At 32.7% G+C, this 72,089-nt stretch overlaps 5 protein-coding genes and 3 pseudogenes across 5 annotated transcripts; all 8 read right to left on the bottom strand.

Moving 5' to 3' along the window:
• Positions 1-4,024: 4,024 nt before the first annotated feature.
• Positions 4,025-4,962, bottom strand: LOC120594078 (olfactory receptor 5AS1-like; annotated as a pseudogene).
• A 7,457-nt stretch (positions 4,963-12,419) lies between these two features.
• Positions 12,420-13,339, bottom strand: LOC120594094 (olfactory receptor 1052-like). Its single transcript, XM_039852112.1, is given in 2 exon segments — positions 12,420-13,264; positions 13,267-13,339. Coding segments are annotated over 2 exon segments (918 nt in total).
• A 7,132-nt stretch (positions 13,340-20,471) lies between these two features.
• On the bottom strand, positions 20,472-22,842 carry LOC120594077 (olfactory receptor 5AS1-like; annotated as a pseudogene).
• Positions 22,843-30,876: 8,034 nt separating this feature from the next.
• Positions 30,877-31,815, bottom strand: LOC120594091 (olfactory receptor 1052-like). Its single transcript, XM_039852109.1, has one exon. It carries the CDS (start codon positions 31,813-31,815, stop codon positions 30,877-30,879), a length of 939 nt encoding a protein of 312 aa, XP_039708043.1.
• Positions 31,816-39,436: 7,621 nt separating this feature from the next.
• LOC120594074 (olfactory receptor 5AS1-like) lies at positions 39,437-46,862 on the bottom strand (annotated as a pseudogene).
• Positions 46,863-47,268: 406 nt separating this feature from the next.
• LOC120594095 (olfactory receptor 1052) lies at positions 47,269-48,308 on the bottom strand. The gene has a single exon (XM_039852113.1). The coding sequence runs from the start codon at positions 48,280-48,282 to the stop codon at positions 47,269-47,271; it is 1,014 nt and encodes a 337-aa protein (XP_039708047.1). The 5' UTR covers positions 48,283-48,308.
• Positions 48,309-55,855: 7,547 nt separating this feature from the next.
• Positions 55,856-56,554, bottom strand: LOC120594100 (olfactory receptor 5AS1-like). The gene has a single exon (XM_039852117.1). The coding sequence runs from the start codon at positions 56,552-56,554 to the stop codon at positions 55,856-55,858; it is 699 nt and encodes a 232-aa protein (XP_039708051.1).
• Positions 56,555-66,113: 9,559 nt separating this feature from the next.
• LOC120594096 (olfactory receptor 1052-like) lies at positions 66,114-67,051 on the bottom strand. The gene is given in 2 exon segments (XM_039852114.1): positions 66,114-66,664; positions 66,667-67,051. Coding segments are annotated over 2 exon segments (936 nt in total).
• Between the last annotated feature and the right edge of the window lie 5,038 nt (positions 67,052-72,089).

Here is a 72,089-nt window from a genome sequence, read left to right as displayed (position 1 = left end):
AGGACATTTTCTGACTGTTTGGGAAAGCGCTGAAATCATACCTGTGGTAACAAATTCTTTTAGTGTGGAATAACAGGAAATATCAAAAGCTTTAATAAACCTGCATTACCACTCCCTAAACATACTCACAAGTAAGCCATTTTCAGAGGAAGCCGAGTATCTCGAGAAGCCAAGTACCTCGAGAAGACCAGGTTTTCGTGGGTCTTAAAGGACTTATCGCTGAGAGTAGAGATTTTTTTTATGTTTGTTTCCTTTTCTTCTGGGGACAAAAACTGTAGCTCATTGAGTAGATGTGAATCTCAGATGTCCACAGATTGGATAATTAGTATCTTTTCTGGTCTCTTGAGACTGGAACTAATCAGAGCAGCAGGTCCTCTCAAGAGCTGTTTAGTAGATGCCTCTGCTTTCTCTACGAAATGATGTTCCAGTCACATATATGCTACTCGGACTAGTGTTCAAGGGTTCTAATGGTGAAATAACTGAAGTTTCCCTCTTCCTCTAAAATAGGAGCATGCATATGTGTTCTATCTACCTCACCGATTTGTAATAAAAAGGATATAAATTAATGCATGATATCACACTCCAAAATTTTTAACAATCATTCACATGAAAGTTTTATGAGAGCTTATACACACACATGCACCAAATTCATTGAACTATATGCACTCCTTTGGACTTATTTATGTTAAAATCTATGTCTTTCTTCTCTCTAATAATTCGATAGGCATCCTTAAGCTGTGGACAGTGTGATTATTTTGCATAATTACACATAGGTTTATTAGCTCTTTACATAATTTCGTAGTTAGCTCTCTTCAATCATACAAATAATATAGGCATTATTTGTGTGTTTGGAAAAGGGTAGGAGATGGTTTTGTTAAGTTCTGTTGTTAATCTGTTAGACTGTCTTAGGTATTTTAGCCTAAAAATAGAGTAAGTTATAATATATGCAGAGAAATAAAATAATGAAATCTTGCGTCAATCCAAACATTGTACAAAATTGAAAGAATTATGACAACATTATAATATAGTTGTGAAGATCCTGATAGAACAACATTACGTGCCTTTAGATACAGGATGGAAAATATTATCATGTTATAAGAGAACAAAATTAGTTAGAACTGATACCAATGGAGAGTTATAAATTATGGCATGTCTTCATCATATGTAACAAGGTTGGCAGGTGAATAAGAGAAGTTGAATTCCCAATCAATACTCACTCCCAATCTCTATCTTTATGCTATCAATGTGACGAGTATAGTCTCATGTGTTTCAAGAAAATATTTTTTAATCTGAGAAAAAATATTTATGGATGTATTCCTTCAGAGATAAATATTTATTATATCTTTAATTATGACCTACAAATGATTTTGTCTGATGTCACTAGAAAAATTGGTATTTTTCAACTCATACCATAAAATTCCTTTGCCCAAAACCTCCAATTCTCAATTAAGAGCAATAAAGTTGTAGAGTTGTCACACAGACTTCCTTATGACTTGAATTAAATGCAGATATTTTTACAGAGGGAACATCAGTTTTAGTTTTTTAAGTTTGTGTATTGCATTATTTTTATGACTAGAATGTAATATAGCTTCTCAGCATTTTCTCTCTCTGCCCATAGACAGAAGCAGAAAAATAAATCTGCTTAAATGTAATTGTAAGAAATACCATAGTTTATTATAATTTTCTCTCAACCATGACCTACTTCATAAAACATATATATTCAGCTGTGCTTCTACATGTTTGTTTTTGTTAAATTTATATGGTAATTTTCTCTGGTTATGGGTATTATCAAAGTAGATCGCAAAACATAGATATTAAGAAAATAATGCAGAACAAAATTAACAAAATGACATTTGAAGTCTCGTTACGAAATATTATTCTGATTTAGCTTCAAACAATGTCCTCACTCAAATGGTTTCATTTGCCATATGGACAAAGAAATAACATTGATCACATTTAGTGATTCTCTCTTAGCGATAATTTTGCCTTTGAGAGAAAATTTGGCAAACTTTGTATACATTTTGGTAATCATATTAGGTTGAATGTTACCAGTATCTAGTGAGTAGATACTCAGGAGGCTACTAAACACCTTAAAGTGTACAGGGTAGTCCTCTCCCATGCACCGCGCTCCTATTTCCAAAAGAAGTATTGGCCCAAAATGTCAATACTGCTACTTTTAGAAACTCTGGTATAAATAAACTCACAACAATTTTAAGCTTACAAACACATTGTAGTTTCCTTATTTTAAAACAAATTCTTTTGGAAAACAAAAAATATGTCTTAGATTAAATGGGTCTCTATTAAGGAAGCTGATGTGCATCTTCATGCAAACTTGTGTCCATGAAGACAATGGAAGGATGATTAGAAGTCAGTTGATTATATGATAGTCTCATCCATGTTTTTTAAAGAGAGTACACTAAAATTAAAAGAGCAATTCGAAATAGCCCATCTGTTTCAGAAACTACTCAAAAAACAAGAACGAATGAATGGCATATTACTCTATACCCTGACAAAGTCTTCATAATGAGGCAAATGTTTTATCATGATGAAGAGTCTCTAAGTTGAACACTGGATTCCAGTGTTTTTGCTCTGTGGCAATGTCTCACATCATTTGGAAAGCCTCACAGATATTTTTCAAGTGCCCAATCTCTCGGGAGTCAAAACCTGATTATTGCCTTAAATTTAAGTAGTGGTAAAATACTGAATAATTATGTGCCATTACATTGTTCCAGGCACTATGTCAAAGCTTTACACACACAGTATTCTAGGAGATTTACACATATATGATCATTTAATTCTCAAATCATACATATACTAGTAGCTTTACATGTATTCATTCATTTAAACCTCCAAACCATCCATTTCATTGCACAGTGTCTAATTATCTCCATCTACAGGGTTACATTCAGTATAAAATGATGCAGTCATTTATTTTCATAATAACTGCACACTATATATTCACGTGTATACAATTTACTCCTTCAAATTTGTACACATAAAAAGAAAATGAAGAATGAAAGATCAAACGCATCTGCAGAAAAGGTCTGCTAATTCGATTATTGAAATTGATCCCAGAGAAAGAAATGCATATACTTTCAACTTGTTTACATTGTCAATTTGTAGAATAAAATGATCAGAGCAATTTTTCACATTTTCTTTAAGATAGAGCTTTAAAGATTATGTCAGCAAATAGTAATGTATATTTCACAATCTTGATGATCTTTATAAAGTTAGTTGGTTTTCATATGTATCCACTGAAAATGGAAGAGTAGAGGATCCCTTATAAGAATGAACTAGCCCACAGAGAAACCATGTGTATAACGTCCCTCCTTTAATATAAAACGCTTTTGCTATGTGATTGATATCTAATTTTCTGAGAGTTAGTGAAACCACCATTGCCATTATGAGTAATATCAAATTTCTTTGATGGTATATGTTCTGTAAGTACAGAACCTACACATATTTTCACAAACAGAAAACTAGATGTTCTCACTTATCTATACATTTATCTATCCATCCATCCATCCATCCATCCATCCATCCATCCATCACCAATCCATCCATTCATCCATTCATTAGTCCATCCATCCATTTATCCATCTATTTATTCATCCATTAAACACACATGCAGTGAGGATGTGCCATATAACAAATGCTCAGAAGTATTAAAAAATAAACCAAAATATAGACTCCCTGCCACCACAGAGCTTCCAATAAGGGTGCGCTAATAAACAACTCAATGTATACCTTCAATACAACATGATAAAGCATATAATGAATCACAATACAAAGTTTTTTTAAGAACACTAATTGGAGAACAATTAATATTATTTATTTTGATTCAGGAATATTTCTTGTAGTAGAAGAATTTGGGAGAGAACATTTCTGTCAGATAGGACAAGAGCACTTTAAAGTACTGATGATGAAAATTTGTCTTCATTTCTGGAAAATGGAGATAATTTTAAAATAGTTGATATATGTGATGTTCATGACATAGTGTTGTTAATGAGATTGGAAGGGCAGGTTATACTTTAAATATTTTTCGGTGATTCAAATTCTTATTCATTTGAAAGCTTTTAAATAGTTTTAGCAGGGCATTTTTTACATCCTTGTTTCTTAGGCTACAGATTATTGGGTTAAACATGGGGGAAAAAAGCATACAGTATAAAACACTGCAACTACCTTATCAGTGTTTGGGGAATAGCTGGTGGTAGGACGTAAGTACATAAACAATAGTGTTCCTTAGAATAAGGTGACCGCTATGAGATGGGAAGAACAGGTAGAGAATGTTTTGCTTCTGCCATCTGAGGACTTGATGCTCAAAACCGTGATAAGGATACAAAAGTGAGAGATAAATATGACCATGAAAGTGCTGGTCTGGATGAAGCCACACAAGGCAAAGAGCAGAAGCTCATTGATATGGGTATCTGCACGCCAAAAGAGGTGGAATATCACAGAAAAAATGAAATGGTTGATAATATTGGAGCCACAAAATGGCAGCCTGAATGTGAGGCAGACATGGACCATTGAAGTCCTACTTCCATTGAAGTATGCTGACACAATGAAGCAGATACAGACTCTCCTAGACATCAGTGTAGGATAGAGCAATGGGTTACAGATGGCTGCATAGCGATCATACGCCATTGCTGCCAGGATAAGGCACTCAGCATCAGCAAAACAGCAAAAGAAAAACATTTGTAGTGCACAACCATAGGGAGAGATGCTTTTCCTGGATGTTAAAAATTTCACCAGCATTTTAGGGGTGATTGAAGTAGAATAGCAGCTGTCTAAGAACGACAAGTAGCTGAGCAAATAATACATGGACCTTTGCAGTTTTGAATCGATATTACTAGGATTATTAAACCCACATTTCCCACCACAGTTAGTATATATGCTATGAAAAATACCAGGAATAATGTGATTCTGAGAGGCAGACAATCTGTGAATCCAACAAGTCGGCATGGTATAATTGCTCTCCAATAACTCCTTGGTTTTCTTGTTTTTCTCATCCAAAATAAATGGTGTCAGAATATGTGAGTGGACTTGAGTGATCAATGAACCAAATATCTTTACTCTCCTTTCTAAGGAAGCAGATAGAAAGATAATAAAACCAATTATGGCATAGTCTGTTACATATTTGGTTTGTTTTCACTTTTGTCATTTTCTTTAAAAGAAGTAAATAGAAATGATCATTGAACCAGAGGATGTTATCCAGAGGTGGTGTACCGAATTACAGTAACTCTTTAAAGCTATGCACATTAAGAGATAACATTAGTTCCTTTCATGTGGCTCAGTTGACAAGACCTGCTAGAATTATGAGAATCGGCAAAATTCTTAGTTAGATTCAAAGGTCTATTTTTCCAATCCTAAAATCACCTTCCTCCATGTAGAGAAAAGAAGAGTTGAAAAACACGCTAGAAGAATCCACTCACAGGTAAACGAGGTAAGTCCACAGAAGAATATCCATGTACTTGGGAGGAATTTTAACATAAACATTAAGAGCACAGTAGTTACAGAAGAGATGATGGTTCATATCTTAGCTTTGTTACTTACTGATCGTGTAGTCGATAAAGTTAGTTAACCACTTCTTGATGGTTAGAGGAATAAACAAGTAGATATTCGTAAAACATATATGCAACTGGTACATAATAAACACTAATATGTGTGTTTATTAGATGAAATTTATTAAAACAAAGAAATTGACCGTTGTGTTCTTTTTTAATAGCATATTCAAGAGCTTGAAAGACCCATTTGGTTGTCTCAAAATTCTTCTTCTCTTTAGCATCATAGATACATGATCTGTGCTATAAAAAAGCCATCATGTGTGGTCATGTGTGTGTACATTCTATTTAAATGCATTGTTTGGTAGTAATAAATCTTCTACACATGCCTTAAAATTTCTTTCTTCTGTAGGTTCATGTATCTTTCTTACTTCAGAGTTAAGACAATGTCTGGTGTGAGGTCCCAGTTACATTAAGTGTTTTGAGGAACTACTGCATCTCTACAGTTATTAATGGACTTATAAACTGGGACTGTATGGAAAAATATGTATTATACATCCGGAAGGAGAAATAACCATGAAAAATAAACAGAATGAGTGCAAATAAAAATAAGTTATAGTGGGATGGAATATTCAGCAAATGTTCCAAGATTTGTAATGTTAAAAATAGTATGAGAAACACTTAGTGTTTCAGGTTATAAGGTTCTAAAGAAAGGGCGCTTGGGGATTGATTAGTACTGATCAGCAATCCTGAGGGTTGCTTTGTATTTGTAGATAAATTTGAAGACAATCATGTAATGAGTATTCTAGGCCATAAACACAGTATATCTCCCCATTTGCATAGCTTTTTTTTTATGTATCTGTCATCATTATTTTGTTGCATATGGTATTTTATTTGTGTAGAGTTCTTATACATATTTCATTATAATTACCCCTATTGATATCCTGTTTTGATGCTATTAGTGGTGATATTTACATTTAAAATTTTAAACTAAGGTGCTATTTTTTTCTTCTTTCCAAACTTTATTTTTTTCTTACTTGTTTTCTTTTTTGCCTTATTGTGCTGGTAGAGCCATCAGTGCCACGTACAGCGTTGCCTGTAGAGTTTATTATATGCCCTTTATCAAGTATAGGAAGATCTATTCTGTTTTTAATTTGCTGACCTCTTTTGCTTTAAATAAATGCTGAATTATATCAAATAATTTCTTGTCCATCCTTTGTGATTATTATTTATTTTTCTTTTTCAGAATTATAATATACTGAATTGTGCTGATTTATTTTTGAATGTTAAATATTCATTAAAGGTTATTTAGGGCAAATCCTATTTGCTAATGATTTCTTATTTTTTCATCAAAGTGTATGTATGTGTATATATAGGTTATGTGTATATATATATGTGTATATATATACGTATATACATATATATGTATATATACACACACACATATATATTATAATATATATATATAATATATATTTATATATATATATTATATATATATATATATATAAATGCCATAATTGCAAAAGCAAGAGAAAGGTAACAGTCTTTAAATGAGTACCAACTGCTGAATAAGGGGCTAAGTATTTACAGATGTTATTCCAATCCTCACAAGAATCTGATGAGGTGGATAACTCTTATTTATAATTTAAAATTTAATAAGAATAAAAATAAATAAGGAGTTCAAAGACTCACAGTTGTGAAATAGCAAAACTAACATTCAAATTTAAGTTGCGGGAGTCAATATTTATTTCAATTTAGTCACTCAGATGATTGAGAAACAAATAAACAAACAAACAAAACAGGGTGCCTTGGATTCTTTTCAATAACATCAAGCTTATAATTTAGAATTCCTTCACATAACTAAATGCTTTAAGGTATATTTAAATAGCTCATAGAAATCATAGGCTTTACAAGAGATATTATTGGCCAGTGTAATCTAAGGATTTTGTTGTTCTTGTTAATTTTAATGAAATATCTCCCAGTGTAGGAGACATATGTTATGTTGTAACTGGCTACATTACAGTCAAATATGTTACCGTCCTTCATCTTTCTCATTTAAAATAAACCGTCAGTCCATACCACTGGAATGAAAGTAATTGCTTATCCAAAGTCCTCCTGTGGATGGTGATTATCATGGGGTAGTGTAGTGTCCAACTTACCACAGGCTCACAGGCTAGAAGATAAATACTCACTCTTTATATGACCTATTTGTAAAATCTTAAGAGAAATAGTGTCAGTGTTTTGTACAAAATTCTACAATTCAAAATTCCAGATGGTACTGAGTTAAGTGATTGATCCCCTGAAGCATCAACAAAATGGCTGGTGTGAGTACAATACAGATAATGTTACGTTAGATGTCATGTAGTTAAACTGACTAACTGCAGGCTGAAGAAGTGGGTAGGGGATAGTGAGGACATACCCTGACCTTATTTTATCCACGACAGTTTCCAAAAGTCACAGCCTAAGTCATTAGGCTCCTTACTGCCACAAGGGGAAGGCCGACTGTACCTATTTTGAAATTTTGGGAAATTTAATGGTTTAGTCTATTTGGGCTAGCAAAATTCAGTAAGCTAAACCTCTGTCAGGAAGCCAAACCTCAGTTTCCTTGAGCACATACATGTAGTCACATACAGCATGCTTAATTTGTGTCCGTTCCTTGTTTTGTCTGCAGATAAATTATGCTCAGAGACTGACATCGTTAAATAATGTATTTAACACAAGTCCACTGCAGGAATTGCAATTTATAACAAAATATTTCACAAGCAAATAGCATACAGGATAACATCTTTTAATGAGTCAACAGCAAAATAGCATGCTATAAACTACAGATAGATTGATTATACTACTGTTCTAAGAAAAGAGGAGATAGAAGAAATAAAGTCCAACTTTAGTTGAGGTGTACCTTTCTACAATTTGTTCTTGGAAAAGTCAGCTTAGCCAAACATGAGCTGACATCCAGCTGCCAGCACTAATTGAAGTCCCTTGTAGCTAGAGCTGTTTGGCAGAGAGCTGAATGTGTGTCTGACTTATGTCCCAAGACTACACTTAGAAATGAGTGTGTATATCCACAAACATACATGAACAAAAATGCTCTTTTATTCTTTTCCTGGACATTATTTGCAGGCTACATTCTTCTCTAATTTCAAATACAAGTGGTTTTGTGAATATCCCCATTTTGCACCCCAAATCAATCATGGGTGTGGTAATGCTGGATATCTTATCATTAACAGTAACTGTAAAGTTGCCGTAGGTATTTAAATTCTACAAATATTTTGCTGAGTTTTTATCATTAGATTTTAAAATTTATAAAAATTTTAAAGCATTTTTATGTTTCCTCTGTCAGACCAATTTAAACTACACTCTTTTGCTAGAATAAGCCCCTCACGTCAGAATTTTGGCTTTATATTATATAGTCTGAAAGGTCCTCCCAGCTTTTTTTTTTTAAATAATGTCTATTTTTTCTGTCTCGGCTATTTTTGAAGAATATTATTTCCCCTGAGCATAGAATATTAGACATTTACTTTATTTTTCTTGCATACTTTAAAAATGTCTTTGCATTGGCCCATTTTATAATTTCTTTGAAAAGTTGACCCGAAATCTTAAACTGTTGTTCCATTGACCATAGAGTGCCTATGTATGGGTTTCTACATACTTTTTGACTTGGGGTATTCTTCCCTTTTTAAATAGTCTGTTGAATATTTATCAGTTTTGAATAAAATTAGACATTTTATCATAAAATATTTATTTTATCCATTCTCTTCTTTTTTTCTAGAATATTAATTACACCTATTCCATACCATTTGATTGGGTCACATGTCTCCTGTGCTCTGCTTTATCTTCTAATTTTTTTTCTTTCTGTCTCACAGTTTACTTTCTATTGGAATGTGTTTGAGTTTATCAGTCCTGTCTAATGCTTTATCTGATAGGCTTTAAATCCTTCCTGTGAGTTCTTATTTTTAACTTTTGTGGAATTTTTTTTTTTTTATTTCAGAATGCCATTTGTTCCTTTTTTTTTAAAGTAACTTTAAAGGTATAACTGATGTACAAAAAAAACTACACATATTTAATACAGAGAATTTAATGTATTTAGACAAGTGCATACACCCATGAAACCACAACCACAATTAAGTTTAAAGACATATTGATCACCTCTAAAAATTTCCTCATGTCTCTTTATTTTGTTTTGTTTTATTTTATTTTATTTACTGGGGAGATGGTTAATTAAATTATGTAGATTTCAAATGTACAATTGAATGATACATCATATCTACATGGCATTGTGTGTTCGTCACCCCAAGCCAAGTCTTCTGTCACCGTTAATTTGACCCTTTTTACTCTCTACCTCCCCCCATTCCTTTTCTCTTTAGTACCCTTCATACTGTTATCAGTGTTTATGAGCTTTTGTTTATTTATCTTATTTGTTCATTTGTTGCTTTCAGTTTTATATCCCACATATGAGTGAAATCATACAGTTCTCCACTTCTTTTTCTACCTTCCTTTTTTCACTTAGTATGATATTCTCAAGATCCATTCATGTTGTCGCAAATGGTAGTATTTCATCTTTTCCTATGGCTACGTAGTATTCCGTTGTGTTGTAGGAACAGTTAACATGAGATCTCACCTTTTAACAAATGTTTAAGTACACAAAAGAGTATTGCCAACTACGAATAGCATGTTATACAGTAGATCTCTAGAACTTATTTTTCTTTCAGAACTGAAACTTTATACCCATTGAACGGCTTCCCATTTCCCCCTCCCTCACAGAGAGATAGTTGCACACTTATGTCCACCCCATTATTATTCACAATAGCCAAGATATAAAAACAACCTAAATATCTATCATCCAATGAATGGATAAAAACAATGTGGTATATTCATAGAGGAAAGTATTATTCAACCTTAAAAAAAAGAGAAATTCTGTCATTTGTGATACAGTGGGTCAACCTGGAGGATATTATGTAAGTGAAAAAAGCAAGTTATAAAAAAGACAAATACTGTGTGATTCCATTTATAAGAAGTTGCTGAAATAGTAAATTCATAGAAGTAGAGGATAGAATGATCCTGTTTAAATTTATTGATCCCTCTTGAAATATTTCAACTTAACCATTTTCTAACAAAAATCAATGTATTTCAAATATTAAACATAATATATTTTGAAGTCTTTTTTATTTTCCAGCATGTACTTCTTCTATGGTACAGCTTATATTTTGTGCTTTCTTATTTTTTTATACATTCTGGCTTTCTACATATAATTAAAACTTTCATAGTAGCTGGAGATGATATTACTTTCTACAGGGGAAGGTTTCACTTTCCTGAAAAGGCATGAAAAATGACATTGATTATGTTAATTCAATTAATTGGACTTCTGGTTTTCTTATGTTTTGCCCCTGTTTCAGGAGAATAGATTTCCCAAAAAGTTAATTAAGAGCTGAGACTCTCTCTCTAGCCCTTAAACACTGTAGGAAAAGCAGTTTTAATTCTTTGAAGTTTGGAATTTAGCCTCCGGCCCTACACCTCTTCAAATTGCAGCGAATATCTAGAGGGGGCTGCTGGCCTTGCATGTAATGCAGGCTTCTACTTCTGGAGGAACATTATTCATCAAGCACCTAGAGGCTGAAAAAGATGTCACTGTCTTTCCAACTCATTCTGAATCTCTAGAGTCAGTAACCATCTTCTAGTCCTGTTGAAAGAAAATACTAGCCCTTCTGTGCTTGACTGAAATCACGATTAAAATCTTTCAAGTGTATTGAGAAGAAAATCTACATTATATTTATTTCTGGCTCCTCTCTCTTGTAACACTGTGTGTCTTCTAAGCACAGCAAGAGTGCGGGAGATTTCAACCTGCCTCTGTGGCCCAAATCAGCTTCTTGCACTCTCCACCCCGCCCCTTCCTACTTCCAGTAGGGAAAAACAGCTGTGTGTTTAAACTTCTATATAATCTAGTTCATCTTGCCAGTCTACATAACTGGTTACAGGTCCACTGTTTTCCCTTTTCCTCAGAGCAGTCACAAGGCACAAGTTCTGAATCAGTTGCTCCTTCTTCTGGTAGATCACAATCTTTAATTGTTGTATTGTTTGAGACACGGCTAAAAGTTTCTCTCTATTTCTCAGAAGTTCTCCACTTAAAACTGTTGATCTATCTATAATCCGTTATCTATCTATCTATCTATCTATCTATCTATCTATCTATTATCTACCTATCTATCATCTGTCATGTACTTATCTATCTATCATCTCCATCATCAATCTACCATCTATCATTTATCTACCATTCATTATCTGTTTGTTTTTATATCTATTATTTGGTCTCAGGCCTGCTCAGTCTCAGATATGACTGAAGCTCTCAAAGGAAATGCAATCATGTGCAGTGTAGCCATCAAAGTATCTCCAAAAGCTCTACTGGTTCCTCAGAAAGCTGGCAGAGCCCTCCACGCATCAAGTCTGCATTTTTAAAGTTGCCCTGAATCACTGAAATAAAATCAGCTCACCTCTCCATGTCTTATTTCTCTGAGTTCTAAACCACTCTAGTTCTGGGTTCCTTAATAATCACTCAGTTCTATAAACATATAAAGTCTATATCTTTTTTTTTTCTTGTTACTTTTGAAAAATGCTGTTTTAGTAAAAAGCTACTCCCTCCACCAAGAAGTAAGAGTGTTCTATTATTTTATAAGTACTTTTACCTGTCTTCTAACTATTTATTTTGAAACATTTTAAACTAACAGAAGAGATTCAAGGATAATACAATTTGCAAGAATAGTTAACTATTGTTTATGTGTCAAATTGCATAAAAGGACTTCAATTATAGTTCTATATATGATCATATCTATGATACGATTTTCAAGACATTTTCTATTTGCAGGTTAATGTTGCATTAACAAAGCCATAGACGATATTGAGTCAAGTTGAGGTTCTCTTCTAGCATATAGATCTTTTTGCTGCATCTTTCACATCCTTATTCCTGAGGCTGTAGATCAGTGGGTTTAGCATGGGGATCACCAATGTATAAAACACAGCAGAGACCTTCTCCTGTTCCAGGGAATACTGAGAGCTTGGCTGGATGTAACTAAAGGTCACAGACCCGTAGAATAAGGTCACAGCGGTCAAGTGGGAGGCACAAGTGGAAAAGGCTTTGCGCCTCCCCTCAGCTGAACTGATTCTCTGGATGGCAATGATGATGCGGATGTAAGAGACCATGATGATAATGAAAGTGAACATTGCGATGACCCCAGAAAATACCAAAATCAGCATCTCATTATTATGAACATCAGAGCAAGAGAGCCTCAGAAGAGGGGGAAAGTCACAGAAATAATGATTCACAATGTTAGGACCACAGAAGTCTAGTTTGAGCAAATCTATTGTGTGTGTCAGAGAGTTGATGAGGCCGCCCAAGTAAGATGCAAGGACCATCTGGATACAAACCCTTTGGGTCATAATGACTGCATACAACAAGGGGTTGGCAATTGCCACATAGCGATCATACGCCATCATAGACAGGAGGATGACCTCTGTGGTTACATACACTGCAAAAAAGAAACTCTGTAAAACACAGCCAGAAAATGTGCTGGACTTGTGTTTTGATAGGAAATTGACCAGCATCTTAGGAGCAATGAGAGTAGAGTAGCAGATATCACAGAAAGAGAGGTTGCTAAGAAAGAAGTACATTGGAGTATGAAGTTGAGCATTTAACCAAATCAGAGCAATCATTCCGCAATTACCTACCATAGTGATAAAATAAATAAAGGTAAAAAGCAGAAAGAGGGGATCTGCAAATTTGGATTTTCCGTTAAACCTACCAGAATGAATTCTTTCACAACTGTATGATTCCAACCTGCCATGCATTCAGGTTTATTCAGCTCTTTAGCTGCAGAACAAGAAGATATCACTCAGATGAAATAGTATGATTTCCTCCATGATCTGGTATCCATAATAGCAAAGACCATTGAGCTTTATTACCCTGTAGTTAGATGAAGAAAAGAAATTAACTTCTGCTGTGTACCTCATGTGTACTAGAAAATCCACCTGTAGTGATTCAACTTATTGTGACTAGAGATTATTTTATTCCCTGCTTCTCAGTTTCCATATCCAAAAAATTGGAGTAAGGAAACCCTCTTAGAGTACAAAACTCTTAATTGATAGAACTGACATTCAAATCCAGATATGCCCCATACCAAACTTCTGATTCATTCTGTGACATATAATTCTTTTGTTTACATGTGACACAAACTGTGTCCCTCTGTGATAGAAATTATTTCCTTATCATGTGGCTAAACCGTCTCTCCATTTTCACAGGCAGTTAACTCATGATGCTCGCGTTCTTAATACACAATCCCCTTCCTTTCTATATCTCAGACATCAGAACTGCCCCACCTTCTGCTCAGATTCCCCAATTCGGAGATCATTGCCTTTGTCCTCCGAAGCGTGAAACTGGACAAAGAGTTAGAACAAACTTTTATTTGCTATTTAATGTTTAGACCAATGAATAAATAGCAGTGCAACTTAACTTGAAAACTCTCCTCTTTTACATCTTTGTATAACTTTACATTCACATGTTTAGTTTTTATCAACATTAAAACAAGAACTCTTAAACATCCACGTAGAGAGACAAGGTGTGAGTATGAGGTACTCAAACTATATCTATCAGATGCATCCAGCTTTCAAAAATGTAGGCTGCCTCTTTGTTTCACTTGTTTTCTGACATTATACTAATCTATAATGGTATAATACCAATTTAATATTTTGGTCAAATATTAATAAATGAATGCATGTATGCTTTCATGAATTCAATAAATATACATTACTACTCTGTGCCAAGAAATGTTATATTTGGTAGAGATGAAGCAGTGAATAAGAAAAATGTCATGCTTTCAATGAGCTTATATTTTATTAAGAAAATAAATACCTGTTGATATACTATATATAATGGTGATAATTACTATGATCAAAAAAAGAGGAGGTGAATAGAAAATGACAGTGAGTACTCCACTATATAGTGTATTAGTTTCCTATTGCTACGATAACAAGTTGCCACAAATTGGTGGCTTAAAATAACAACCATACCTTTTATGCCAGGCATTGTACTAGGCGTTAGAGATCACAAGAAGCATATAGGAGCTATGCACCCATGGAAATTGAAGTCTACTGAGGTCAGGATTTTGGTAAGCTTGGGATGTAATCTTCAGGGTATTACTAAATGAAAACCAAAATCTTCATTTATGAGTATATAAGTTCATCCCTCACAAACTGAGGTTGTATAATAGATCCTGTCTCTATATATACACATATATAGTTTTTTATTTTTTTTTTATTTTTATTTTTTTAGATCCTTTCTATATTTTATATCAATGGCTTGGGGAGCCCAATGAATCCAAGTCTAACTTCATCCAAAAAGCTAGCAGTAAGATTTCTAGTAACAACTTTATCTATTGAACTCATAATAAAAATATATAAATAGAGAAAAGTGTTACCAAGGATCGAGGTATGACTTTCTCCCATGATATTAGAATTACAATGAGAATACGGATTCATTCTGTCGCTAAATTCAGCGCTTTTTGATATCACTCAGTGTCATCTTCCTGATTAAGAAACTGCTTTAGAATATTAATAAGCGTGAATATTTTCTTAGAAAACCAAATACTGGAAATATCAGTTTTATTACCTAATGGTATACTCAAATGCAATTTTCCAATTTTAAGATTAACATCTTGAAATGTCAGGATGAATATGAAGTATTTGTTTAAAACATATGAAATTCCTTCACAGTACTTTATTTTTGATTTATGACTCCAAAGGGATGTTGGAAAATATAGAATCATTAGTGAGGAAAGACATAGTTACTGATAAGAATACTGGTGAGAAAAAACATAAAGAAAAATCACATCATTATCATGAAAAGATGAACTCAGCCAAATGCCTTTCAAAAAGCTAATGATTTTCATAATTGTGACCTTGCCATACTATAGGTCCATAGTTGTTAACCAGAATTGAACTGCCTAACTATGTTCTTTTGAGGAGTTTTGCCCACAGAATATGATTATACTGACACAATATTTATAGCTGAATTTATTATAAAATATTATAAATGAATATTATATATGATTTCTTGTTCATAGTATTGCTTATGTTATTATAGAATATTATATATGAATAAATGTATAACTGATTAATTGTTATGTGAAATATTATGTTATACATATAAATTCACAAACATATAAGTGTACTTATACTGTAAAATACCGTATACTGCACGGTTTATAAATAAAATGTTTACAATATAAAAGCAAAATATGAAATAACACACAAAAAATACTTAACAATAATCACATATTACAAATGTAAAAACTCACTATCCACAGCAACAACCGTGACATACTAAAAGACCCAAAACTATTTAGCTTAGATAGTCTAATTTAAAGACAATATATTCTGATTTGAAGACTATTATATTCAGGCACACTAGAGTTGTAGTGGGAAGAAGTGGCAGCTTGTTGTAGCAAAAACAGTCACGCTCTGGGAAACAAATATGTGTGCATATGCCCAGGTTTGTAGAGACAAACTCAAGGAAAATAGAAAATCATTCTTAAAATATTATTATTGGAATCATAAAATAAAATTAGATGTAAAGGATTTCAAAAACTATTATATGAGATTGAGAAGAAAAGATCTTCCTTTTAGTATACCTAAAAACATTCAATTCTTGATGCCACATATTCTATTTTCTTGAGAATATCTGAAATTTCCTGTAAATATGCAAGGAGCTTAAGTTTCGGTATGAACCATGTATTAAATACCATAAAAATACACTCTCTCATACCCACATATTAAGTACAGATATTAAGAAAATATTGCTCATCTCACAAAAAAGAACATTTGAAAGATAAATAAACCACAGGTTAGGACATTTTCTGCTTGTTTGGGAAAGCGCTGAAATCATACCTGTGGTAACAAATTCTTTTAGTGTGGAATAACTGGAAATATCAAAAGCTTTAAAAAGCTGCATTACCACTCCCTAAACATACTCACAAATAAGCCAAGTTCAGAAGAAGCTCAGTATCTCGAGAAGACGAGGTTTCGTGGGTCTTAAAGGACTTATCGCTGAGAGTAGAGGTTTTTTTTTATATTTGTTTCTTTATCTTCTGGGGACAAAAACTGTAGCTCATTGAGTTGATGTAAATCTCAGATGTCCACAGGTTGGATAATTAGCATCTTTTCTGGTCTCTTGAGACTAGAACTAATCAGAGCAGCAGGTCTTCTCAAGAGCTGTTCAGTAGATGCCTCTGCTTTCCCTACGAAATGGTGTTCCAGTCACATATATGCTACTCGGACTAGTGTTCAAGGGTTCTAATGGTGAAATAACTGAAGTTTCCTTCTTCCTCTAAAATAGGAGCATGCATATGTGTACTACCTACCTCACCGATTCGTGATAAAACAGATATAAATTAATGCATGACATCACACTCCAAAATTTTTAACAATCATTCACATGAAAGTTTTATGAGAGCTTATACACACACATGCACCAAATTAATTGAACTATAGGCACTCCTTTGGACTTATTTATGTTAAAATCTATGTCTTCCTTCTGTATAATAATTCGATAGGCATCCTTAAGCTGTGGACAGTGTGATTATTTTGCATAATTTCACATAGGTTTATTAGCTCTTTACATAATTTCGTAGTTAGCTCTCTTCAATCATACAAATAATATAGGCATTATTTGTGTGTTTGGAAAAGGGTAGGAGATGGTTTTGTTAAGTTCTGTTGTTAATCTGTTAGACTGTCTTAGGTATTTTAGCATAAAAATAGAGTAAGTTATAATATATGCAAAGAAATAAAATAATGAAATCTTGTGTCAATCCAAACATTGTACAAAATTTAAAGAATTATGACAATATTATGATATAGCTGTGAAGATCCTGATAGAACAACATTACGTGCCTTTAGATATAGGATCGAAAATATTGCCAAGTTATAAGAGAACGAACTTAGTTAGAACCGATACCAATGGAGAGTTATAAATTATGGTATGTCTTCATCATATGTAACAGTGTTAGCAGCTGAATAAGAGAAGTTGAATTCCCAATCAATACTCACTCCCAATCTCTATCTTTATGCTATCAATGTGGCGAGTATTGTCTCATGTGTTTCAAGAAAATAATTTTTAATCTGAGAAAAAATATTTATGGATGTATTCCTTGGGAGATAAATATTTATTATATCTTTAATTATGACCTACAAATGATTTTGTCCGATGTCACTAGAAAAATTGGTATTTTTCAACTCATGCCATAAAGTTCATTTGCCCAAAACCTCCAATTCTCAATGTAATAGCAATAAAGTTGTAGACTTGTCACACAGACGTCCTTATGACTTGAATTAAATGCAGATATTTTTACAGAGGGAACATCAGTTTTAGTTTTTTAAGTTTGTATATTGCATTATTTTTATGACTAGAATGTAATATAGCTTCTCAGCATTTTCTCTCTCTGCCCATAGACAGAAGCAGAAAAATAAATCTGCTTACATGTAATTGTAAGAAATATCCTAATTTATTATTATTTTCTCTCAACTATGGCCTACTTCATAAAACATATATATTCAGCTGTGCTTCTACATGTTTGTTTTTGTTAAATTTATATGGTAATTTTCTCTGGTTATGGGTATTATCAAAGTAGATCGCAAAACATAGATATTAAGAAAATAATGCAGAACAAAATTAACAAAATGACATCTGAAGTGTTGTTATGAAATATTATTCTGATTTAGCTTCAAACAATGTCCTCACTCAAATGGTTTCATTTGCCATATGGACAAAGAAATAACATTGATCATATTTAGTGATTCTCTCTTAGCGATAATTTTGCCTTTGAGAGAAAATTTAGCAAACTTTGTATACATTTTGGTAATCATATTAGGTTGAATGTTACCAGTATCTAGTGAGTAGATACTCAGGAGGCTGCTAAACACCTTAAAATGAACAGGGTAGTCCTCTCCCATGCACCGCGCTCCTATTTCCAAAAGAAATATTGGCCCAAAATGTCAATACTGCTACTTTTAGAAACTCTGGGATAAATAAACTAATAACAATTTTATGCTTACAAACACATTGTAGTTTCCTTCTTTTAAAACAACTTCTTTTGGAAAACAAAAAATATGTCTTAGATTAAATGGGTCTCTATTAAGGAAGCTAATGTGCATCTTCATGCAAATCTATGTCCATGAAGACAATGGAAGGATGATTGGAAGAATTCAGTTCATTTCATAATAGTCTCTTCCATGTTTTTTAAAGAGAGTACACTAAAATTAAAAGAGCAATTCGAAATAGCCCATCTGTTTCAGAAGCTATTCAAAAAACAAGAACGAATAAATGGCATATTACTCTATACCCTGACAAAGTCTTCACAGTAAGGAAAATGTTTTATCATGATGAAGAGCCACTAAGTTGAACACTGGATTCCAGTGTTTTTGCTCCGTGGCAATGTCTCACATCATTTGGAAAGCCTCAGAGATATTTCTCAAGTGCCTAATCTCTCGGGAGTCAAAACCTGATTATTGCCTTAAATTTAAGTAGTGGTAAAATACTGAATAATTATGTGCCATTACATTGTTACAGGCACTGTGTCAGAGCTTTACACACACAGTATTCTAGGAGATTTACACATATATGATCATTTAATTCTCAAATCGTACATATACTAGTAGCTTTACATGTATTCATTCATTTAAACCTCCAAATGATCCATTTCATTGCACAGTGTCTAATTATCTCCATCTACAGGGTTACATTCAGTATAAAATAATGCAGTCATTTATTTTCATAATAACTAAAACCTGCACACTATATATTCATGTGTATACAATTTACTCCTTCAATTTTGTTCACATAAAACAAAAAGAAAATGAAGACTGAAAGATCAAATGCAACTACAGAAGATGTCTGCTAATTTGATCATTGAAATTGATCCCAGAGAAAGAAATGCATATACTTTCAACTGGTTTACATTATTAATTTGTAGAATACAATGATCAGAGCAATTTTTCACCTTTTCTTGAAGATAGAGATTTAAAGATTGTCAGTAATGTGTGTGCAAATAGTAATGTATATTTTACAATCTTGATGATCTTTATAAACTTAGTAGGTTTTCATATGTACCCACTGTAAATGGAAGATAGAGGATCCCTTATAAGAATGAACTAGCCCACAGAGAAACCATGTGTATAACTTCACTCTTTTAATATAAAACTCTTTTGCTATGTGATTGATATCTAATTTTCTGAGAGTTAGTGAAACCGCCATTGCCATTATGAGTAATATCAAATTTCCGTGATGCTATATGTTCTGTAAGTACAGAACCTACACGAATTATCCCAAACAGAAAACTAGATGTTCTCACTTATCTATACATTTATCTATCCATCCATCCATCCATCCATCCATCACCAATCCATCCATTCATCCATTCATTAGTCCATCCATCCATTTATCCATCTATTTATTCATCCATTAAACACACATGCAGTGAGGATGTGCCATATAACAAATGCTCAGAAGTATTAAAAAATAAACCAAAATATAGACTCCCTGCCACCACAGAGCTTCCAATATGAGTGAGCTAATAAACAACTCAATGTATACCTTCAATACAACATGAAAAGGCATACAATGAATCACAGTACAAAGTTTTTTAAGAACACTAATTGGAGAACAATTAATATTATTTATTTTAATTCAGGAATGTTTCATGGAGTAGAAGAATTTTGGAGAGAACATTTCTGTCAGATAGGACAAGAGCACTTTAAAGTACTGATGATGAAAATTTGTCTTTATTTCTGGAAAATGGAGATAATTTTAAAATAGTTGATATATGTGGTGTTCATGACATAGTGTTGTTAATGAGATTGGAAGGGCAGGTTATACTTTAAATATTTTTCAGTGATTCAAATTCTTATTCTTTTGAAAGCTGGTTTCTTTTAAATAGTTATTGCAGAGTTTTTTTCGTCCTTGTTTCTTAAGCGAAAGATTATTGGGTTCAACATGGAGAAAAAAAGAATACAGTATAAAACACTGCAACTACCTTATCAGTGTTTGGGGAATAGCTGATGGTAGGACGTAAGTACATAAACAAGAGTGTTCCATAAAATAAGGTGACCGCTATGAGATTGGGAAGTAGAGGTAGAGAATGTTTTGCTTCTGCCATCTGATGACTTGATACTCAAAACCGTGATAAGGATAAAAAAAGGGAGAGATAAATATGACCATAAAAGTGCTGGTCTGGATGAAGCCACACAAGGCAAAGAGCAGAAGCTCATTGATAGGGTATCTGCACGCCAAAAGAGGTGGAATATCACAGAAAAAAATGAAATGGTTGCTAATATCGGAGCCATAAAATGGCAGCCTGAATGTGAGGCACACATGGACTATTGAAGTCCTACTTCCACTGAAGTATGCTGACACAATGAAACAGATACAGACTCTCCTAGACATCAGTGTAGAATAGAGCAATGGGTTACAGATGGCTGCATAGCGGTCATAAGCCATTGCTGCCAGGATGAGGCACTCAGCATCAGCAAAACAGCAAAAGAAAATCATTTGTAGTGAACAACCATAGGGAGAGATGCTTTTCCTGGATGTTAAAAAATTCACCAGCATTTTAGGGGTGATTGACATAGAATAGCAGCTGTCTAAGAACGACAAGTAGCTGAGCAAATAATACATGGACCTTTGCAGTTTTGAATCGATATTAACTAGGATTATTAAACACACATTTCCCAAAACAGTTAGTATATACGCTATGAGAAATATCAGGAATAATATGATTCTGAGAGGCAGACAATCTGTGAATCCAACAAGGAGGAACTAAGTTGGCATGGTATAATTGCTCTCCAATTACTCCTTGATTTTCTTGTTTTTCTCATCCAAAATAAATAGTGCCAGAATACATGAGTGGACTTGAGTGATCAATGAACCAAAAATATCTTTACTCTCCTTTCTAAGGAAGCAGATAGAAAGATAATAAATCCAATTATAGCGTACTCTGTTACATATTTGGTTTGTTTTCATTTTTGCCTTTTTCTTTAAAAGAAGTAAATAGAAATGATCATTGAACCGGAGGATGTTATCCAGAGGTGGTGTACCGAATTACAGTAACTCTTTAAAGCTATGCGCATTAAGAGATGATATTAGTTCCTTTCAAGATGACATTAGTTCCTTTCATGTGGCTCAGTTGACAAGACCTGCTAGAATTATGAGAATCGGCAAAATTCTTAGTTAGATTCAAAGGTCTATTTTTCCAATCCTAAAATCACCTTCCCCCATGTAAAGAAGAGTTGAAAAACATGCTAGAAGAATCCACTCACAGGTAAACGAGGTAAGTCCACAGAAGAATATCCATGTACTTGGGAGGAATTTTAACATAAACGTTAAGAGCACAGTAGTTACAGAAGAGATGATGGTTCAAATCTTAGCTTTGTTACTTACTGATCGTGTAGTCGATAAAGTTATTTAACCGCTTCTTGATGGTTAGAGGAATAAACAAGTAGATATTCGTAAAACATTTATGTAACTGGTACACAATAAACACTAATATGTGTGTTTATTAGATGAAATTTATTAAAACAAAGAAATTGACCTTTGTGTTCTTTTTTAATTGCATATTCAAGAGCTTGAAAGACCCATTTGGTTGTCTCAAAATTCTTCTTCTCTTTAGCATCATAGATACATGACCTTTGCTATAAAAAAGCCATCGTGGTCATGTGTGTGTACATTCTATTGAAATGCATTGTTTGGCAGTGATCAATCTTCTACACATGCCTTAAAATTATTTCTTTCTTCTGTAGGTTCATGTATCTTTCTTATTTCTGAGTTATGACAATGTCTGGTGTGAGGTCCCTGTTACATTAAGTGTTTTGAGGAACTACTGCATCTCTACAGTTATTAATGGACTTATAAACTGGAACTATATGGAAAAATATGTATTATACATCTGGAAGGAGAAATAACCATGAAAAATAAACAGAATGGGTGCAAATAAAAATAAGTTATAGTGGGATGGAATATTCATCAAATGTTCCAAGATTTGTAATGTTAAAATTGTATGAGAAACACTCAGTGTTTCAGGTTATAATGTTTCTAAAAAAGGGTGCTTGGAGATTGATTAGTACTGATCAGCAATCCTGAGGATTGTTTTGTATTTGTAGATAAATTTGAGGACAATCGATATAATAAGTCTTTTAGGCCATAAACACAGTATATCTCTCCATTTGAATATTTTTTTTATATCTCTTATCATTATTTCATTGCATACAATATTTTATTTGTACAGAGTTCTTATACATATTTCATTATAATTATCCCTATGGATTTCCTGTTTTTATGCTATTAGTGGTGATATTTACATTTAAAATTTTAAACTAAGGTGCTATTTTTTTCTTCTTTCCAAACTTTATTTTTTTCTTACTTGTTTTCTTTTTTGCCTTATTGTGCTGGTAGAGCTATCAGTGCCACATACAGCATTTCCTGTAGAGTTTTATATATGCCCTTTATCAAGTATAGGAAGATCTATTCTGTTTTTAATTTGCTGACCTATTTTGCTTTAAATAAATGCTGAATTATATCAAATAATTTCTTGTCCATCCTTTGTGATTATTATTTATTTTTCTTTTTCAGAATTATAATATACTGAATTGTGCTGATTTATTTTTGAATGTTAAATATTCATTAAAGGTTATCTAGGGCAAATCCTATTTGCTAATGATTTATTTTTTCATCAAAGTGTATGTATGTGTATTTATAAGTATATGTGTATATATATATGTATATGTGTATATATATATATATATATATGTATATATACAAATGCTATAATGCAAAAGTAGTAGAAAGCTAATAGTCTTTAAATGAGTACCATCTGCTGAATAAGGGGCTAGGTATTTACAGATGTTATCCCAATCCTCACAATAATCTGATGAGGTGGGCAACTATTATTTATAATTTAAAATTTAATCAGAAGAAAAATAAATAAGGAGCTCAAAGACTCATAGTTGTGAAATAGCAAAACTAACATTCAAATCCAAGTTGCCTGAGTCATTATAATTATTTCAGTCTAGTCACTCAGATAATTGAGAAACAAACAAACAAAAAAACAGTGTGCCTTGGATTCTTTTCAATAACATTAAGCTTATACTTTAGAATTCTTTCATGTAACTAAATGCTTTAAAGTATATTTAAATAGCTCATAGAAATCATAGCCTTTACAGGAGATATTATTGGCCAGTGTAATCTAAGGATTTTGTTGTTCTTGTTATTTTTAATGAAATATCTCCCAGTGTAGGAGACATATGTTATGTTGTAACTGGCTACATTACAGTCAAATATGTTACCATCCTTAATCTTTCTCATTTAAAATAAACCATCAACCCATACCACTGGAATAAAAGTAATTGCTTATCCAAAGTCCTCCCGTGGATGGCGATTATCATGGGGTAGTATAGTGTCCCACTTTCCACAGGCTCACAGGCTAGAAGATAAATACTCACTCTTTATATGACCTATCTGTAAAATCTTAAGAGAAATAGTGTCAGTGTCTTCTAAAAAATTCTACAAATCAAAATTCCACAAATCAAAATTCCAGATGGTACTCAGTGAGGTAAGTGACTGATCCCCTGAAGCATCAACAAAATGGCTGGTGTGAGTACAATACAGATAATGTTACGTTAGATGTCATGTAGTTAAACTGACTAACTGCAGGCTGAAGAAGTGGGTAGGGGATAGTGAGGACATACCCTGACCTTATTTTATCCACGACAGTTTCCAAAAGTCACAGCCTAAGTCATTAGGCTCCTTACTGCCACAAGGGGAAGGCCGACTGTACCTATTTTGAAATTTTGGGAAATTTAATGGTTTAGTCTATTTGGGCTAGCAAAATTCAGTAAGCTAAACCTCTGTCAGGAAGCCAAACCTCAGTTTCCTTGAGCACATACATGTAGTCACATACAGCATGCTTAATTTCTGTCCGTTCCTTGTTTTGTCTGCAGATAAATTATGCTCAGAGACTGACATCGTTAAATAATGTATTTAACACAAGTCCACTGCAGGAATTGTAATTTATAACACAAATATTTCACAAGCAAATAGCATACAGGATAACATCTTTTAATAAGTCAACAGCGAAATAGCATGCTATAAACTACAGATAGATTGATTATACTACTGTTCTAAGAAAAGAGGAGATAAAAGAAATAAAGTCGAACTTTAGTTGAGGTGTACCTTTCTACAATTTGTTCTTGGAAAAGTCAGCTTAGCCAAACATGAGCTGACATCCAGCTGCCAGCACTAATTGAAGTCCCTTGTAGCTAGAGCTGTTTGGCAGTGAGCTGAACATGTGTCTGACTTATGTCCCAAGACTTACACTTAGAAATGAGAGTGTATATCCACAAACATACATGAACAAAAATGCTCTTTTATTCTTTTCCTAGACTTTATTTGCGGGCTACGTTCTTCTCTCATTTCAAATGCAAGTGGTTATTGCGAATATCTCCATTTTGCACCCCAAATCAATCATGGGTGTGATAATGCTGGATATCTTATCATTAACAGTAACTGTAATGTTGCCGTAGGTATTTAAATTCTACAAATATTTTGCTGAGTTTTTATCATTAGATTTTAAAATTTATAAAAATTTTAAAGCATTTTTATGTTTCCTCTGTCAGACCAATTTAAACTACACTCTTTTGCTAGAATAAGCCCCTCACGTCAGAATTTTGGCTTCTCTGGAATAACATATACTAGCCTGTAATTACCTCTTTACGTAACATCCTTTTCAGGATTTAATATCAATCTTTTAGTGGTCCTACAAAATTAGTTGTTTTTCTTTCTTTCTTTTCTCTCTGAAAGAATTTCAGAATGATATTCCTTATTGTCTGTATATCAGGAGTTTTCTTTTAGAACATGTTTTATCATTATAAACTCCATATCTAAAACATATTTAGAATTATTTAGATATTCTAATTGTACTTGTTTGGCTAAGTCCTGTTTCTCAAGAAACTTTTTATTTTATATAAGATCTCATCTTATGAACTTTTTAATTGTTATACAACCTCTAATGATATTCTCTTTTTCATTTATGGTATTAGTAATTTGTGTTTACTGTCATTTTTCTTGATGAGCTTTGCTAAAATATCATTATTTTTGTTATCCTTTTAAAAGAATGATTGTTGATTTTCATTCATTATGTAATTTTTATTTTATTTTTATGTTCTATTTTTATTTAGTTCCTACTTACTTTCTTCTATTTATTTCAAAAATATTGTAAACTTTGCATTGTGATCTTTTAAAATGTAGATTATTTATGAGTGTGTCGAATAATTTCCAAACATGGGAAGATCGATTCCTTGGCTTTTTGTCATCCACTTAAAGTTAAAATCCTCTGTTATCAGAGAATACACTTTATATTATTTCAATTATTGAAATTCGTTTTATGACACACATGTCATCAATTTTTAAATGCTCCATGTGCATTTTAACGAATTAATATTTTGTAGTTTCATAATGTTCAATGTATTTCTACCAGGTCAGTTAAATTGATCATGCCATAATTTTATTTTTATCAACTATTATCTGTCAATTACACAGAGAGCTATTTTAAAACCTCCAGCAGTATCTGTGAAATTTATCTCACTTTCATCAGCTTCCTGGTAAGTATTTTGAAGCCAATTATTAGGTAAATACAAATTTAAGATTCTTTCTATTTTACCACATGAAATACCTTTTTAAATGACAATAATTTCTCCTTAAAGTTTGCTTTTTCAGGTATGAATATAGTGACACCAGCTTCCTCTGCATATGTTTGCATGGTATAAAATTTTCCTTCTTTTTACTTTTAATTTGTCTGTGTCCTTTATTTTCTTGTCAAACGCATATATTTGCTTCTTTTTTTAAGTCCACTCTAGTGGCTCTCAACATAGGCAATATTGCACCCCCATCTCCCACGGCGTATTTGACAATGTCCAGATACGTCTTTGGTTGTCTTAGAGTTAACATACAATGAACAGGCCAACCTCCACAACAGAAAATCATCTAGCCCAAAAGAGCACTAGCTAAGGTTTAAAAACCCTAATTTAGTTTGCCAATCTTCATTTTTGTATGTAAATATTAGCATAGCTCATTCTGCATGGGGCTTCTATCAGATTTATGTTTTCCCTTCTGAATTTCATTTCTTCCTTGTGTACTAGTAAATTAATCAAGACTTTACAATAAATTTTATCTTATTTATTGGAGTCTTTTATCTACACATTTCAAAATCTCATTTTGATGGCAGGGGAAATTGTAATATCTCTTTTCCTTAGAAACTTTTTAAAATCGATAACTTATCACATGTAACTCTAGAATAAACTTTCAACACTTTATCTCTTTTTGCCATTTATGTTATTTTTGTCTTATTTTTTGCTTCTCCATATGTTCTTATTTCCTTAGAAAATCATTTTTGATATGGCTGTAATCAGTGAATATTGTTTTAAAAAATTTATTTTTAATTATAATTGGCATACAGCATTATATTTGTGTCAAGTGTACTTCATAGTGATTTGACATTTATATACCTAACAAAGTGAATACCACAAGTCTGGTAACTGTCACTTTATATAGTTAGTATAATGTTATTGACTCTATACATCTTTGTGACTTATTTTATAACTTGAAGTTTGTACTTGTTAATCAGTCAGTATTCTTTAAAATTGTTTATATATTTCCCCTTGTGGATGTTTTTCTTCATTATGTTCTGTATTTACATTGGGATAATTTCTTTTTGATAAAAAATTTTTTCACTGTGTCTTATTATATAGTCTGAAAGATTCTCCTAGCTTTTTTTTTTAAATAATGTCTTTATTTTTTCTGTCTATTTTTGAAGAATATTTTTCCCCCGAGCATAGAATATTAGACATTTACTTTATTTCTCTTGCATGCTTTAAAAATGTCAATGTATTTGCCCTGCATTTTATAATTTCTTTGAAAAGTTGACCCAAAATCTTTGAAAAATTGACCATAAAGTGCCTATGTATGGGTTTCTACATACTTTTTGACTTGGGGTATTCTTCCCTTTTTAAATAGTTTGTTAAATACTTATCAGTTTTGAATAATATTAGATATTTTATCATAAAATGTTTACATTATCCATTCACTTCTTTTTTTCTAGAATATTAATTACATGTATTTCATACCATTTGATTGGGTCACATGTCTTCTGTGCTCTGCTTTATTTTATAATTTTTTTTTTCCTGTCTCACAGTTTAATTTATATTGGAGTGTGTTTGAGATTATCAGTCCTGTCTAAGCTTTATCTGATATGCTTTAAATCCTTTCGGTGAATTCTAATTTTTAATTTTTGTGGAATGTTTTTTTCATTGCAGAAAGCCATTAGTTTCTTTTTTTTTTTAAAGCAACTTTAAACATATAATTAATGTACAAAAAAACTGCACATATTTAATACAGAGAACTTAATGTATTTGGACAAGTGCATACACCCATGAAACCATAACCACAATTAAGTTTAAAGACATATTGATCACTCTAAAAATTTCCTCATATCTCTTTATTTTGTTTTGTTTTATTTTATTTTATTTACTGGGGAGATTGTTAATTAAATTATGTAGATTTCAAATGTACACTTGAATAATACATCATATCTACATGGCATTGTGTGTTCGTCACGCCAAGCCAAATCTTCTGTCACCATAAATTTGACCCTTTTTACTCCCTACCTCCCCCCATTCCTTTTCTCTCTAGTACCCTTCATACTGTTATTAGTGTTTATGAGCTTTTGTTTATTTATCTTCTTTGTTCATTTGTTGCTTTCAGTTTTATATCCCACATATGAGTGAAATCATACAGTTCTCCACTTTTTCTACCTGCCTTTTTTCACTTAGTATGATATTCTCAAGATCCATTCATGTTGTCGCAAATGGTAGTATTTCATCTTTTCCTATGGCTCTGTAGTATTCCGTTGTATTGTAGGAACACTTAACATGAGATCTCACTTTTTAACAAATGTTTAAGTACACAAAAGAGTATTGCTAACTAAGAGTGGCCAGTTATACAGCAAATCTCTAGAACTTATTCATGTTGCTGAATTCAACTTTATTCTCATTGAACAGCTTCCCATTTCTCCCTCCCTCACAGAGAGATAGCTGCACACTTATGTCCACCCCATTATTATTCACAATAGCCAAGATATAAAAATAACCTAAATATCTATCATCCAATGAATGGATAAAAACAATGTGGTATATTCATAGAGGAAAGTATTATTCAACCTTAAAAAAAAAGAGAAATTCTGTCATTTGTGATACAGTGAGTCAACCTGGAGGATATTATGTAAGTGAAAAAAGCAAGTCATAAAAAAGACAAATACTGTGTGATTCCATTTATAAGAAGTTGCTGAAATAGTAAATTCATAGAAGCAGAGGATAGAATGATCCTGTTTAAATTTATTAATCCCTCTTGAAATATTACAGCTTAACCATTTTCCAACAAAAATCAATGTTATTTAAAATATTAAACATAATATATTTTGAAGTCTTTTTCATACTCCAGCATATACCTCTTCTATGGTACAGCTTATATTTTGTGCTTTCTTATTTTTTATACATTCTGGCTTTCTACATGTAATTAAAACCTTCATAGTAACTGGACATGACATTACTTTCTACAGGGAGGGTTTCACTTTCCTGAAACGGCATGAAGAAAAACACTGATTATGTTAATTCAATTATTAATTGGACTTCTGGTTTTCTTATGCTTTGCCCCTGTTTCAGGAGAATAGATTTCCCAAAAAGTTAATTAAGAGCTGAGACTCTCTCTCTAGCTCTTAAACACTGTAGGAAAAGCAGTTTTAATTCTTTGAAGTTTGGAATTTAGCCTCCGGCCCTACACCTCTTCAAATTGCAGTGAATATCTAGAGGGGGCTGCTGGCCTTGCATGTAATGCAGGCTTCTACCTCTGAAAAGACATAACTCATCAAGCACCTAGAGGCTAAGAAAGATATCACTGTCTTCCAACGCATTCTGAATCTCTAGAGTCAGTAATCATCTTCTACTCCTGTGGAAAGAAAATACTAGCCCTTCTGTGCTTGACTGAAATCACGATTAAAATCTTTCAAGTGTATTGAGAAGAAAATCTACATTATATTTATTTCTGGCTCCTCTCTCTGGTAACACTGTGTGCCTTCTAAGCACAGCAAGAGTGCGGGAGATTTCAACCTGCCTCTGTGGCCCAAATCAGCTTCTTACACTCTCCACCCAGACCCTTTCCTACTTCCATTAGGGAAAAACAGCTGTGTGCACACACTTCGATATAATCTAGTTCATCTTGTCTTTCTACATAACTGGTTACAGGTCCACTGTTTTCTCTTTCCCTCAGAGCAGTCACAAGGCACAAGTTCAGAATCAGTTGCTCCTTCTTCTGGTAGATCACAATCTTTAATTGTTGTATTGTTTGAGACACAGCTAAAAGTTCCTCTCTACTTCTCAGAAGTTCTCCACTTAAGTCTGTCCATCTATCTATAGTCTGTTATCTATTTATCTAACATCTACCTACCTACCTATCTATCTATCTATCTGTCTATCTATCTATCTATCTATCTATCTATCTATCGATCTATCTATCTATCTACCTACCTATCTATCTATCATCTATCATGTATTTATCTATCTATCATCTTCATCATCAATCTACCATCTATCATTTATCTACCATCAATTATCTGTCTGTTCTTATATCTATTATTTGGTCTCAGGCCTGCTCAGGCTCAGATATGGCTGAAGCTCTCAAAGAAGTGAAACCATGTCTGGTGCAGCTGGCAAAATATCTGCCCAAAGCTCTACTGATTCCTCTGAAAGCTAGTAGAGCCCTTCATGCATCAAGTCTGCATTTTCAAGGGTGCCTTGAATCACTGAGATAAAATCAACTCACGTCTACATGTCTACATTTCTCTGAGTTCTAAACCACTCTAGTTCTGTGTTTCTGAATAATCACTAAGTTTTATAAACATATAAAGTCTATATCTTCCTTTTCTTCTTGTTACTTTTAAAAAATGCTGTTTTAGTAAAAAGCTACGCCCTCCACCAACAAGTAAGAGTGCTCTATTATTTTATAAGTACTTTTACCTATGTCTTCTAACTTTTTATGTTAAAACATTTTAAACTAACAGAAGAGATTCGAAGATAATACAAATTTGCAAGAATAGTTAACTATCGTTTATGTGTCAATTTGCATAAAAGTACCTCGATTATAGTTCAACATGTGATCATATCTGTGATATGATTTTGAAGAAATTATCTATGTGCTGGTTAATGTTATGTTAACAAAGCCATAGATGATATTGGGTCAAGTTGAGGTTCTCTTCCAGCATATAGACCTTTTTGCTGCATCTTTCACATCCTTATTCCTGAGGCTGTAAATCAGTGGGTTGAGCATGGGGATCACCAAAGTATAAAACACAGCAGAGACCTTCTCTTGTTCCAGGGAATACTGAGAGCTTGGCTGGATGTAACTAAAGGTCACAGACCCGTAGAATAAGGTCACAGCGGTCAAGTGGGAGGCACAAGTGGAAAAGGCTTTGTGCCTCCCCTCAGCTGAACGAATTCTCTGGATGGCAATGATGATGCGGATGTAAGAGACCATGATGATAATGAAAGTGAACATTGCAATCACCCCAGAAAATACCAAAAGCAGCATCTCATTTTTATGTGCATCAGAGCAAGAGAGCCTCAGAAGAGGGGGAAAGTCACAGAAATAATGATTCACAATGTTAGGACCACAGAAGTCTAGTTTGAGCAAACCTATTGTGTGTGTCAGAGAGTTGATGAGGCCACCCAAGTAAGATGCAAGGACCATCTGGATACAAATCCTTTTGGTCATAATGACTGCATACAACAAGGGATTGGCTATTGCCACATAGCGATCATACGCCATCATAGACAGGAGGATGACCTCTGTGGTTACATACACTGCAAAAAAGAAACTCTGCAAAACACAGCCAGAAAATGTGCTGGACTTGACTTTCGATAGGAAATTGGCCAGCATCTTAGGAGCAAAGACAGAAGAGTAGCAGATATCACAAAAAGAGAGGTTGCTAAGAAAGAAGTACATTGGAGTATGAAGTTGAGCATTTAACCAAATCAGAACGATCATTCCCCAATTACCTACCATAGTGATAAAATAAATAAAGGTAAAAAGCAGAAAGAGAGGGATCTGCAAATTTGGATTTTCCGTTAAACCTACCAGAATGAATTCCTTCACACCTGTATGATTCCAACCTGCCATGCATTCAGGTTTATTCAGCTCTTCAGCTGCAGAACAAGAAGATATCACTCAGATGAAATAGTATGATTTCCTCCATGATCTGGTATCCATAATAGCAAAGACCAATGAGCTTTACCCTGTAGTTAGATGAAGAAAAGAAATTAACTTCAGAGGTGAATCTTATGTATACTAGAAAATCCACCTGTAGTGATTCAACTTATTGTGACTAGAGATTATTTTATTCCCTGCTTCTCAGTTTCCACAACCTAAAAATTAGAGTAAGGAAACTCTCTTAGAGTACAAAACTCTTAATTGATAGAACTGACATTCAAATCCAGATATGCCCCATACCAAACCTCTGATTCATTCTGTGACATATAAGTCTTTTGTTTACATGTGATACAAACTGTAGCCCTCTGTGATAGAAATTATTTCCTTATCATGTGCCTAACCAGTCTCTCCATTTTCACAGGCAGTTAACTCATGATGCTCGCTTTCTTAATACACAATCCCCTTCCTTTCTATATCTCAGATATCAGAACTGCCTCACCTTCTGCTCAGATTCCCCAATTTGGAGATCAGTGCCTTTGTCCACTGAAGCGTGAAACTGGACAAAGAGTTAGAACAAACTTTTCATTTGCTATTTAATGTTTAGACCAATGAAAAAATAGCAGTGCAACTTAACTTGGAAACTCTCCCCTTTTGCATCTTTGTATAACTTTACATTCACATATTTGGTTTTTATCAACATTAAAACAAGAACTCTTAAACATCCACATAGAGAGACAAGGTGTGAGTATGAGGTACTGAAACTATATCTATCAGATGCATCCAGCTTTCAAAAATGTAGGCTGCCTCATTGTTTCACTTGTTTTCTGACATTATACTAATGTATAATGGTATAATACCAATTTAATATTTTGGTCAAATATTAATAAATGAATGCATGTATGCTTTCATGAATTCAATAAATATACATTACTACTCTGTGCCAAGAAATGTTATATTTGGTAGAGATGAAGCAGTGAATAAGAAAAATGTCATGCTTTCAATGAGCTTATATTTTATTAAGAAAATAAATACCTATTGATATACTATATATAATGGTGATAATTACTATGATCAAAAAAAGAGGAGGTGAATAGAAAATGACAGTGAGTACTCTACTATATAGTGTATTAGTTTCCTATTGCTACTATAACAAGTTGCCACAAATTGGTGGCTTAAAATAACAACCACACCTTTTATGCCGGGCATTGTACTAGGCGTTGGAGATCACAAGAAGCATATAGGAGCTGTGCACCCATGGAACTTGAAGTCTACTGAGATCAGGATTTCGGTAAGCTTGGGATGTAATCTTCAGGGTATTACTAAATGAAAACCAAAATCTTCATTTATGAGTATATAAGCTCATTCCTCACAAACTGAAGTTTAATAATAGATCCTGTCTGTATATATACACATATATAGTTTTTCTTTTTTTTTCTTTTTTTTTTTCTTAGATCCTTTCTATCTTTTAGATCAATGGCATTGGAGAGCACAACGAATCCACGTCTAACTTTATTCAAGGAAAGAAAAATGACTTGTTGGAAGTGACAAGAAGGTTTCTTCCTGTCAATAAAAGCAGTTTGTAAAATCCAGAATCAGAGGTTCATAACTTGGAAATAAGATCAATTAAAAAAAAAAAACAACTTTGAAGGTGAAGGGATATTTGTATTTTATTAATGAGAAGCTTTTTCTTCTGCAAGTCTCTGTAGTGTAATGAAAACACCATCACTGGTGTGTATTAGAACTGAGAAGGCTTGAGTTCCAATATAGCCCTGCCCTTGGCCTGCTGTATATTTCACCATGTATAGCAAATCATAAAAGGAAACAAAAACAACACAGTTTGTATAATATTCTCATTTATCATTTAGAGAAAATGAAGAAAAACCTGAGTTGCTGCCAATTTAACTGCTACGAGGATTTATGTGGTAGATGTGCACTAGTATGATATCGATGAACAAGATTCAACACCATGACCCAGAAAAACAAGTGTGATTCCAAAAATTTGGCAGTAAGATTTCTAGTAACAACTTTATCTATTGAACTCATAATAGAAATATATAAATAGAGAAAAGTGTCACCGAGGATCGAGGTATGACTTTTCCCATGATATTAGAATTACATGAGAATTCTGTCACTAAAGTCAGGGTTTTTTGATATCACTCAGTGTCATCAACTTGATAAGAGACTGCTTTAGAATATTAATAAGCGTGAATTTTTTTTAGGAAAACAAATACTGGATATATCAATTTTATAACCTAATGGTATGCTCAAATGCAATTTTCCAACTTTAAGATTAATGTCTTAAAATGTCAGAATCAAAATAGTCTTTTTTTAAATATATGAAATTCCTTCAGAGTAATTTATTCTTGATTTATGTCTTTCCTCACTAATGAATATATATTTTCCAACTCCAAAAGGATGTTGGAAAATATATAATCATTAATGAGGAAAGACATAGTTACTGATAAAGATACTGGTGAGAAAAAATGTAAAGAAAAATCATATCATTATCGTGAAAAAATGAACCCAGTAAAATGTCTATCAAGAAAGTTAATGATTTTCAAAATTGCGACCTCACCATACTGTAGGTCCATAGTTGTTAACCAGATTTGAACTGTCTACCTATGTTCTTTTGAGATTTGCCCACAGAATATGATTATGTAGACACAATATTTAGTGCTATATTTATTATACAATATTATAAATAAATATTTTATATTATTACTTGTTCACAGTATTCCTTATGTTATTATAGAATATGATATATGAATAAATGTATAACTGATTAATTGTTATGTGAAATATGTTATAAATTCACATGAACCTAAGTGTACTTATACTTTAAAAAAATGTATACTGCTTGGCTTATAAATAAAATGTTTATAATACAAAAGCAAAATATTAAATAACACATAAAAAAACTTAATAATCACAGATTAAAAATATAAAAACCTACTATCAATGACAACAACAGCATTGACATACTAAAAGACCCAAAACTATTTAGCTTAGATAGTCTAATTTGAAGACGATATATTCTGATTTGAAGACTATTATATTCAGGCACACTAGAGTTGTAGTGGGAAGGAGTAGCAACTTGTTGTAGCAAAAACAGTCGCGCTCTGAGAAACACGTATGTGTGTATATGCCCAGATTTGTAGAGACAAACTCAAGGAAAATAGAAAATCATTCTTAAAATATTATTATTGGAATCATAAAATAAAATTAGATGTAAAAGATTTCAAAAACTATTATATACGATTGAGAAGAAAAGATCTTCCTTTTAGTATACCTAAAAACATTACAATTCTTGATGCCACATATTCTATTTTCCTGAGAATATCTGAAATTTCCTCTAAATATGCAAGGAGCTTAAGTTTCTGTATGAACCATGTATTAAATACCATAAAAATACACACTCTCTCACACACAAATATTAAGTACAGATGTTAAGTAAATATTGCTCAGTTCACAAAAAAGAACATTTGAAAGATAAATAAACCACAGGATAGGACATTTTCTGACTGTTTGGGAAATCATACCTGTGGTAACAAATTCTTTTAGTGTGGAATAACAGGAAATATCAAAAGCTTTAATAAACCTGCATTACCACTCCCTAAACATACTCACAAATAAGCCAAGTTCAGAAGAAGCTCAGTATCTCGAGAAGACCAGGTTTTCGTGGGTCTTAAAGGACTTATCGCTGAGAGTAGAGATTTTTTTTTATGTTTGTTTCTTTATCTTCTGGGGACAAAAACTGTAGCTCATTGAGTAGATGTGAATCTCAGATGTCCACAGGTTGGATAATTAGCATCTTTTCTGGTCTCTTGAGACTGGAACTAATCAGAGCAGCAGGTCCTCTCAAGAGCTGTTTAGTAGATGCTTCTGCTTTCCCTATGAAATGATGTTCCAGTCACATATATGCTACTCGGACTAGTGTTCAAGGGTTCTAATGGTGAAATAACTGAAGTTTCTTTCTTCCTTTAAAATAGGAGCATGCATATGTGTTCTATCTACCTCACCGATTTGTAATAAAATGGATATAAATTAATGCATGACATCACACTCCAAAATTTTTAACAATCATTCACATGAAAGTATTATGAGAGCTTATACACACACATGCACCAAATTCATTGAACTATATGCACTCCTTTGGACTTATTTATGTTAAAATCTATGTATTTCTTCTCTCTAATAATTCAATAGGCATCCTTCAGCTGTGGACAGTGTGATTATTTTGCATAATTACACATAGGTTTATTAGCACTTTACATTATTTCGTAGTTAGCTCTCTTCAATCATACAAATAATATAGGCATTATTTGTGTGTTTGGAAAAGGGTAGGAGATGGTTTTCTTAAGTTCTCTTGTTAATCTGTTAGCCTGTCTTAGGTATATTAGCATAAAAATAGAGTAAGTTGTAATATATGCAGAGAAATAAAATAATGAAATCTTGTGTCAATCCAAACATTGTACAAAATTTAAAGAATTATCACAATACTATGATATAGTTGTCTAGATCCTGATAGAACAACATTACGTGCCTTTAGATATAGGATTGAAAATATTGCCAAGTTATAAGAGAATGAACTTAGTTAGAACTGATACCAATGGAGAGTTATAAATTATGGCATGTCTTCATCATATGTAACAGTGTTAGCAGCTGAATAAGAGAAGTTGAATTCCCAATCAATACTCACTCCCAATCTCTATCTTTATGCTATCAATGTGGCGAGTATTGTCTCATGTGTTTCAAGAAAATAATTTTTAATCTGAGAAAAAATATTTATGGATGTATTCCTTGGGAGATAAATATTTATTATATCTTTAATTATGACCTACAAATGATTTTGTCCGATGTCACTAGAAAAATTGGTATTTTTCAACTCATGCCATAAAGTTCATTTGCCCAAAACCTCCAATTCTCAATGTAATAGCAATAAAGTTATAGAGATGTCACACAGACTTCCTTATGACTTGGATTAAATGCAGATATTTTTAGAGAAGGAACAGCAGTTTTAGTTTTTTAAGTTTGTGTATTGCATTATTTGTATGACTAGAATGTAATATAGTTTCTCATCATTTTCTCTCTCTGTCCATAGACAGAAGCAGAAAAATAAATCTGCTTACATGTAATTTTAAGAAATATCCTAATTTATTATTATTTTCTCTCAACTATGGCCTACTTCATAAAACATATATATTCAGCTGTACTTCTACATGTTTGTTTGTGTAAATTTATATGGTAATTTTCTCTGGTTATGGGTATTATCAAAGTAGATCGCAAAACATAGATATTAAGAAAATAATGCAGAACAAAATTAAGAAAATGACATCTGAAGTCTTGTTACAAAATATTATTCTGATTTAGCTTCAAACAATGTCCTCACTCAAATGGTTTCATTTGCCATATGGACAAAGAAATAACATTGATCATATTTAGTGATTCTCTCCTAGTGATAATTTTGCCTTTGTGAGAAAATATGGCAAACTTTGTATACATTTTGGTAATCATATTAGGTTGAATGTTACCAGTATCTAGTGAGTAGATACTCAGGAGGCTGCTAAACACCTTAAAATGTACAGGGTAGTCCTCTCCCATGCCCCGCGCTCCTATTTCTAAAAGAAATATTGGCCCAAAATGTCAATACTGATACTTTTAGAAACTCTGGGATAAATAAACTCATAACAATTTTATGCTTACAAACACCTTGTAGTTTCCTTATTTTAAAACAACTTCTTTTGGAAAACAAAAAATATGTCTTAGATTAAATGGGTCTCTATTAAGGAAGCTGATGTGCATCTTCATGCAAACTTGTGTCCATGAAGACAATGGAAAGATGATTAGAAGTCAGTTCTTTTTATGATAGTCTCATCCATGTTTTTTAAAGAGAGTACACTAAAATTAAAAGAGCAATTCGAATCCCCAATCCATTTCAGAAGCTACTCAAAAAAACAAGAACGAATAAATGGCATATTACTCTATACTCTGACAAAGTCTTCATAATGAGGCAAATGTTTTATCATGATGAAGAGTCACTAAGTTGAACACTGGATTCCAGTGTTTTTGCTCTGTGGCAACGTCTCACATCATTTGGAAAGCCTCACAGATATTTTTCAATGCCTAATCTCTCGGGAGTCAAAACCTGATTATTGCCTTAAATTTAAGTAGTGGTAAAATACTGAATAATTATGTGCCATCACATTGTTACAGGCACTGTGTTAAAGCTTTACACACACAGTATTCTAGGAGATTTACACATATATGATCATTTAATTCTCAAATCATATATATAGTAGTAGCTTTACATGTATTCATTCATTTAAACCTCCATATGATCCATTTCATTGCACAGTGTCTAATTATCTCCATCTGCAGGGTTATATCAGAATAAAATAATCCAGCCATTTATTTTCATAATAACTAAAAACTGCACACTATATATTCACGTGTATACAATTTACTCCTTCAATTTTGTTCACATAAAACAAAAAGAAAATGAAGACTGAAAGATTAAATGCAACTGGAGAAAAGGTCTGCTAATTCGATCATTGAAATTGATCCCAGAGAAAGAAATGCATATACTTTCAACTTGTTAACATTGTCAATTTGTAGAATAAAATGATCAGAGCAATTTTTCACCTTTTCTTGAAGATAGAGCTTTAAAGATTATGTCTGTAACGTGTGTCAAATAGTAATGTATATTTTACAATCTTGATGATCTTTATAAAGTTAGTAGGTTTTCATATGTACCCACTGTAAATGGAAGATAGAGGATCCCTTATAAGAATGAACTAGCCCACAGAGAAACCATGTGTATAACTTCACTCTTTTAATATAAAACGCTTTTGCTATATGATTCATACCTAATTTTCTGAGAGTTAGTGAAACCACCATTGCCATTATGAGTAATATCAAATTTCCATGATGCTATGTGTTCTGTAAGTACAGAACCTACACATATTTTCACAAACAGAAAACTAGATTTTCTCACTTATCTATACATTTATCTATCTATCCATCCATCCATCCATCCATCCGTCCATGCATCACCAATCCATCCATTCATCCATTCATTAGTCCATCCATCCATTTATCCATCTATTTATTCATCCATTAAACACACATGCAGTGAGGATGTGCCATATACCAAATGCTCAGAAGTATTAAAAAATAAACCAAAATATAGACTCCCTGCCACCACAGAGCTTCCAATATGAGTGAGCTAATAAACAACTCAATGTGTACCTTCCATACAATATGAAAAAGCATACAATGAATCACAGTACAAAGTTTTTTAAGAACACTAATTGGAGAACAATTAATATTATTTATTTTAATTCAGGAATGTTTCATGGAGTAGAAGAATTTTGGAGAGAACATTTCTGTCAGATAGGACAAGAGCACTTTAAAGTACTGATGATGAAAATTTGTCTTTATTTCTGGAAAATGGAGATCATTTAAAAATAGTTGATATATGTGGTATTCATGACATAGTGTTGTTAATGAGATTGGAAGGGCAGGTTATACTTTAAATATTTTTCAATGATTCAAATTCTTATTCATTTGAAAGCTGGTTTCTTTTAAACAGTTATTGCAGGGCATTTTTTACGTCTTCGTCTCTTAAGCTATAGATTATTGGGTTAAACATGGGGAAAAAAGAATACAGTATAAAACACTGCAACTACCTTATCAGTGTTTGAGGAATAGCTGGTGGTAGGATGTAAGTACATAAACAATAGTGTTCCATAGAATAATGTGACTGCTATGAGATGGGAAGAACAGGTAGAGAATGTTTTGCTTCTGCGATCTGAAGACTTGATGCTCAAAACAGTGATAGGATACAAAAGTGAGAGATACATATGACCATGAAAGTGCTGGTCTGGATGAAGCCACACAAGGCAAAGAGCAGAAGCTCATTGATATGGGTATCTGCACACCAAAAGAGGTGGAATATCACAGAAAAAAATGAAATGGTTGCTAATATTGGAGCCACAAAATGGCAGCCTGAATGTGGGGCAGACATGGACCATTGATGTCCTACTTCCACTGAAGTATGCTGACACAATGAAGCAGATACAAACTCTCCTAGACATCAGTGTAGGATAGAGCAATGGGTTACAAATGGCTGCATAGTGATCATACGCCATTGCTTCCAGGATAAGGCACTCAGCATCAGCAAAACAGCAAAAGAAAATCATTTGTAGTGCACAACCATAGGGAGAGATGCTTTTCCTGGATGTTAAAAATTTCACCAGCATTTTAGGGGTGATTGACGTAGAATAGCAGGGGTGATTGACGTAGAATAGCAACTGTCTAAGAACGACAAGTAGCTGAGCAAATAATACATGGACCTTTGCAGTTTTGAATCGATATTACTAGGATTATTAAACCCACATTTCCCACCACAGTTAGTATATATGCTATGAAAAACACCAGGAATAATGTGATTCTGAGAGGCAGACAATCTGTGAGTCCAACAAGTCGGCATGGTATAATTGCTCTCCAATAACTCCTTGGTTTTCTTGTTTTTCTCATCCAAAATAAATGGTGTCAGAATAGGTGAGTGATCAATGAACCAAATATATCTTTACTCTCCTTTCTAAGAAAGCAAATAGAAAGATAATAAATCCAATTATGGCGTACTCTGTTACATATTTGGTTTGTTTTCACTTTTGCCATTTTCTTTAAAAGAAGTAAATAGAAATGATCATTGAACCGGAGGATGTTATCCACAGGTGGTGTACCGAATTACAGTAACTCTTTAAAGCTATGCACATTAAGAGATAATATTAGTTCCTTTCATGTGGCTCAGTTGACAAGACCTGTTAGAATTATGAGAATCGGCAAAATTCTTAGTTAGATTCAAAGGTCTATTTTTCCAATCCTAAAATCACCTTCCTCCATGTAAAGAAGAGTTGAAAAACATGCTAGAAGAATCCACTCACAGGTAAACTAGGTAAGTCCACAGAAGAATATCCATGTACTTGGGAGGAATTTTAACATAAACGTTAAGAGCACAGTAGTTACAGAAGAGATGATGGTTCAAATCTTAGCTTTGTTACTTACTGATCGTGTAGTCGATAAAGTTATTGAACCACTTCTTGATGGTTAGAGGAATAAACAAGTAGATATTCGTAAAACATTTATGTAACTGGTACATAATAAACCCTAATATGTGTGTTTATTATATGAAATTTATTAAAACAAAGAAATTGACCTTTGTGTTCTTTTTTAATTGCATATTCAAGAGCTTGAAAGACCCATTTGGTTGTCTCAAAATTCTTCTTCTCTTTAGCATCATAGATACATGATCTGTGCTATAAAAAAATCCATCGTGGTCATGTGTGTGCACATTCTATTCAAATGCATTGTTTGGCAGTGATTAATCTTCTACACATGCCTTAAAATTTTTTCTTTCTTCTGTAGGTTCATGTATCTTTCTTATTTCTGAGTTATGACAATGTCTGATGTGAGGTCTATTAAGTGTTATGAGGAACTACTGCATCTCTACAGTTATTAGTGGACTTATAAACTGGAACTATATGGAAAAATATGTATTATACATCCGGAAGGAGAAATAACCAAGAAAAATAAACAGAATGGGTGCAAATAAAAATAAGTTATCATGGGATGGAATATTCAGCAAATGTTCCAAGATTTGTAATGTTGAAAATAGTATGAGAAACACTTAGTGTTTCAGGTTATAATGTTCTAAAAAAGGGCGCTTGGGGATTGATTAGTACTAATCAGCATTCCTGAGGGTTGCTTTGTATTTGTAGATAAATTTGAGGACAATCAATGTAATGAGTCTTTTAGGCCATAAACACAGTATATCTCTCCATTTGAATATTTTTTCTATATCTGTTATCATTATTTTGTTGCATACGATATTTTATTTGTATAGAGTTCTTATACATATTTCATTATAATTACCCCTATGGATTTCCTGTTTTGATGCTATTAGTGGTGATATTTACATTTAAAATTTTAAACTAAGGTGCTATTTTTTTCTTCTTTCCAAACTTTATTTTTTTCTTACTTGTTTTCTTTTTTGCCTTATTGTGCTCGTAGAGCCATCAGTGCCACATACAGCGTTTCCTGTAGAGTTTTGTATATGCCCTTTATCAAGTATAGGAAAATCTATTCTGTTTTTAATTTGCTGACCTATTTTGCTTTAAATAAATGCTGAATTATATCAAATAATTTCTTGTCCATCCTTTGTGATTATTATTTATTTTTCTTTTTTAGATTATAATATACTGAATATATGAATATAATATACTGAAATATGCTGATTTATTTTTGAATGTTAAATATTCATTAAAGGTCATTTAGAGCAAATCCTATTTGCTAATGATTTCTTATTTTTTCATCAAAGTGTATGTATGTGTATATGTAGGTATATGTGTATATATATGTGTGTATATATATGTATATATATATATGTATATATATATCCATGTATATATATATAAATGCTATAATTGCAAAAGCAAGAGAAAGCTAACAGTCTTTAAATGAGTACCACCTGCTGAATAAGGGGCTAGGTGGTTACAGATGTTATCTCAATCCTCACAAGAATCTGATGAGGTGGGGAACTCTTATTTATAAATTAAAATTTATAAGAATAAAAATAAATGAGGAGCTCGAAGACTCACTGTTGTGAAATAGCAAAACTAACATTCAAATCCAAGTTGCCTGAGTCATAATACTTATTTCAGTTTAGTCACTCAGATAATTGAGAAACAAACAAACAAACAAAAACAGGGTGCCTTGGATTCTTTTCAATAACATTAAGCTTATATTTACAATTCATTCATATAACTAAATGCTTTAAGGTATATTTAAATAGCTCATAGAAATCATAGCCTTTACAGGGGATATTATTCGCCAGTGTAATCTAAGGATTTTTGTTGTTCTTGTTAATTTTAATGAAATATCTCCCAGTGTAGGAGACATATGTTATGTTGTAACTGGCTACATTACAGTCAATATGTTACTGTCCTTCATCTTTCTCATTTAAAATAAACCATCAAACCATACCACTGGAATGAAAGTAATTGCTTATCCAAAGTCCTCCTGTGGGTGGCGATTATCATGGGGTAGTGTAGTGTCCCACTTTCCACAGGCTCACAGGCTAGAAGATAAATACTCACTCTTTATATGACCTATTTGTAAAATCTTAAGAGAAATAGTGTCAGTGTCTTCTACAAAATTCTACAATTCAAAATTCCAGATGGTACTGAGGTAAGTGACTGATCCCCTGAAGCATCAACAAAATGGCTGGTGTGAGTACAATAGAGATAATGTTACGTTAGATGTCATGTAGTTAAACTGACTAACTGCAGGCTGAAGAAGTGGGTAGGGGATAGTGAGGACATACCCTGACCTTATTTTATCCACGACAGTTTCCAAAAGTCACTGCCTAAGTCATTAGGCTCCTCACTGCCACATGTAACACTAGAAGAAACTTTGAACACTTTATCTCCTTTTGCCATTTATGTTATTTTTGTCCTATTTTTTGCTTCTCCATACGTTCTTATTTCCTTAGAAAATCATTTTTGATATGGCTGTAATCAGTAAATATTCTTTTAAAAAATTTATTTTTAATTATAGTTCACATTCAGCATTATATTTGTGTCAAGTGTACTTCATAGTGATTTGATATTTATATACCTAACAAAGTGATTACCACAAGTCTGGTAACTGCCAATTTACATAGTTATTATAATGTTATTGACTCTATACATCTTTGTGACTTATTTTATAACTTGAAGTTTGTACTCGTTAGTCAGTATTCTTTAAAATTGTTTAGATATTTACCCTTGTGGATGTTTTTCTTCATTTTGTTCTGTATTTACATTGGGATAATTTCTTTTTGCTTAAAAATTTTTTCAGTGTGTCTTATTATATAGTCTGAAAGGTTCTCCCAGCTTTTTTTTTTAAATAGTGTCTTTATTTTTTCTGTCTATTTTTGAAGAATATTTTTCCCCTGAGCATAGAATATTAGACATTTACTTTATTTCTCTTGCACACTTTAAAAATGTCAATGTATTCGCCCTGCATTTAATAATTTCTTTGAAAAGTTGTCCCATTGATCATAAAGTGCCTATGTAAAGGTTTCTACATACTTTTTGACTTGGGGTATTCTTCCCTTTTTAAATAGTTTGTTGAATATTTATCAGTTTTAAATAAAATTAGACATTTTATCATAAAATATTTATTTTATCCATTCTCTTCTTTTTTTCTAGAATATTAATTACATGTATTCCATACCATTTGATTGGGTCACATGTCTCCTGCGCTCTGCTTTATCTTCTAATTTTTTTTCTTTCTGTCTCACAGTTTACTTTCTATTGGAATGTGTTTGAGTTTATCAGTCCTGTCTAATGCTTTATCTGATAGGCTTTAAATCCTTCCTGTGAGTTCTTATTTTTAACTTTTGTGGAATGTTATTTTTTTCATTTCAGAATGCCATTTGTTCCTTTTTTTAAAAAAGTAACTTTAAAGGTATAATTGATGTACAAAAAAACTGCACATATTTAATACAGAGAATTTAATGTATTTGGACAAGTGCATACACCCATGAAACCATAACCACAATTAAGTTTAAAGACATATTGATCACTCTCAAAATTTCCTCATGTCTCTTTATTTTGTTTTGTTTTATTTTATTTAATTTACTGGGGAGACGATTAATTAAATTATGTAGATTTCAAATGTACAATTGAATAATACATCATATCTACATGGCATTGTGTGTTCGTCACCTCAAGCCAAGTCTTCTGTCACCATAAATTTGACCCCTTTTACCCTCTTCTACCTCCCCCCATTCCTTTTCTCTCTAGTAACCTTCTTACTGTTATTAGTGTTCATGAGTTTTCGTTTATTTATCTTCTTTGTTCATTTGTTGCTTTCAGTTTTATATCCCACATATGAGTGAAATCATACAGTTCTCCACTTTTTCTACCTGCCTTTTTTCACTTAGTATGATATTCTCAAGATCCATTCATGTTGTCGCAAATGGTAGTATTTCATCTTTTCCTATGGCCACGTAGTATTCCGTTGTGTGGTAGGAACACTTAACATGAGATCTCACCTTTTAACAAATGTTTAAGTACACAAAAGAGTATTGCTAACTACGAATAGCATGTTATACAGCAGATCTCTAGAACTTATTCGTCTTGCAGAACTGAAACTTTATACCCATTGAACGGCTTCCCATTTCCCCCTCCCTCGCAGAGAGATAGCTGCACACTTATGTCCACCCCATTATTATTCACAATAGCCAAGATATAAAAACAACCTAAATATCTATCATCCAATGAATGGATGAAAAAAATGTGGTATATTCATAGAGGAAAGTATTATTCAACCTTTAAAAAGAGAGGAATTCTGTCATTTGTGATACAGTGGGTCAACCTGGAGGGTATTATGTAAGTGAAATAAGCAAGTCATAAAAAAGACAAATACTGTGTGATTCCATTTATAAGAAATTGCTGAAATAGTAAATTCATAGAAGCAGAGGATAGAATGATCCTATTTAAATTTATTAATCCCTCTTGAAAAATATTAGCTTAACCATTTTCTAACTTTTTATCAATGTTATTTCAAATATTAAACATAATATATTTTGAAGTCTTTTTCATTTTCCAGCATGTACCTCTTCTATGGTATAGCTTATATTTTGTGCTTTCTTATTTTTTTTAATATATTCTGGCTTTTTACATGTAATTAAAACCTTCATAGTAACTGGAGATGACATTACTTTCTACAGGGGAGGGTTTCACTTTCCTGAAAAGGCATGAAGAATGACATTGATTATGTTAATTCGATTATTAATTGGACTTCTGGTTTTCTTATGCTTTGCCCCTGTTTCAGGAGAATAGATTTCCCAAAAAGTTAATTAAGACCTGAGACTCTCTCTCTAGCCCTTAAACACTGTAGGAAAAGCAGTTTTAATTCTTTGAAGTTTGGAATTTAGCCTCCGGCCCTACACCTCTTCAATTTGCAGCGAATATCTAGAGAGGGCTGCTGGCCTTGCATGTAATGCAGGCTTCTACCTCTGAAAGGACATTACTCATCAAACACCTAGAGGCTGAGAAAGATATCACTGTCTTTCCAACTCATTCTGAATCTCTAGAGTCAGTAATCATCTTCTAGTCCTGTTGAAAGAAAATTCTAGCCCTTCTGTGCTTGACTTAAATCACGATTAAAATCTTTCAAGTGTATTGAGAAGAAAACCTACATTATATTTATTTCTGGCTCCTCTCTCTGGTAACACTGTGTGTCTTCTAAGCACAGCAACAGTGCGGGAGATTTCAACCTGCCTCTGTGGCCCAAATCAGCTTCTTACACTCTCCACCCCCGACCCCCTTCTACTTCCAGTAGGGAAAAACAGCTGTGTGTTCAAATTTCTATGTAATCTAGTTCATCTTGCCAGTCTACATAATTGGTTAAAGGTCCACGGTTTTCCCTTTCCCTCAGGGCAGTCACAAGGCACAAGTTCAGAATCAGTTGCTCCTTGTTCTGGTAGATCACAATCTTTAATTGTTGTATTGTTTGAGACATGGCTAAAAGTTCCTCTCTACTTCTCAGAAGTTCTCCACTTAAGTCTGTCCATCTATCTATAATCCGTTATCTATTTATCTAACATCTACCTATCTATCTATCACCTATCTATCTATCTATCTATCTATCTATCTACCTACCTATCTATCTATCATCTATCATATATTTGTCTATCTATCATCTTCATCATCAATCTACCATCTATCATTTATCTACCATCAATTATTTGCCTGTTCTTATATCTATTATTTGGTCTCAGGCCTGCTCAGGCTCAGATATGGCTGAAGCTCTCAAAGAAGTGAAACCATGTCTGGTGCAGCTGGCAAAATATCTGCCCAAAGCTCTACTGATTCCTCTGAAAGCTAGTAGAGCCCTTCATGCATCAAGTCTGCATTTTCAAGGGTGCCCTGAATCACTGAGATAAAGTCAACTCACCTCTCCATGTCTACATATCTCTGAGTTCTAGACCACTCTAGTTCTGGGTTTCTTACTAATCACTCAGTTTTATAAACATACAAAGTCTACATCTTCCTTTTTTTCTTGTTACTTTTGAAAAATGCTATTTTAGTAAAAAGGTACTCCCTCCACCAAGAAGAAAGAATGTTCCATTATTTTATAAGTACTTTTACCTATGTCTTCTAACTTTTTACTATGAAACATTTTAAACTAACAGAAGAGATTCAAAGATAATACAAATTTGCAAGAATAGTTAACTATCGTTTATGGGTCAATTTGCATAAAAGTACCTCGATTATAGTTCAACATGTGATCATATCTGTGATACAATTTTCAAGAAATTATCTATGTGCAGGTTAATGTTACGTTAACAAAGCCATAGACGATATTGAGTCAAGTTAAGGTTCTCTTCCAGCATATAGACCTTTTTGCTGCATCTTTCACATCCTTATTCCTGAGGCTGTAGATCAGTGGGTTGAGCATGGGGATCACCAAAGTATAAAACACAGCAGAGACCTTCTCCTGTTCCAAGGAATACCGTGAACTTGGCTGCATGTAACTAAAGGTCACAGAGCCATAGAATAAGGTCACAGTGGTCAAGTGGGAGGCACAAGTAGAGAAGGCTTTGCGCCTCCCCTCAGCTGAACTGATTCTCTGGATGGCAATGATGATGCGGATGTAAGAGACCATGATAATAATGAAAGTGAACATTGCAATGATCCCAGAAAATACCAAAAGCAGCATCTCATTATTATGTGCATCAGAGCAAGAGAGCCTCAGAAGAGGAGGAAAATCACAGAAATAATGATTCACAATGTTAGGACCACAGAAGTCTAGTTTGAGCAAACCTATTGTGTGTGTCAGAGAGTTGATGAGGCCGCCCAAGTAAGATGCAAGGACCATCTGGATACAAACCCTTTGGATCATAATGACTGCATACAACAAGGGATTGGCTATTGCCACATAGCGATCATACGCCATCATAGACAGGAGGATGCCCTCTGTGGTTCCATACACTGCTAAAAAGAAACTCTGCAAAACACAGCCAGAAAATGTGCTGGACTTGTGTTTTGATAGGAAATTGACCAGCATCTTGGGAGCAAAGACAAAAGAGTAGCAGATATCACAAAAAGAGAGGTTGCTAAGAAAGAAGTACATTGGAGTATGAAGTTGAGCATTTAACCAGATCAGAGCAATCATTCCCCAATTACCTACCATAGTGATAAAATAAATAAAGGTAAAAAGCAGAAAGAGAGGGATCTGCAAATTTGGATTTTCCGTTAAACCTACCAGAATGAATTCCTTCACACCTGTATGATTCCAACCTGCCATGCATTCAGGTTTATTCAGCTCTTTAGCTGCAGAACAGATGATACCAGTCAGATGAAATAGTATGATTTCCTCCATGATCTGGTATCCATAATAGCAAAGACCATTGAACTTTACCCTGTAGTTAGATGAAGAAAAGAAATTAACTTCAGCAGTGGACCTTATGTGTACTAGAAAATCCACCTGTAGTGATTCAATTCATGAGAACTAGAGATTATTTTATTTCCTGCTTCTCAGTTTCCATATCCAAAAAAATTGGGGTAAGGAAACCCTCTTAGAGTACAAAACTATTAATTGATAGAACTGACATTCAAATCCAGATATGCCCCATAACATACCCCTGACTCATTCTATGACTTATGTAACTCTTTTGCTTACACGTGATACAAACTGTGGCGCTCTGTGATAGAAATTATTTCCGTATCATGTGGCTAACTAGTCTCTCTATTTTCACAGGCCGTTAATTCAGGATCCTCACTTTCATAATAGGCAATCCCCTTCCTTTCTAAATCTCAGACATCAGAACTGCCTCACCTTCTGCTCAGATTCCCCAATTCGGAGATCAGTGCCTTTGTCCTCCGAAGAGTGAAACTGGAGAAAGAAGTAGAACAAACATTTCATTTGCTATTTAATATTTAGTCCAATGAATAAATAGCAGTGCAATTTAACTTCAAAACTCTCCCCTTTTACATCTTTGTATAAGTTTACCTTCACATTTTTGGTTTTTATCAACATTAAAACAATAACCCTGAAACACCCATGTAGAGAGACAAGGTGTGAGTATGAGGTACTCAAACTATATCTATCGGATACATACAGCTTTCAAAAATGTAACCTGCCTCTTCGTTTCACTTGTTTTCTGACATTATACTAATGTATAATTGTAAAATGTTAATTTAACAATATTTTTGTTAAATATTAATAAATTAATGCATGTATGCTTTCATACATGCAATAAATGTACATTGTGCCAAGATATGTTATATTTGGTAGAGATATGCAGTGAATAAGAAAAATGTCATGCTTTCAATGAGCTTATTTTTTATTAAAAAAAATAAATACCTATTGATACACTATATATAATGATGATAAGCACTATGATCAAAAGAAGGGGAGGTGAATAGAAAATGACAGTGGGTACTCTACTATATAGTGTATTAGTTTCCTATTGCTACTATAACAAGTTACCACAAATTGATGGCTTAAAATAATAACCATATCTTTTATGCCGGGCATTGTACTAGGCATTAGAGATCACAAGAAGCATATAGGAGTTGTGCATCCATGGAACTTGAAGTCTACTGAGGTCAGGATTTGGGTAAGCTTGGGATGTAATCTTCAGGGTATTACTAAATGAAAACCAAAATCTTCATCTATGAATATATAACCTCATTATGCACAAACCGAGGTTGTATAATAGATCTTGTCTCTATATATACACAGATATAGTGTTTTGTTTTGCTTTTTTAGATCCTGTCTATATTTTAGATCAATGGCTTTAGGGAGCACAATGAATTCAAGTCTAACTTTATTCAAGGAAAGAAAAATGACTTGTTGGAAGTGACAAGAAGGTTTCTTCCTGTCAATAAAAGCAGTTTGTAAAATACAGAATTACAGTTTCATAACTTGGAAATAAGATCAATTAAAAAAAATCTTTGGAGGTGAAGGGACATTTGTATTTTTTTAATAAGAAGCTTTTTCTTCTGCACGTGTGTGTAGTGTAATGAAAACACCATCAATGGTGCGTATTAGAACAGAGAAGTTTTGAGATCCAATATAGCTCTGCCCTCGGCCTGCTGTATATTTCACCATATATAGCAAATCATAAAAAGAAACAAAAACAACATGGTTTGTATAATGTTCCCATTTATCATTTAGAGAAAAGGAAGAAAAAGCTGAGTTACAACCAATTTAACTACTATGAAGTTTCATGTGGTAGATGTGCACTAATATGATATTGATGAACAAGATTCAATGCCGGGACCCAGAAAAAACAAGTGTGATTCAAAAAACTGGCAGTAAGATTTCTAGTAACAACTTTATCTATTGAACTCATAATAAAAATATATAAATAGAGAAAAGTGTTACCAAGGATCGAGGTATGACTTTCTCCCATGATATTAGAATTACAACGAGAATACAGATTAATTCTGTCACTAAATTCAGCCCTTTTTGATATCACTCAGTGTCATCTTCCTGATTAAGAGACCACTTTAGAATATTAATAAGCGTGAATATTTTCTTAGAAAAACAATTACTGGAAATATCAGTTTTATAACCTAATGGTATGCTCAAACGCAATTTTCCAATTTTAAGATTAACGTCTTCAAATGTCAGGATGAATATGAAGTATTTGTTTAAAACATATGACGTTCCTTCACAGTAATTTATTTTTGATTTATGACTCCAAAGGGATGTTGGAAAATATATAATCATTAGTGAGGAAAGACATAGTTACTGATAAGAATACTGATGAGAAAAAACATAAAGAAAAATCACATCATTATCATGAAAAGATGAACTCAGCCAAATGCCTTTCAAAAAGCTAATAATTTTCAAAATTGTGACCTTGCCATACTATAGGTCCATAGTTGTTAACCGGAATTGAACTGCCTACCTATGTTCTTTTGAGGAGATATTCCCACAGAATATGATTATACTGACACAATATTTACAGCTGAATTTATTATTAAATATTATAAATGAATATTATATATAATTTCTTGATCATAGTACTGCTTATGTTATTATAGAATATAATATATGAATAAATATATAACTGATTAATTGTTATGTGAAATATTATGTTATACATATAAATTCACAAACATATAAGTGTACTTATACTTTAAAATACTGTATACTGGCACGGTTTATAAATAAAATGTTTACAATATAAAAGCAAAATATCAAATAACACACACAAAAAACTTAACAATAATCACATATTACAAATGTAAAAACTCACTGTCCACAGCAACAACCGTGACATACTAAAAGACCCAAAACTATTTAGCTTAGATAGTCTAATTTGAAGACGATATATTCTGATTTGAAGACTATTATATTCAGGCACACTAGAGTTGTAGTGGGAATGAGTGGCAGCTTGTTGTAACAAAAACAGTCGAGCTCTGGGAAACAAGTATGTGTGTATATGCCCAGGTATATAGAGACAAACTCAAGGAAAATAGAAAATCATTCTTAAAATATTATTATTGGAATCATAAAATAAAAATAGATGTAAAGGATTTCAAAAACTATTATATAAAATTAAAAAGAAAAGACCTTCCTTTTAGTATACCTAAAAACATTATAATTCTTCATGCCACATATTCCATTTTCCTGAGAATATCTGAAATTTCCTGTAAATATGCAAGGAGCTTAAGTTTCTGTATGAACCATGTGTTAAATACCATAAAAATACACACTCTCTCACACACAAATATTAAGTACAGATATTAAGAAAATATTGCTCATCTCACATAAAAGAACATTTGAAAGATAAATAAACAATAGATTAGGACATTTTCTGACTGTTAGGGAAAGCGCTGAAATCATATATCTGGTAACAAATTCTTTTAGTGTGGAATAACAGGAAATATCAACAGCTTTAGTAAACCTGCATTACCACTCCCTAAACATACTCACAAATAAGCCAAGTTCAGAAGAAGCAGAGTATCTCGAGAAGACCAGGTTTTCGTGGATCTTAAAGGACATATTGCTGAGAGTAGAGATTTTTTTTTATATTTGTTTCCTTTTCTTCTGGGAACAAAAACTGAAGCTCATTGAGTAGATGTGAATCTCAGATGTCCACAGGTTGGATAATTAGCATCTTTTCTGATCTCTTGAGACTGGAACTAATTAGAGCAGCAGGTCCTCTCAAGAGCTGTTCAGTAGATGCCTCTGCTTTCCTACAAAATGATGTTCCGGTCACGTATATGCTTCTCGGACTAGTGTTCAAGGGTTCTAATGGTGAAATAACTGAAGTTTCCTTCTTCCTTTAAGATAGGAACATGCATATGTGTTCTATCTATCTCACTGATTCATAATAAAAATAACATAAATTAATGCATGACATCATACTCCAAAATTTTTTACAATCATTCACATGAAAGTTTTATGAGAGATTTTAAACACACACGTACAGAATTAATTGAACTATATGCACTCCTTTGGACTTATTTATGTTAAAACCTCTGTCTTTCTTCTCTATAATAATTCGATAGGCATCCTCGAGCTGTGGACAGTGGGATTATTTTGCATAATTTCACATAGGTTTATTAGCTCTTTACATAATTTTGTAGTTAGCTCTCTTCAATCGTACAAATAATATAGGCATTATTTGTGTGTTTGGAAAAGGGTAGGAGATGGTTTTGTTAAGTTCTGTTGTTAATCTGTTAGCCTGTCTTAGGTATATTAGCATAAAAATAGAGTAAGTTGTAATATATGCAGAGAAATAAAATAATGAAATCTTGTGTCAATCTAAACATTGTACAAAATTTAAAGAATTATGACAACATTATTATATAGTTCTAAAGATCCTGATAGAACAATATTACGTGCCTTTAGATACAGGATGGAAAATATTGCCATGTTATAAGAGAACGAACTTAGTTAGAACTGATACCAATGGAGAGTTATGAATTATGGCATGTCTTCATCATATATAACAATGTTGGCAGCTTAATAAGAGAAGTTAGATTCCCAATTAATACTCACTATCATTCTCTATCTTTATGCTAACAATGTGGCGAGTATTATCTCATGTGTTTCAAGAAAATATTTTTTAATCTGAGAAAAAATATTTATGGATGTATTCCTTTGGAGATAAATATTTATTATATCTTTAATTATGACGTACAAATGATTTTGTCTGATGTCACTAGAAAAATTGATATTTTTCAACTCATGCCATAAAGTTCCTTTGCACCAAACCTCCAATTCTCAATTAAGAGCAATAAAGTTGTAGAGTTGTCACACAGACTTCCTTATGACTTGAATTAAATGCAGATATTTTTAGAGAAGGAAAATCAGTTTTAGTTTTTAAGTTTGTGTATTGCATTATTTTTATGACTAGAATGTAATATAGCTTCTCAGCATTTTCTCTCTCTGCCCATAGACAGAAGCAAAAAAATAAATCTGCTTACATGTAATTGTAAGAAATATCCTAATTTATTATAATTTTCTCTCAACCATGGCCTACTTCATAAAACATATATATTCAGCTGTGCTTCTACATGTTTGTTTTTGTTAAATTTATATGGTAATTTTCTCTGGTTATGGGTATTATCAAAGTAGATCGCAAAACATAGATATTAAGAAAATAATGCAGAACAAAATTAAGAAAATGACATCTGAAGTCTTGTTACAAAATATTATTCTGATTTAGCTTCAAACAATGTCCTCACTCAAATGGTTTCATTTGCCATATGGACAAAGAAATAACATTGATCATATTTAGTGATTCTCTCCTAGTGATAATTTTGCCTTTGTGAGAAAATATGGCAAACTTTGTATACATTTTGGTAATCATATTAGGTTGAATGTTACTAGTATCTAGTGAATAGATACTCAGGAGGCTGCTGAACACCTTAAAATGTACAAGGTAATCCTGTCCCTTGCCCCGCGCTCCTATTTCCAAATGAAGTATTATCCCAAAACGTCAACACTGCTACTTTTAGAAACTCTGGGATAAATAAACTCATAACAATTTTATGCTTACAAACACATTGTAGTTTCCTTATTTTAAAACAACTTCTTTTGGAAAACAAAAAATATGTCTTAGATTAAATGGGTCTCTATTAAGGAAGCTGATGTGCATCTTCATGCAAACTTGTGTCCATGAAGACAATGGAAAGATGATTAGAAGTCAGTTCTTTTTATGATAGTCTCATCCATGTTTTTTAAAGAGAGTACACTAAAATTAAAAGAGCAATTCGAATCCCCAATCCATTTCAGAAGCTACTCAAAAAAACAAGAACGAATAAATGGCATATTACTCTATACTCTGACAAAGTCTTCATAATGAGGCAAATGTTTTATCATGATGAAGAGTCACTAAGTTGAACACTGGATTCCAGTGTTTTTGCTCTGTGGCAACGTCTCACATCATTTGGAAAGCCTCACAGATATTTTTCAATGCCTAATCTCTCGGGAGTCAAAACCTGATTATTGCCTTAAATTTAAGTAGTGGTAAAATACTGAATAATTATGTGCCATTACATTGTTACAGGCACTGTGTCAGAGCTTTACACACACAGTATTCTAGGAGATTTACACATATATGATTATTTAATTCTCAAATCATACATATACTAGTAGCTTTACATGTATTCATTCATTTAAACCTCCAAATGATCCATTTCATTGCACAGTGTCTAATTATCTCCATCTGCAGGGTTATATCAGAATAAAATAATCCAGCCATTTATTTTCATAATAACTAAAAACTGCACACTATATATTCACGTGTATACAATTTACTCCTTCAATTTTGTTCACATAAAACAAAAAGAAAATGAAGACTGAAAGATCAAACGCAACTACAGAAGATATCTGCTAATTTGATCATTGAAATTGATCCCAGAGAAAGAAATGCATATACTTTCGACTGGTTTACATTGTTAATTTGTAGAATAAAATGATCAGAGCAATTTTTCACCTTTTCTTGAAGATAGAGCTTTAAAGATTATGTCAGTAACGTGTGTGCAAATAGTAATGTATATTTTACAATCTTGATGATCTTTATAAAGTTAGTTGGTTTTCATATGTACCCACTGTAAATGGAAGAGTAGGGGATCTCTTATACGAATAAACTAGCCCACAGAGAAACCATGTATATAACTTCACTCCTTTAATATAAAAGGCTTTTGCTATGTGATTGATATCTAATTTTCTGAAAGTTAGTGAAACCACCATTGTCATTATGAGTAATATCAAATTTCCTTGATGGTATATGTTCTGTAAGTACAGAACCTACACGAATTATCCCAAACAGAAAACTAGATTTTTCTCACTTATCTATACATTTATCTATCTATCCATCCATCCATGCATCCATCCGTCCATCACCAATCCATCCATTCATCCATTCATTAGTCCATCCATCCATTTATCCATCTATTTATTCATCCATTAAACACACATGCAGTGAGGATGTGCCATATACCAAATGCTCAGAAGTATTAAAAAATAAACCAAAATATACTCCCTGCCATCACAGAGCTTCCAATATGGGTGCGCTAATAAACATTTCAATGTATACCTTCAATACAACATGAAAAAGCATACAATGAATCACAGTACAAAGCTTTTTAAGAACACTAATTGGAGAACAATTAATATTATTTATTTTAATTCAGGAATGTTTCATGGAGTAGAAGAATTTTGGAGAGAACATTTCTGTCAGATAGGACAAGAGCACTTTAAAGTACTGATGATGAAAATTTGTCTTTATTTCTGGAAAATGGAGATCATTTAAAAATAGTTGATATATGTGGTATTCATGACATAGTGTTGTTAATGAGATTGGAAAGGCAGATTATACTTTAAATATTTTTCAGCGATTCAAATTCTTATTCATTTGAAAGCTGGTTTCTTTTAAATCGTTTTTCCAGGGCATTTTTTACATCTTTGTTTCTTAAGCTATAGATTATTGGGTTAAACATGGGGAAAAAAAGAATACAGTATAAAACACTGCAACTACTTTATCGGTGTTTGAGGAATAGCTGGTGGTAGGACATGAGTACATAAACAAGAGTGTTCCATAGAATAAGGTGACCGCTATGATATGGGAAGTAGAGGTAGAGAATGTTTTGCTTCTGCCATCTGAAGACTTGATGGTCAAAACAGTGATAAGGATACAAAACTGAGACATAAATATGACCATGAAAGTGCTGGTCTGGATGAAGCCACACAAGGCAAAGAGCAGAAGCTCATTGATAGGGTATCTGCACGCCAAAAGAGGTGGAATATCACAGAAAAAAATGAAACGGTCGCTAATATAGGAGCCACAAAATGGCAGCCTGAATGTGAGGCAGACATGGACCATTGACGTCCTACTTCCACTGAAGTATGCTGACACAATGAAGCAGATACAAACTCTCCTAGACATCAGTGTAGGATAGAGCAATGCGTTACAGATGGCTACATAGCGGTCATACCCCATCGCTGCCAGAATAAGGCACTCAGCATCAGCAAAATAGCAAAAGAAAAACATTTGTAGTGCACAACCATAGGGAGAGATGCTTTCTCTCCCTATGGTTGTTAAAAAACTCACCAGCATTTTAGGGGTGATCGATGTAGAATAGCAGCTGTCTAAGAACGACAAGTAGCTGAGCAAATAATACATGGACCTTTGCAGTTTTGAATCAATATTAAACCCACATTTCCCACCACAGTTAGTATATATGCTATGAGAAATATCAGGAATAATGTGATTCTGAAAGGTAGACAATCCGTGAGTCCAACAAGTTGGCATGGTATAATTGCTCTCCAATAACTCCTTGGTTTTCTTGTTTTTCTCATCCAAAATAAATGGTGTCAGAATAGGTGAGTGGACTTGAGTGATCAATGAACCAAAAATGTCTTTGCTCTCCTTTCTAAGGAAGCAGATAGAAAGATAATAAATCCAATTATGGCATAGTCTGTTACATATTTGGTTTGTTTTCACTTTTGTCATTTTCTTTAAAAGAAGTAAATAGAAATGATCATTGAACCAGAGGATGTTATCCACAGGTGGTGTACCGAATTACAGTAACTCTTTAAAGCTATGAACATTAAGAGATGATATTAGTTCCTATCAAGATGACATTAGTTCCTTTCATGTGGCTCAGTTGACAAGACCTGCTAGAATTATGAGAATCGGCAAAATTCTTAGTTAGAGTCTAAGGTCTATTTTTCCAATCCTAAAATCACCTTCCTCCATGTAAAGAAAAGAAGAGTTGAAAAAAATGCTAGAAGAATCCACTCACAGGTAAACTAGGAAAGTCCACAGAAGAATGTCCATGTACTTGGGAGGAATTTTAACATAAAGGTTAAGAGCACAGTAGTTACAGAAGAGATGATGGTTCAAATCTTAGCTTTGTTACTTACTGATCGTGTAGTCGATAAAGTTATTGAACCACTTCTTGATGGTTAGAGGAATAAACAAGTAGATATTCGTAAAACATTTATGCAACTGGTACATAATAAACACTAATATGTGTGTTTATTAGATGATATTTATTAAAACAAAGAAATTGACCTTTGTGTTCTTTTTTAATTGCATATTCAATAGCTTGAAAGACCCATTTGGTTGTCTCAAAATTCTTCTTCTCTTTAGCATCATAGATACATGATCTGTGCTATAAAAAAGCCATCGTGGTCATGTGCGTGCACATTCTATTTAAATGCATTGTTTGTTAGTAATAAATCTTCTACATATGCCTTAAAATTATTTCTTTCTTCTGTAGGTTCATGTATCTTTCTTATTTCTGAGTTATGACAATGTCTGGTGTGAGCTCTCAGTTACATTAAGTGTTTTGAGGAACTACTGCATCTCTACAGTTATTAATGGACTTATAAACTGGGACTGTATGGAAAAATATGTATTATACATCGGGAAGGAGAAATAACCATGAAAAATAAACAGAATGGGTGCAAATAAAAATAAGTTATAGTGGGATGGAATATTCATCAAATGTTCCAAGATTTGTAATGTTAAAAATAGTATGAGAAACACTTAGTGTTTCACGTTATAAGCTTCTAAAAAAGGACGCTTGGGGATTGATTAGTACTGATCAGCAATTCTGAGAGTTTCTTTGTATTTGTAGATAAATTCGAAGACAATCGATGTAATGAGTCTTCTAGGTCATAAAAACAGTATATCTCCCCATTTGCATAGTTTTTTTTATATCTGTTATCATTATTTTGTTGCATACGATATTTTATTTGTATAGAGTTCTTATACATATTTCATTATAATTACCCCTATGGATTTCCTGTTTTGATGCTATTAGTGGTGATTTTTAAATTTAAAATTTTGAACTTAAGTGCTATTTGTTTCCTCTTTCTAAACTTTATTTTTTTCTTACTTGTTTTCTTTTTTGCCTTATTGTGCTGTTAGAGGTATCAGTGCCACGTGCAGCGTTTCCTGTAGAGTTTTATAGATGCCCTTATTCAAATTCAGGAAGTTCTATTCTGTTTTTAATTTCCTGACCTATTTTGTTTCAAATAAATGCTGAATTATATCAAATAATTTTTTGTCTATCCTCTGTGATTATTATTTATTTTTCTTTTTTAGAATTATAATATACTGAATTGCACTGATTTATTTTTGAATGTTAAATATTCATTAAAGGTTATTTAGGGCAAATCCTATTTGCTAATGATTTCTTATTTTTTTCATCAAAGTGTGTGTGTTTATATATAGGTATATGTGTATATATATATCTATATATATGTATATATATCAACATATATATGCATATATATAAATGCTATAATTGCAAAAGCAAGAGAAAGCTAACAGTCTTTAAATGAGTACCAACTGCTGAATAAGGGGCTAGGTATTTACAGATGTTATCCCAATCCTCACAAGAATCTGATGAAGTGGGCAACTATTATTTATAATTTAAAATTTAATAAGAAGAAAAATAAATAAGGAGCTCAAAGACTCACAGTTGTGAAATGACAAAAATAACATTCAAATCCAAGTGGCCTGAGTCATAATACTTATTTCAGTCTAGTCACTCAGATAATTGAGAAACAAAAAAACGAAAAAAGCAGGGTGCCTTGTATTCTTTTCAATAACATTAAGCTTATACTTTAGAATTCTTTCACATAACTAAATGCTTTAAAGTATATTTAAATAGCTCATAGAAATCATAGCCTTTACAGGGGATGTTATTTGCCAGTGTAATCTAAGGATTTTGTTGTTCTTGTTATTTTTTAATGAAATATCTCCCAGTGTAGAAGACATATATTATGTTGTAACTGGCTGCATTACAGTCAAATATGTTACCGTCCTTCATCTTTCTCATTTAAAATAAACCGTCAAACCATATCACTGGAATGAAAGTAATTGCTCATCCAAAGTCCTCCTGTGGGTGGCGATTATCATGGGGTAGTGTAGTGTCCCACTTACCGCAGGCTCACAGGCTAGAAGATAAATACTCACTCTTTATATGACCTATTTGTAAATTCTTAAAAGAAATAGTGTCAGTGTCTTCTACAAAATTCTACAATTCAAAATTCCAGATGGTACTGAGGTAAGTGAATGATCCTCTGAAGCATAGACAAATGGCTGATATGAGTATAATACAGATAATGTTACCTTAGATGTCATGTAGTTAAACAGACCTACTGCAGGCTGAAGAAGTGGATAGGGGATAGTGAGGACATATCCTGACCTTAATTTACCCATGACAGTTTCCAAAAGTCACTACCTGATTCATTAGGCTCCTTACTGCCACAAGGGGAAGGCTGACTATACCTATTTTGTAATTTTGGGAAATTTAATGATTTAGTCTATTTGAGCCAGCAAAATTCAGTAAACTAAACCTCTGTCAGGAAGCCAAACCTCAGTTTCCTTGAGCACATACATGTAGTCACATACAGCATGCTTAATTTGTGTCCGTTCCTTGTTTTGTCTGCAGATAAATTATGCTCAGAGACTGACTGTTGCATAATGTATTTAACACAAGTCCACTTCAGGAATTGTAATTTATAACAAAAATATTTCACAAGCAAATAGCATACAGGATGACGTCTTTTAATAAGTCGACAGTGAAATAGCATGCTATAAACTACAGATAGACTGATTATACTACTGTTCTAAGAAAAGAGGAGATAGAAGAAATAAAGTCCAACTTTAGTTGAGGTGTACCTTTCTACAATTTGTTCTTGGAAAAGTCAGCTTAGCCAAACATGAACTGACACATAGCTGCCAGCACTAATTAATGTCCCTTGTTGCTAGTGCTTTTGGCAGTGAGCTGAATATGTGTCTGACTTATGTCCCAAGACTTACACTTAGAAAAGAGTGTGTATATCCACAAACATACATGAACAAAAATGCTCTTTTATTATTTTTCTAGACTTATTTGCAGGCTACGTTCTTCTCTAATTTCAAATACAAGTGGTTATTGTGAATATCCCCATTTTGCACCCAAAATCAATCATGGGTGTGATAATGCTGGATATCTTATCATTAACATTAACTATAATATTGTCGTAGGTATTTAAATTCTACAAATATTTTGCTGAGTTTTTATCATTAGATTTTAAAATTTATAAAAATTTTAAAGCATTTTTATGTTTCCTCTGTTAGACCAATTTAAACTATACTCTTTTGCTAGAATAAGCCCCTCACGTCAGAATTTTGGCTTCTCTGGAATAACATATACTAGCCTGTAATTACCTCTTTACGTAACATCCTTTTCAGGATTTAAAATCAATCTTTTAGTGGTCCTACAAAATTAGTTGTTATTCTTTCTTTCTTTTCTCTCTTAAAGAATTTCAGAATGATATTCCTTATTGCCTATATATCAGGAGTTTTCTTTTAGAATATGTTTTATCATTATAAACTCAATATCTAAAATGTATTTAGAATTATTTAGATATTCTAATTTTACTTGTTTCTCAAGAAACTTTTTATTTTATATAAGATCTCATCTTATGAACTTTTTAATTGTTATAAAATCTCTAATGATATTCTCTTTTTCATTTATGGTAACAGCAATTTGTGTTTAGTGTTATTTTTCTTGATGAGCTTTGCTAAAATTTCATTATTTTGTTATCCTTTTAAAAGAATGATTGTTGATTTTCATTCATTATGTAATTTTTATTTTATTTTTATGTTCTATTTTTATTTAGTTTCTACTTACTTTCTTCTATTTATTTGAAAAATATTATAAACTTTGCATTGTGATCTTTTAAAATATAGAATATTTATGAGTTTGTTGAATAATATCCAACCATGTGAAGATCGATTCCTTGGCTTTTTGTCATCCACTTAAAGTTAAAATCCACTGTAATCAGAGAATACACTTTATATTATTTCAATTATTGAAATTCGTTTTATGACACACATGTCATCAATTTTTAAATGTTCCATGTGTATTTTAGAGAATTAGTGTTTTGTAGTTTCATAATGTTCAATGTATTTCTACCAAGTCAGTTAAATGGCTCATGCCATAATTTTATTTTTATCAACTCTTATCTGTCCATTACCCAGAGAGCTATTTTAAATCCTCCAGCAATATCTGTGAAATTTATCTCACTTTCATCAGCTTCCTGATAAGTATTTTGAAGCCAATTATTAGGTAAATACAAATTTAAGATTCTTTCTATTTTACCACAAAAAAATACTTTTTTAAATGATAATAATTTCTCCTTAAAGTTTGATTTTTCAGGTGTGAATATACTGACACCAGTTTCCTCTACATACATTTGTATGGTATAAATTTTTCCATCTTTTTACTTTTAATTTGTCTGGTCCTTGAATTTCTTATCAAAAGCATATATTTGCTTCTTTTTTTAAGTCCACTCTAGTGGCTCTCAACGTAGACAATATTGCACCCCCATCTCCCAAGGCATATCTGACAATGTCTAGATACCTCTTTGGTTATCAAAGAGTTAACAAACAATGAACAGGCCGACCTCTACAACAGAAAATCATCTAGCCCAAAAGAGCACTAGCTAAGGTTTAAAAACCCTAATTTAGTTTGCCAATCTTCATTTTTGTATGTAAATGTTAGCATAGCTCATTCTGCATGGGGCATCTCACTATCAGATGTATGTTTTTTCTTCTGAATTTCATTTCTTCCTTGTGTACCAGTAAATTAATCAAGATTTTACACTACATTTTATCTTATTTATTGGAGTCTTTTATCTAGGCATTTTGAAATCTCATTTTGATGGCAGGAGAAATTGTAATATATCTTTTCCTTATCAGAAACTTTTTAAAATCGATAACTTATCACATGTAACACTAGAAGAAACTTTGAACATTTTATCTCTTTTTGCCATTTATGTTATTTTTGTCCTATTTTGTCCTTCTCCGTATGTTCTTATTTCCTTAGAAAATCATTTTTGATATGGCTGTAATCAGTAAATATCCTTTTAAAAAATTTATTTTTCATTATAGTTCACATACAGCATTATATTTGTGTCAAGTGTACTTCATAGTGATTTGACATTTATATACCTAACAAAATGATTACCACAAGTCTGGTAACTGTCACTTTACATAGTTATTATAATATTATTGACTCTATACATCTTTGTGACTTATTTTATAACTTGAAGTTTGTACTTGTTAATCAGTCAGTATTCTTTAAAATTGTTTATATATTTACCCTTGTGGATGTTTTTCTTCATCATGTTCTGTATTTACATTGAGATAATTTCTTTTTGCTTAAAAATTTTTTCACTGTCTTATTATATAGTCTGAAAGGTTCTCTCAGTGTATTTTTTTTTAAATAATGTCTTTATTTTTTCTGTGTATTTTTGAAGAATATTTTCCCCTGAGCATAGAATATTATACACTTACTTTATTTTTCTTGCATACTTTAAAAATGTCAATGCATTTGCCCAACATTTTATAATTTCTTTGAAAAGGTGACCGAAATCTTAACTGTTGTTCCATTGACCATAAAGTGCCTATGTAAGGGTTTCTACATACTTTTTGACTTGGGGTATTCTTCCCTTTTTAAATAGTTTGTTGAATACTTATCACTTTAGAATAAAATTAGAGATTTTATCATAAAATACTTCTTTTATTCGTTGTCTTTTTTTCTAGAATATTAATTACATGTATTTCATACCATTTGATTGGGTCACATGTCTCCTGTGCTCTACTTTATCTTCTAATTTTTTTTTTTCCTGTCTCACAGTTTAATTTATAGTGGAGAGTGTTTGAGATTATGAGTCCTGTCTAATGCTTTATCTGATATGCTTTAAATCCTTTCTGTGAATTCTTATTTTTAACTTTTGTGGAATGTATTTTTTCTTTTCAGAATGTCATTTGTTCCTTTTTTTTTAAAGTAACTTTAAAGGTATAATTGATGTAAAAAAAAAACTGCACATATTTAATACAGAGAATTTAATGTATTTGGACAAGTGCATACACCCATGAAACCATAACCACAATTAAGTTTAAAGATATATTGATCACCTCTAAAAATTTCCTCATGTCTCTTTCTTTCGGTTTGTTTTATTTTATTTTATTTACTGGGGAGATAGTTAATTAAATTATGTAGATTTCAATTGAATGATACATCATATCTACATGGCATTGTGTGTTCGTCACCTCAAGCCAAGTCTTCTGTCACCATAAATTTGACCCTTTTACCCTCTTCTACCTCCCTCCATTCCTTTTCTCTCTAGTACCCTTCATACTGTTATTAGTGTTTATGAGCTTTTGTCTATTTATCTTATTTGTTCATTTGTTGCTTTCAGTTTTATATTCCACATATGAGTGAAACCATACAGCTCTCCACTTTTTCTACCTGCCTCTTTTTATTAATATGATATTCCCAAGATCCATTCATGTTGTCGCAAAAGGTAGCATTTCATCTTTTCCTATGGCTATCTAGTATTTCGTTGTGTTGTAGGAACACTTAACATGAGATCTCACCTTTTAACAAATGTTTAACTACACAAAAGAGTATTGCTAACTACGAATAGCATGTTATACAGCAGATCTCTAGAACTTATTCATCTTGCTGAATTCAACTTTATTCTCATTGAACAGCTTCCCATTTCTCTCTCCCTCACAGAGAGATAGCTGCACACTTATGTCCACCCCATTATTATTCACAATAGCCACGATATAAAAACAACCTAAATATCTATCATCCAATGAATGGATAAAAACAATGTGGTATATTCATAGAGGAAAGTATTATTCAACCTTTAAAAAGAGAGGAATTCTGCCATTTGAGATACAGTGGGTGAACCTAGAAGGTATTATGTAAGTGAAATAAGCAAGTCATAAAAAAGACAAATACTGTGTGATTCCATTTATAAGAAATTGCTGAAATAGTAAATTCATAGAAGCAGAGGCTAGAATGATCCTGTTTAAATTTATTAATCCCTCTTGAAATATTTCAACTTAACCATTTTCTTTTTATCAATCTTATTTAAAATATTAAACATAATATTTTTTGAAGTCTTTTTCATACTCCAGCATGTACCTCTTCTATGGTACAGCTTATATTTTGTGTTTTCTTATTTTTTATACATTCTGGCATTTACATGTAATTAAAACCTTCATAGTAACTGGAGGTGACATTACTTTATACAGGGGAGGGTTTCACTATCCTGAAAAGGCATGAAGAATGACACTGATTATGTTAATTTAATTATAAAGTGGACTTCCGGTTTTCTTATGCATGGCCCTGTTTCAGGAGTATAGATTTCCCAAAAAGTTAATTAAGAGCTGAGACTCTCTCTCTAGCCCTTAAACAATGTAGGAAAAGCAGTTTTAATTCTTTGAAATTTGGAATTTAGCCTCCAGCTCTACACCTCTTCAAATTGTAGTGAATATCTAGAGGGGACTGCTGGCCTTGCATGTAATACGGGCTTTTACCTCTGGATGGACATTACTATCCAAGCACCAAGAGGCGGGGAAAGATATCACTCTTTCCAACTCATTCTGAATCTCTAGAGTCAGTAATCATCTTCCAGTTCTGTGGAAAGAAAATTCTAGCTCTTTTGTGCTTGACTGAAATCACAATTAAAATCTTTCAAGTGTATTGAGAAGAAAACCTACATTATATTTATTTCTCGCTCCTCTCTCTGGTAACACTGTGTGTCTTCTAAACACAGCAAGAGTGTGGGAGACTGCCTCTGTGGCCCAAATCAGCTTCTTACACTCTCCACCCCCGACCCCTTTCTACTTCCAGTAGGGAAAAACGGCTGTGTGTACACACTTCTATATAATCTAGTTCATCTTGTCTTTCTACATAACTGGTTACAGGTCCACTGTTTTCTCTTTCCCTCAGAGCAGTCACAAGGCACAAGTTCAGAATCAGTTGCTCCTTGGTAGATCACAGTCTTTAATTGTTGTATTGTTTGAGACATGGCTAAAAGCTCCTCTTTACTTCAACAAGTTCTCCACTTAAGTCTGTCCATCTATCTATAGTCTGTTATATATTTATCTAACATCTACCTATCTATCTATCTATCTATCTATCTATCTATCTATCTATCTACCTACCTATCTATCTATCATCTATCATGTATTTATCTATCTATCATCTTCATCATCAATCTACCATCTATCATTTATCTACCACCAATTATCTGCCTGTTCTTACATCTATTATTTGGCCTCAGGCCTGCTCAGGCTCAAATATGGCTGAAGCTCTCAAAGAAATGAAACCATGTCTGGTGCAGCCGGCAAAATATCTGCCCAGAGCTCCACTGATTCCACTGAAAGCTAATAGATCCCTTCATGCATGAAGTCTGTATTTTCAAGGATGCCCTGAATCACTGAGATAAAGTCAACTCACCTCTCCATGTCTACATTTCTCTGAGTTCTAAACCACTCTAGTTCTGCGTTTCTTAATAATCACTCAGTTTTATAAACATACAAAGTCTATATCTTCCTTTTTTTCTTGTTACTTTTGAAAAATGCTGTTTTAGTAAAAAGCTACTAACTCCATCAAGAAGAAAGAATGTTTCATTATTTTATAAATACATTTACCTATGTCTTCTAACTTTTTACTTTGAAACATTTTAAACTAACAGAAGTGATTCAAAGATAATACAAATTTGCAAGAATAGTTAAATATCGTTTATGTGTCAATTTGCAAAAAAGTACCTCGATTATAGTTTTACATGTGATCATATCTGTGATATGATTTTCAAGAAATTATCTATGTGCAGGTTAATGTTACGTTAACAAAGCCATAGACGATATTGAGTCAAGTTGAGGTTCTCTTCCAGCATATAGACCTTTTTGCTGCACCTTTCACATCCTTATTCCTGAGGCTGTAAATCAGTGGGTTGAGCATGGGGATCACCAAAGTATAAAACACAGCAGAGACCTTCTCTTGTTCCAAGGAATACCGAGAACTTGGCTGCATGTAACTAAAGGTCACAGACCCTTAGAATAAGGTCACAGTGGTCAAGTGGGAGGCACAAGTGGAGAAGGCTTTGCTCCTCCCCTCAGCTGAACGAATTCTCTGGATGGCAATGATGATGCGGATGTAAGAGAGCATGATGATAATGAAAGTGAACATTGCAATGACCCCAGAAAATACCAAAATCAGCATCTCATTATTATGAACATCAGAGCAAGAGAGCCTCAGAAGAGGAGGAAAGTCACAGAAATAATGATTCACAATGTTAGGACCACAGAAGTCTAGTTTGAGCAAACCTATTGTGTGTGTCAGAGAGTTGATGAGGCCACCCAAGTAAGATACAAGGACCATCTGGATACAAACCCTTTGGGTCATAATGACTGCATACAACAAGGGTTGGCTATTGCCACATAGCGATCATACGCCATCATAGACAGGAAGATGCCCTCTGTGGTTCCATACACTGCAAAAAAGAAACTCTGCAAAACACAGCCAGAAAATGTGCTGGACTTGTGTTTTGATAGGAAATTGACCAGCATCTTGGGAGCAAAGACAGTAGAGTAGCAGATATCACAGAAAGAGAGGTTGCTAAGAAAGAAGTACATTGGAGTATGAAGTTGAGCATTTAACCAGATCAGAGTGATCATTCCCCAATTACCTACCATAGTGATAAAATAAATAAAGGTAAAAAGCAGAAAGAGAGGGATCTGCAAATTTGGATTTTCCGTTAAACCTACCAGAATGAATTCCTTCACAACTGTATGATTCCAATCTGCCATGCATTTAGGTTTATTCAGCTCTTTAGCTGCAGAACAAGGTGATATCACTCAGATGAAATAGTATGATTTCCTCCATGATCTGGTATCCATAATAGCAAAGACCAATGAGCTTTACCCTGTAGTTAAGTGAAGAAAAGAAATTAACTTCAGCAGTGAATCTTATGTGTACTAGAAAATCCACCTGTAGTGATTCAATTCATGGGAACTAGAGATTATTTTATTCCCCGCTTCTCAGTTTCCATATCTAAAAAATTGGAGTAAGGAAACCCTCTTAGAGTACAAAACTCTTAATTGATAGAGCTGACATTCAAATCCAGATAGGCCCCATACCAAACCCCTGATTCATTCTGTGACATATAAGTCTTTTGTTTACATGTGATACAAACTGTAGCCCTCTGTGATAGAAATTATTTCCTTATCATGTGGCTAACCGGTCTCTCCATTTTCACAGGCAGTTAACTCAAGATGCTCGCTTTCATAATACGCAATCCCCTTCCTTTCTAAATCTCAGACATAGGAACTGCCTCCCTTTCTGCTCAGATTCCCCAATTCCATAACAGCGTCTGTGCCCTCGGAAGCGTTGAAACTGGAGAAAGAGGTAGAACAATTTTTCATTTGCTATTTAATATTTATACCAATCAAAAAATAGCAGTGCAATTTACTTGAAAACTCTCCCCTTTTGCATCTTTGTATAACTTTACATTCATATCTTTAGTTTTTATCAACATTAAAACAAGAACCCTAAAATACTCATGTAGAGAGACTAGGTGTGAGTGTGAGGACATTAAACTATATATATCAGATGCATCCAGCTTTCAAAAATGTAGGCTGCCTCTTTGTTTCACTTATTTTCTGACATTATACTAATGTATAATGGTATAATGTTAATTTAACTATATTTTAGTTAAATATTAATAAATTAATGCATATATGCTTTCATGCATTCAATAAATGTATATTACTACTCTGTGACAAATTATGTTATATTTAGTAGAGATAAAGCAGTGAATAAGAAAAATGTCATGCTTTCAATGAGCTTATTTTTTATTAAGAAAATGAATACGTATCAATACACTATATATAATGATGATAAGTATTGTGATCAAAAGGATGCAAGGTGAATAGAAAACGACAGTGAGTACTCTTCTATATAGTGTATTAGTTTCCTATTGCTACTATAACAAGTTGCCACAAATTGATGGCTTAAAATAACAACCATTTCTTTTATGCTGGCACTGTACTAGGAGTTAGAGATCGCAAGATGATATATGAGTTCTGCACCCATGGAACTTGAAGTCTACTGAGATCAGGATTTGGGTAAGTTTGGCATGTAATGTTCAGGGTATTACGAAATCAAAACCAAAATTTTCATCTATGAGTATATAAGCTCATCCTTCACAAACTGAGGTTGTATAATAGATCTTGTCTCCATAGATACACATATATAGTGTTTTGTTTTGCTTTTTTAGATACTGTCTATATTTTAGATCAATGGCTTTAGGGAGCACAATGAATTCAAGTCTAACTTTATTCAAGGAAAGAAAAATGACTTGTTGGAAGTGACATGAAGGTTTCTTCCTGTCAATAAAAGCAGTTTGTAAAATCCAGAATCAGAGTTTCATAACTTGGAAATAAGATCAATTAAAAAAAAAACTTTGGAGATGAAAGAATATTTGTATTTTTTAATGAGAAGCTTTTTCTTCTGCAAGTCTGTGTAGTGTAATGAAAACACCATCACTGATGTGTATTAGAACTGAGAAGACTTGAGATCCAATATAGCTCTGCTCTTGGCTTGCTGTATATTTCAGCATGTATAGCAAATCATAAAAAGAAACAAAAACAACATGGTTTGTATAATATTCCCATTTATCATTTAGAGAAAAAGAAGGAAAATTGAGTTGCTGCCAATTTAACTGCTATGAGATTTCATGTGGTAGACAAGATATGATATGATATTGATATTGATATGTGGTAGACAAGATATGATATGATATTGATATTGATATGTGGTAGACAAGATATGATATGATATTGATATGATATTGATAAACAAGATTCAACACCAGGACACAGAAAAACAAGTGTGATTCCAAAAATTTGGCAGTAAGATTTCTAGTAACAACTTTATCTATTGAACTCGTAATAGAAATATATAAATAGAGAAAAGCATTACCGAGGATCAAGGTATGACTTTCTCCGTGATATTAGAATTACATGAGAATTCTGTCACTAAAGTCAAGGCTTTTTGATATCACTCAGTGTCATCTTCCTGATTAAGAGACTGCTTTAGAACATTAATAAGCATGAATATTTTTTTAGAAAAACAAATACTGGAAATATCAGTTTAATAACCTAATGGTATGCTCAAATGCAATTTTCCAACTTTAAGATTAATGTCTTAAAATGTCGGAATGAAAATAAAGTGTTTTTTTTAAATATATTAAATTCCTTCACAGTACTTTATTTTTGATTTATGACTTCAAAGGGATGTTGGAAAATATATAATCATTAGTGAGGAAAGACATAGTTACTGATAAGGATACTGGTGAGAAAAAATGTAGAGAAAAATCATATCATTAGCTTGAAAAAACAAACCCAGTCAAATGCCTATCAAGAAAGTTAATGATTTTCAAAATTGCAACTTCGCCATACTGTAGGTCCATAGTTGTTAACCAGAATTGAACTGTCTACCTATGTTCTTTTGAGGAGATTTGGCCACAGAATATGAATATGTTGACACAATATTTAGCACTGAATTTATTATAAAGTATTATAAATAAATGTTTTATATTATTTCTTGTTCATAGTATCGCTTATGTTATTATAGAATATCATGTATGAATATATGTATAACTAATTGTTACCTGAAATATGTTATACATATAAATTGACAAGCATATAAGTGTACTTATACTTTAAAAAAAGTATACTGCATGGTTTATAAATAAAATATTTATAATACAAAAGCAAAATATTAAATAACACACATAAAAAAACTTAATAATCACAGATTAAAAATATAAAAACCTACTATCAATGACAACAACAACCTTGACATACTAAAGACCCAAAACTATTTAGCTTAGATAGTCTAATTTAAAAACAATACATACTTATTTTAAGACTATTATATTCAGGCACACTAGAATTGTAGTGGGAAGGAGTAGCAACTTGTTGTAGCAAAAACAGTCGAGCTCTGGGAAACAAGCATGTGTGTACATACCCAGGTTTATAGAGACAAACTCAAGGAAAATAGAAAATCATTCTTAAAATATTATTATTGGAATCATAAAATAAAATTAGATGTAAAGGATTTCAAAAACTATTATATACGATTGAGAAGAAAAGATCTTCCTTTTAGTATACCTAAAAACATTACAATTCTTGATGCCACATATTCTATTTTCCTGAGAATATCTGAAATTTCCTGTAAATATGCAAGGAGCTTAAGTTTCTGTATGAACCATGTGTTAAATACCATAAAAATACACACTCTCTCACACACAAATATTAAGTACAGATGTTAAGTAAATATTGCTCATGTCACATAAAAGAACATTTGAAAGATAAATAAACCACAGGTTAGGACAGTTTCTGACTGTTTGGGAAAGCGCTGAAATCATACCTGTGGTAACAAATTCTTTTAGTGTGGAATAACAGGAAATATCAAAAGCTTTAATAAACCTGCATTACCACTCCCTAAACATACTCACAAATAAGCCATTTTCAGAGGAAGCCGAGTATCTTGAGAAGACCAGGTTTTCATGGGTCTTAAAGGACATATTGCTGAGAGTAGAGATTTTTTTTATGTTTGTTTCCTTTTCTTCTGGGGACAAAAACTGTAGCTCATTGAGTAGATGTGAATCTCAGAAGTCCACAGGTTGGATAATTAGCATCTTTTCTGGTCTCTTGAGACTGGAACTAATCAGAGCAGCAGGTCCTCTCAAGAGCTGTTTAGTAGATGCCTCTGCTTTCCCTATGAAATGATGTTCCAGTCACATATATGCTACTCGGACTAGTGTTCAAGGGTTCTAATGGTGAAATAACTGAAGTTTCCTTCTTCCTCTAAAATAGGAGCATGCATATGTGTTCTGTCTACCTCACTGATTCATAATAAAACTGATATAAATATATATGCAGAGACATAAAATAATGAAATCTTGTGTCAATCCAAACATTGTACAAAATTTAAAGAATTATCACAATATTATGATATAGTTGTGAAGATCCTGATAGAACAACATTACGTGCCTTTAGATACAGGATGGAAAATATTGCCATGTTATAAGAGAACAAATTTACTTAGAACTGATACCAATGTAGAGTTATAAATTATGGCATGTCTTCGTCATATGTAACAGTGTTAGCAGCTAAATAAGAGAAAGTTAGATTCCCAATCAATACTCATTCCCAATCTCTATCTTTATGCTATCAGTGTGGCGAGAATTGTCTCATGTGTTTCAAGAAAATATTTTTTACTCTGAGAAAAAATATTTATGGATGTATTCTTTAGGAGATATTTATTATATCTTTAATTATGACCTACAAATGATTTTGTCTGATGTCACTAGAAAAATTGACATTTTTCAACTCATGCCACAAAATCCATTTGCCCCAAACCTCCAATTCTCAATGTAAGAGCAATAAAGTTGCAGATTTGTCACACAGACTTCCTTATGACTTGGATTAAATGCAGATATTTTTACAGAGGGAACACCAGTTTTAGTTTTTAAGTTTGTGTATTGCATTATTTTTATGACTAGAATATAACATAGCTTCTCAGCATTTTCTCTCTCTGCCCACAGATAAAGCAGAAAAGTAAATCTGGTTACATGTAATTGTAAGAAATATCCTAATTTATTATAATTTCCTCTCATCCATGGCCTACTTTATAAAACATATATATTCAGCTTTACTTCTACGTGTTTGTTTTTGTTGTTAAATTTACATGTTAATATTCTCTGGTTACGCGTATTATCAAAGTAGATCTCAAATCATAGAAATTAAGAAAATAATGCAGAACAAAATTAACAAAATG

This window comes from Pteropus medius, unplaced genomic scaffold (assembly GCF_902729225.1).
Source record: "Pteropus medius unplaced genomic scaffold, Ma_sr-lr_union100, whole genome shotgun sequence".
Classification (NCBI taxonomy): Eukaryota; Metazoa; Chordata; class Mammalia; order Chiroptera; family Pteropodidae; genus Pteropus; species Pteropus medius.
Note: the sequence above shows the minus strand (reverse complement) of the source record. Positions and strands in the feature narration are given on the sequence as shown.

Bases quoted from the DNA above. Each gene is read 5' to 3' on its own strand.
- LOC120594095 (XM_039852113.1), bottom strand. From the start codon at position 48,282: ATGGAGGAAATCATACTATTTCATCTGACTGGTATCATCTGTTCTGCA.
- LOC120594100 (XM_039852117.1), bottom strand. From the start codon at position 56,554: ATGTATTATTTGCTCAGCTACTTGTCGTTCTTAGACAGCTGCTATTCT.
- LOC120594091 (XM_039852109.1), bottom strand. From the start codon at position 31,815: ATGGCAGGTTGGAATCATACAGGTGTGAAGGAATTCATTCTGGTAGGT.